At 39.6% G+C, this 72,089-nt stretch overlaps 1 protein-coding gene across 1 annotated transcript; it reads left to right on the top strand.

Moving 5' to 3' along the window:
* Positions 1–18,946: 18,946 nt before the first annotated feature.
* On the top strand, positions 18,947–28,462 carry LOC124275283 (doublesex- and mab-3-related transcription factor A2-like). Its single transcript, XM_046710765.1, has 2 exons — positions 18,947–19,564; positions 26,639–28,462. Exons 1-2 carry the CDS (start codon positions 19,090–19,092, stop codon positions 27,373–27,375), a joined length of 1,212 nt encoding a protein of 403 aa, XP_046566721.1. The 5' UTR covers positions 18,947–19,089; the 3' UTR covers positions 27,376–28,462.
* Positions 28,463–72,089: the final 43,627 nt, after the last annotated feature.

The following is a 72,089-nucleotide window of genomic DNA, read 5'->3' as shown; positions in this document are numbered from 1 at the left end:
ATATGTAGTTCTTTGTATCTATAAATGTTCTGTTACATGTAGTATGAGTAAGATCAAACAGAACGCCCTAGTGATTAAAGCGTTCGAATTCGAAGATCCGGGTTCGATTCCCCATATGGGTACAATGTGTGAAGCCCATTTCTGGTGTCCCCCACCTATTATTACTGGAATATTTCTAAAACCAGCATTTAAACTAAACTCACTCACTCACTCGCTCACTAAAACAGAATTTGTTCTTTAGAACATAATACATGTACACCACAGTAGATCACATCTATTAAAGGGCATCGTTTTGATATTCTATAAGTTGATAATCAGTCAGCGTTAAAATGAATGTGCCTAAAACATTAAGATAATGAATGTCCGAAAACACTGAGTCATTAACTTGCACGATACATTAAAGTTACAGAGATTTAAAACACAAACACTTCATTTAAATACAGTAACATTAATCAAAAACACGTGTAATAACCATCATTTGACTACAGCCAGTTGGAGACGTGTCCCTCAGCATCGCTGACATGAGACGTATGTTGACGCTGGGATTCTCGGTTAAGAGGGCATAAATTAAATTTTAATTCAGCACATCATCTCATTAAAACGTGAAAATGCCTCAATCACATCCAGCTCAAAGTCGCAATATTTCAGCTACAAAATTTACAACACAATAAAGCAACACCGATGAACATTTTGAACATTTTACAAGACATTTTGTGGCCAAGAAATATAATTAAACCATCCGGCAATGTGAATGAGGGCTTAATCCTTCAATATTCTTCCTCCTTAATCTAACACGCTTCACTGATTCTGGCGTGCGTTAACGCTTGATTAATTAAAGTGAACACAAAAACTTCAGATGTCTTCAATAATTGTTGAAATTACTCCCAACTCTTCTATCTATCTGTCATGCAACTATTGCTTCTCACTGTAGCTCGATTGGAAAGAATAATGTGTCTAATATAAATGTTTGATTGAAAGTTTCCTCTAATCAGAAACGGATCTCTTCGCATGTATATTTCCGCTTCCGTGATCAGTCCCCGGTGCCCAACACAAAATAAATTTATTCTGTTGCGCGAGACTAAATAGTCCCGGGAGACAGCGCTGACCAGGGGGGAAGGGATCACGAGTTTTGCAGCCATCGCCAAAATCTTGATTGATAAGTGTGATTAAATTCGCGAAAATCTGAATCGAGTAATCATTAGAAGCCGACTTGCAGAATGCTTGTGTATTTCGTATGAAATTGACAAGACAGCAACTGTCATCGAAGGGGAAGAAATAACAGTGAACAATAGGCGACCGTCGTCGCACTGTCGATATTATTAAGAAAATGTCACTTGATCGACACAATAAATGTAAGGATCATTTTCCGTTTCAGCTAATCTAGCGAAATGCCTACGAAATCCTAATTCGTTTCCGAAAATCGCCCTTTGGTTTTCCACTCGTACGTTTTTATCTTCTAGTTAATTTGCGCTTTTTGTGTTTCTCTCTTCACCAAGTTCTCTTTGCGATTTTACATGATCCATTCACTGCATGTCGGAGGCAGGTGACCTGAAATTAAACTGAAGATTTAGTGTTGGGAGCTGGCAATTCTCAGACGCCAACATTCACATGTCTTCTTTTCTTTCTTTTTTTTGTAAAGGTATTTTGTAGGACATGCTTGAAAGGGGATTTGAAAGCAATTAAAAAGTTTTTCGAAATCTGTTCTTTTTTATTTCTCAGGGAAAAAATTACGTTTTAACTGAATCCTTTGGTCAACGTTTTAGAATATCTTTAGTAAAAATACATTTATTCACTTATGAATTTAATGGGGTTGAAAAACTATCATATAGTCAAGGGACTCAGATGAAATATAAAAGACCAACTCTACAGAACAACTAGTCTCGATCATCAAACAACACCATCTGATAAATCAGCTGTGAGCACCACATGACTGGAGCACTGACGATCAGTGAGGACACCAGGTGTTCACAGAAAGGTAATCATCTCCGCCCAACGGTAGCAGCCTAAACCTAAAGCACAAAGTCCTTTAAAATATGTACAACAATCAACACGTCATATATCGAGTGCTGCTGTGATGTATTTCGTTTTATCCCAAATCCACGTCAGTATTTTTCGTGCTGAATTGCAAATATTTACTGTAATCTATGCTTAAATGTGATTCTTCCAGCAAGCTCCGTGTGTGACTATGGACGCAGTAGAATATCGATGTGGGTGATTCACATGAGTTTAATCATTGAACGTTTTGTTGTACATTGATTCCATACATAAAAGCAACAAGTTCCACAAAAATCGAAAATAACGTCTAAAGATGTTACCAATGGCTGGTATCGGTCTCAAGATGTTTTATATAATCAAGACAAATATAACAGTACCGGGGTACTACGTTAATAAACAAATAGAGCTCCAATGTAAGTCATATAAACGAATACATTTGCTGCAATAAACCATACCGATCCGTGTGGTCTTTGATGTGTATCCCGCACCTCTTGCAGGGAATATAACCATACTGGACATTTTTTAACAAAATGAGTTACCAAATACTTTCATGCAAACTGAAGAAAGGACTCTCTTCAGGACAGAAGAAATGTTATACTGAGAAATGTGTTAAAAACATCTGAGAACGTCTAGCCTGTGGAGTCATACAGTTAAAAAGACGTGGCATACAACCTCTCCAATTACTTTGTCTGCAGCAAACCTGAAAGATGTGCAATATTTGTACTCGGAAAATAACTCAAAGTTTCATCAAGTGACAATCAAATCAAGTGTGTACTTGTGTATGTATGCCTCTTTGTGTTTGTGTGTTTGTGTGTGTGTGTGTGTGAGAGAGAGAGAGAGAGAGAGAGAGAGAGAGAGAGAGAGAGAGAGAGAGAGAGAGAGATGATCTGTGTGTGTGTGAGAGAGAGAAGAGAGGGGGGCAGAGAGAGAAAGGGGTTAGAGAGCATGTACAAGTATGTACTTTCTCATAACAGGTGAAAACATGTACAAAATGAAATATTATATGCTGATAGATTAGTCATCTTAGATAGGTCAAGGCGCCCCCTTCATTCACAATGGATTCATAAACATAAATACGAACATTGTGATCGTGTAAGTAAGTGTGTGTTGCTTTTTGTCGGAATATAGTCTCAGTATTTACAGTACAGACCATCCGTATTGCTACGTCACTGATTAAGGCAACTGAGTGCATGTATATATCACCAACCTGAAGTGTATTTGGACATACAAATAAATAAATGACATAGTTAGATATATATCCCGCTTTGCATGGTCATATTAACCATTGCGTTAAATCAACTATGTAATGTTTTAAGGCTGTTTAAATACGTGACTGATCAGTGATACTTGATACTAAAAATAGAACACCATTCTACTCACCTGACAACAGGTTATCGTAATTATAATTATTATCATAATCCCTGAAACGATTCCGACGTACTCTTACAGAATGAGATTAGCCCATCACTAGTACATACTGTAATTAAGAGACGCATATCTACAGCAAATGGGAAGAACAGTTCTGTATAAAATACGCATGATAATATTATTGATGAAAATAAAGATTCAAATAAATGCAAGATATATAGGTGTTATGTATGCTGCTAAATAATTTTTTCATAAGGAGATCGTGTTGATCTGACATGCCACTTTGTCCCAATGAGAATATCGATCCATTCCAATCCTCAGAGCGTTTACAGACAACATCTTAGTATCGCAAATATATATAAAGCGTCAGTGAGAAAGACCATCCAGTCTCGATTATCCTCAAAACAGATTCCTTTCAGCATTGAAGGAACACTGGCTATGAAAATTATATGAATGGATCACTGAAATCAGTGATGACACCAGGTGTTCGCGGAAAGGGTAAGAATGCGCTGCCCAACCGGTACGAAATCTAAATATCAGCATTTCAGAAGATTTCTTTTGGTTCTTTATACATATGTTACCGTTTTGAAATTGGATATAGAAACATAATATCTGCCTGAAGAAATATACCATGTATAGTGCTTCTTTTCTTCACTAATTTTCCTATTCTAACGGACAAGAGTCAATATGCCTCAGAAATACATGAATAGTAAGAATTATTGAAAGAATGAAGGTAAAGCTGAGTGTATTGATGGTATATATGTGGCCATAAATATCATGTAAATTTTACGAGGCTGATTACTACTAAAATGTATTTGCTTATAAAATCCAAAACGTCAACGCCATATAGATAAAATCAGTCTTGATTATCTGCTAAGACCAATGCCATAGGTCGCAAGAGGTACAGATGAAGTAAAAAGTTTATGAATGGATCACTATCAGTGATGACACCAGGTGTTCAGGGGAAAATGGTAATTATATAAGCATATTCTTCTCTCCGGTAGCACCTGATTCTCAAGCCATGGTTTTGGAAAGTGTTGGATTTTGTTGCTGCGTAAGGTCGCACCTTAGTCCATGAAAATACTTCGGTCATTAGAGTTAGTTCTGTAAAAATATTCAGATTAATCGGATTAATGATTGCACAATCAACTTTTGCATAAAGTACCAGTAGTTACTTGGAGTATCAAATGCCACTTGTTCCTGAGAAGAAACCTTAATGATGCATACACTGTATTTGATAGTGTTTTACCTATTTACTCTCTGGAATAAAAATCACAGAATAGAAACAAATTTTCTCTGATGCTTAAATTAAGAATATCATTGTATATGGCTAAATCGAACACAAACACACTATATATCATAGCACACTAGAACCGGCGTAGAAGATTTATTATGCGGTTGTTGAAAATTCAGCCATCTGTCAATCTTCAATTTCCGTTATTTATATGCATATAGAGGCATAGGTAAGTAGCCATTGATGTTCTCCAGGTGTTTAAAATACATCTGATATGACAACAATCACTCTACAAAGGTGACTGAGATGTCACCTTAAACACAGACGGACTGCATGAAACCAGCTCTTTATGTAGGCTTAATGAACTCTGCCTAAAAACCCGAGGGGAAACGGAAAAGGCAAATTTCTTTGACAACGTAGCAAACATATTTTGTGTTAGCAATATTCTCCAGAAGAAAAAATCGCATTGTAGGTCTGCTGATAAAGGGCTAGTAATGGGCATTGTTTTCTGACCAGTCCACCCGCATTGTCCAGCAAACCCACATGTCCGTGAAACCTACACTTAGTCCAGTCTTAATGAGACTGCTGGACAGTGTGCGGATTCACGAGCGACTAGGGGAATTCAAAAGGTTTGGGGACAAGGCAAGAAAAGAAATTGTCAAAGACACGAGCTCATATCAGTATGATAGCCCTTGGCTCTACTTGCAGCAACAATGAAAGGTCTTCATACAGTATCATTGAGTTAAGCGACCCTCTCCAAGCCTCATTCAAAAATGACCGCTTACATCCTGTACAAAAACTATGGCTGGTCGCATGTATCCTGGAAAAATTAAGAGGGTGGGTCGGTCATTGGGCTGGAGGGACGATAAGGTCATGACCTGAGGTCAATAAAATGACCTGAGCAGGGTACGTCAATGACGTGAACGGACTTAGCAGGAATCATGATGGACGTTTAATCTGCATGGATGAAGCTGTTATTGCTAATTATCAAGATGCTTCTAAATGCTTCGGGGCCGTTTACCACCTGCAAAAGCCTTACAAAATTTTAAAATTTGAATTCAACATTTGATATCCTTGAAGTGTTGGTCAGTAAATGAACCAACAAAATATGTTTAGTGCTGCTTATTCAAAACAGGAAATATAGGAGATGGTGGAAAGATGATATATGAGATATGTATCATACAATAGATAGCTCGCTTATCTCCAACTGGGATTTATTATCATGTCAACTCTGCAAATATATTTGCACTATGACCGTCGCGATGTACATATGCTGGATGCTATTACATGAATGACAAAAGTGCACATATGTCGGAGTTGTTGACATTCAGAATAATTTTGTACGCCTTTTATAAATATGTGTGACCCTTTTTTGAAAGAATGTTTTTGTCCATATCGTATTGTTTCATATATGTTATCTAAATATTTCAGCATCGTGGACTATCATACTGTGGTTTTAATCTGCGTTGAGAGATGCGCGGGTCCAAACGAACGATTGTGTAATGAAACGAAATAGATGGTTGTAAATCTATACACCTTGTTAACCGCTCAGTCAACATGACGAGACACTTGTCTCCGATCCATACTCCCGCATTGGTCTTTGAAATCTGTTCAACTATTGCATAGAACAGACAATCCAACGAGTTTTACTTCTTTGTAATTTTTCATTTTCCTTATCGAAAACCTCTTGTCCGATAATGCAATAAAATGGCATTTCGTTTGAAGATTGGATTACAAGCTTGTATTCGGAGCACGGTACAACCAAGCGGTGAAAGCTGCATTGTATTGTACATGTACTTTGATCTATGTCCGTTATTGATTCACAATAACAAAACAAAGTAAAACAATGTCAGGACTCACCCGTAATCTCTTAGGCAGACAGTAACTCAGATGTGTTCGAGTTATATTGTTACTTCTGTCAATGGTAATCTTTGGACAGAAGGATTTCAAGAAGTACGGACAGCACCGTGTTTCAATACCTCTTCCAGGGCGGATGAGTATGAGCATTTGCTTATTGATGTCTGAGGGATTATTTCTATTATGCCTTTGTTAATACTTCATCGATGAAGTGTCTCCTCTCAAAAGGGATATGAATGTTACAATTGTAATGATAATAAATAAAACATCAACTCCCTTTCCATAAATCACGATGAAGCATTTCGAAAAAAATACATGTTTCTCTTTAAAACAATAATTGAATATTATTTGTTCATACGTTTATATCAGTTTGTTTTGATAACGTACAATGGAGATTCTCGCAGTATATTTATACAAAAAGATCATATATGTTACCATTTGAAATTATCACTTAATCAGGACAAAATCACCTCAATCTTTCATTTAAACATCCCATCAATCATGAACGCCGATGAAACATTTACAAGTGATTATATGCGCATGAAAGACGCATTTGCTTGTCATTGGTTGCACGGTTGATTGATTACAAGGCATTGCTACTGTGTTATCTTACTAACAGATTTTTTCTCACTGTAATAAATACCTTGATAACAAACACCGTAAAGTATAATTACAGTCGAAGTCAGATGTACACAACTCATATTCGTGTTCTCCAAGCCAAACAAAACAAGCCTACATTTTACATGTTTAAAATCTACAAATCATGACTGACAAGGCAGAAAATTAACATGTGTCACGGTGTTCAATTCCATATATGTCTCATCTGTTTGTAATAAACACAATGCCCTGGTTATAAGTATCACTGTCTCCTGGCCTTAGTCATCGGGTAACAATGGATTGCCAGACAAAGATGTTCATCCTAGTAATTCTGTTTCAACAAGTATTGAAGTTGCTTTAAAATTACTCTTTATTGTTAAAAGTAGTCCCTTTTATGATATTTTCCCACCAATTACCCGTAGCATCTTTCGTTTCGGACCTAAAGTCAGCTGTTCCCATAACTCAGAAACCATACCTGCAGGTTCAGCACTGGATCCCGTAACCAAACTGTGAGAACACCCCCCAGTTACAAAGTAAATGTGGTTTCTTTTTACATAATGCGTTTCAGTATTGAGAAAGTTTCAAAAATCTTCTATTGTGGTCTTTTATCTACGAGTTGGCCAAGTTCGCTAACTTGACCCTGCACTGTTCCTGAACACTTTCCACACAATGGAGAATAACAATTGTATTAATATTATGTTTCAGCACCTTTAAGCTTTTTAACTTTACATTGTTTGTGGGAGGCAGGTTTTGTTCTGAGCCAATTACATTTCTCGTCTCGGACTCGCGCCTGGGTTGGATTACTAATCATAACCTGCCTTCTCACGGTTCTAGCCCAGCAGAATATTTCCATTGCCGTCGTGGTTTGGTCACTACTTAATTTTTCCTATTGTTTAGGCGCTACAATAGCAAACTAGTATAAAGAATTGTTGCAACCATTATTTAAACTTGCACCTAAAATCACCCACCTAAACAATATGGTGATTTAGGTGACTGAGTGCTCGCTTCGATTTGTTTGCTTTCACTTTCAAGGCAATGTAAATATATAGCCGAGTGATGAATGGGATAAAGTTCCTAAGAATAATGACATATTTTGACAGACGTGTACGGCAGGTCGTAGTTATAGTTATTTAAATCGATACCGGGTCTATATATGTAGAGTGTAATGGGTAAAGTCTTAAGAAATCGGGATATGTCAAGAATTGTATGTTTTGTGTTCATATGCCGCTACGTCATTCCTCTGTGGGAGAAAAAAGAAGGAAATATTGTCTGATCTTGAGTATGTCTGGATTTAATTGAATGTAGTTTTAAAAGTATTGATCTGTGCAGGAATATCAAATTTCATATAAAGTTTGTTTTACTTATTTGCTAACATAAAAGTATTTGTGATGTAATATCAAGCATATAAAATTAGACATCAATTCGATGAGTTAATCCATCTTGATATTTAGATAGTTTGGTCATTTAGTGATTGCATCACAAGAACAATTATAATGTTTGGTATACTGAAAAACGCAAAGGCAAAACGTAGGTTGTTACCGTATTTATTTCATTGTAAAATCATGCCTTTTTGATGTTTAGTTTCTAAAAGCTTATCACAGCTTAAACGTTTCTCATATACCTTATTATTCTAACTGAATGGGGTTACGTGCTCTATGTGTTATAATTAGTTATTTTTAACCAATTTCAGTGACCCTTACCGAGAGAGTTACACAAGTAGACAATCAACTACAAACTGACCATGAAATTACACTAAATCCCTCATTGGTAGCCATAGCGTAAAACGTAAAGCTGACCTCTCTAAATGACTTTCAAACAAATCTTTGTACAATGCAAACGAAAATGTCACACAATAGATTGACAGCCAACGCTAGAGGCTCAGAACGCTGGATGAGCAAACTTCGCGGACCCCCAACTAAGCGGCATGACATCTCCGCAAACATTAAAGAAAAAAAGGGACTTAGGAGCACCCCCTGTATCACACCTCTCATGTTGTTCCCTTACACGCTATTATTGGCACGGAGTTTGGCTAAATATATTGTGTGCACTCGGTGGTCTTCATAGATATGTACACTGTTAAGTGGGAGCGTTAGCTTTGTATGCCTCTGACCAAACTGCACCCTTTCACTTACTTTTTTTTAACTTTCAAGGGCATTGTATCTGTGTCATATAAGACGGCTTTGGACCACGAATTATGCCACTTTTCTGTGAATCAAAACCAGCCTTACGAAACTTACTTCTTTCTCATAGAATTTATATATTTACTTAATCAATTCATTTCTGTAATATGACAATCAGCTATAAGAACGTGTAAATGTTATTAATTTCCTCTTAAGATTACTGACATATATTATATCAATTCCCCTAAAATGTTTCAACATTCGGATGTATAATCGCCCAGATCACGATCAAAGAATGCACCAATCAAACTGTTGAACAGAAAAGTTGCTGTAAAGTATTTTAAATGCATTGGCTTTCTTTTGGTTAAAATATTGTTCATAGCTTTCTTCAAACATATTTTAACAATGCTTTATTTCCACAAACTGAAATGACGCGATGCGCGTTAGGAAGTTTTTTTTATTAACTAAAAATAAACATAAATTACATCGAATTCACAGCTGTTTACAACTAGTGGCCAGTTTGCTCACCATAGGCTCTATGTTCTTTCGAATAGTGCCCGTAGAACAGATCAATTCTAATGTGGAGTTATATTTTTTTCGCACACCTCATTCTTCATGGTTATTATTAATTTGAGACAGGCTGTCACAGGCGTTTTTAGATTCTTGAGATGTCTATCTGTGATGTTTCTAGCGTTAAATTATATTCAATCCGCGGCCTCTTCAACAACCACCAGCGTATGTCACCTAAATAGAAATCAATTGATATTTGTGAAATTAGGAAGCTTTTTACCTTCTCTTAAAACCCTTAAAACAGCAAGGGTCCCTTAAGACCGGCCTTCGATTCACAAATTATAAGTTTCGGTCCCATCTTATGTTTTTTTATTCTATTTCATCGACTGGTGTGAATACATTTAGTGAAGTTGGTTTCCTTGGCAACGTCTCATTCTCTACCAAATATTCGCCGCCGTGTGCTGATTGGCTTTTAAACAACATGTATGATTAAAGGACAATATAGGTCTACACAAGTTGACACTAATAAACCGACGGGTAAGCTTTAATGAAGGTAATATTTCTGCGAAATATGTTTCGCACTTTATAGATCCTACTTTTCGACCAACTTTTGTCCTTTTATAAGGAAAGAGTGTTCAGTGTTAAGAAATATTTGAATGAATATGTATGTAACAATATTTATTCACAAGTTTACGTGATATTAAAAGCTACCCAGTAATAATATGTAAATAAATGTTTGGTTTACTACAACAACTTGACCGATTGTATGAATTTCCTTTGAAGTTGCAATACCCCGATGTCGAACAATAGAGGATAAATATGAAAATTCATACGTTCAGTAATAAGGTTTCAGATAATTCAAACTTTGGGCGTGAAGTATTTGAAATAATAATATAGCAATATAAACTGATAGATAAGATGAAACATTTTCGGATGATCTGTTTGATTGGCATTTTAGAAGTAGATGGATAATAGAAAAGTATGATACTTTATGGATAACAACTTCTTTATTTATTATGATGCGACGTTTCGGTATAGCTTCGTATACCGTTGTCAAGCAAGAGTAAAGCAATACAGCACCGACTTATATACATGTCGCCTCCTCCACATTGGCTTCCTCCCATTGTTATTGTATTATTACCTATTCCATTGTTGTTGTTGTTAATCCCTTTGATATATTCCCCATGTTGTCTTACTTAATCCCTGTTACATGTATATAAGTCGGTTCTGTGCTGTATTACTTTACTCTTGCTTGACAACGGTAAAAGAAGCTATACCGAAACCTCGCATCATAATAAATAAAGAAGTTGTTATCCATAAAGTATTCTACTGTTTTTACATTTTCGGATACTGAGTTCGATGAAAATAACACACAGACGAAAGACGACACAAAGAAACAAGCTACAGAAACTATAAGAGTGTTTAATTGTACTATGTCAAATAGAGACCTAGACATGAAACGTTGTGTCGAACTTTGATTTATCGGATATCCCGAATCGATGCATGGACATTTTTAAATGTTGCAATTTAAACATGATTCAAATAAATGCACAATTCAAAATACATTGTATTCGGTGACGTCGACATTCGATATATTCGATGACATCGACAGAATGAGGCAGTTGACACACGCACGGGTAGTGCTATTTAATTTTGGCACTAAGATATAACCAACTGATCATTAAGGTTGATGGACGTTTAATTCATACCTGGTCTTATTACTATTTGATGTGATTCATAAAGGGTAAGTATGCCCTGCCCAACCAGTAGCACCCGTCACTCACACAATGTGTATAAATAACACCGGTCTAATAGATGCCATTGGAATATTGGTACGTGTTTGGATTTGGATGTTGATGTCGCACTCAACCATATTCCAGCTATATGACGGCTGTCAGTAACACATCGAGTCTGGACCAGACAGTCCGGTAATCAGCAGCATGATACGAGTGAGCACAGTATTGTTTAGACGTTACGTGTCGACATTATGGGTGTCTCGAAATCATTATAAGTAGCTGATACAGTTTCTTGCGTTGTTCGCTCGCTCATTTGAGTTCACACTTGTCATTATCGAACATCAGTCATACAGTTATTTGTATCCGCATTTCAGGCACCGAAAATGTGATTCTAAATATTAATGTTGAAGTCATAAAATGAAATACCTTCTCTACAATGAAAAATGACGTATGTGATCATAATTTGCTTCACCACTGGATCAATTGATACCTGTGGAGCTTACGTGAAGGTCATATCTGAAGGTCATACCAGAAAGTTAGGTGAATTATTCGATTACCGGGCAACTATTTTAAAAAATCGTCAAGCTTGAAATCACTGAAGACAGAACTGCGTTCAAATAGATCCGTGAATCCCTTAGCGTACCAACACTGGTTAAATAAATCATATATAACAGAAATATAATAAACATCAAGAATATTACAATGTATATATATTAGCGACAACCTTCTAAATAAAAGAGACCAGTGAGACCTGATGTGTTTCCTATCTAGATATGTACATAAACATTAAGAGCGACAAAAGCCGATTCACAACACTTGATGACATGTGGGATCGACGACTTCAACTTCCTCTTGATGTCAAGCATTATTCCAGCAGCGCCAGTCTTTCGTGTCTGCATTCCACAACATTATACGGTGCCATCGAGCATGCTGTTCTGAGAAGACTCCAAGGAGCGGAATACGACCCTTACGTAAACGATATTGATCAGAGTTATGTTCAAAATTGCAGTAAACCTTTTCAAAAACGGTACGTCGTGGACAAAATTTGAGGCATTAGAGACAAGAATGCCTGATGCTATTGCCTAATTTTACTTAGGGGGAAGAACATACTTGCCTTTGAATGTGTTTATGACAAGTGCCACATGCTGTGACAGTATACGCTCACCTGTTAGTGAACACCTGATGATCACTGATGATGAATCATGAACACATGATTATGATAAAGTCATAGGTCATGAAGATTTCACAGAATACGACACAATAATTCTGAGCGTAGAAATAGTCATATTCCGTCGGCTCACTGTATATCAGATTAACATCTCTCTCTCTCTCTCCTCTCTCTCTCTCTCTCTCTCTCTCTCACTCACACGCACGCACGCACGTACGCACGCACACACAAAGAGAAAAATACACGATAATAGAAAAAAACGTGTAGTTTATCTTTCAATCCCTCTGAAGCTAAGTGTGCATACTTTGTCGTTCTAATGTTTGGTTGATGTCTAATATGGTATCATCTTTTGGGTGCATATCGTGCATCTCAGGATGTTTTCTTTGGTATACGTCAACAAAGAGAACGACAGAGGTGTGCCCGCGCTCAGATGTAAATTTATGCCCGCCATTGTGGAATTGGAAAATGTAATTAGTGAAAATAGGTTGAAAACTCCCTACTTGTCGCCAACTTGCTTCAGTCATGCCGTTCCTATTGTCGTGTTGTAAACCCTATAGTTTAACATAGTAACTCCCGATGCTTTAACGTAGTAACTCATGCTTTAACGTAGTAACTACTATGCTTAAACTTTGTACCTCCCATGCTTAAACTTTGTAATTCCTATAAACTTAGTACCTCCCATGCTTAAACTTTGTAATTCCTATAAACTTAGTACCTCCCATGCTTAAACTTTGTAATTCCTATAAACTTAGTACCTCCCATGCTTAAACTTTGTAATTCCTATAAACTTAGTACCTCCCATGCTTAAACTTTGTAATTCCTATAAACTTAGTACCTCCCATGCTTAAACTTTGTAATTCCTATAAACTTAGTACCTCCCATGCTTAAACTTTGTAATTCCTATAAACTTAGTACCTCCCATGCTTAAACTTTGTAATTATATAACCTTAGTACCTCCCATGCTTAAACTTTGTAATTCCTATAAACTTAGTACCTCCCATGCTTAAACTTTGTAATTCCTATAAACTTAGTACCTCCCATGCTTAAACTTTGTAATTCCTATAAACTTAGTACCTCCCATGCTTAAACTTTGTAATTCCTATAAACTTAGTACCTCCCATGCTTAAACTTTGTAATTCCTATAAACTTAGTACCTCCCATGCTTAAACTTTGTAATTCCTATAAACTTAGTACCTCCCATGCTTAAACTTTGTAATTCCTATAAACTTAGTACCTCCCATGCTTAAACTTTGTAATTCCTATAAACTTAGTACCTCCCATGCTTAAACTTTGTAATTCCTATAAACTTAGTACCTCCCATGCTTAAACTTTGTAATTCCTATAAACTTAGTACCTCCCATGCTTAAACTTTGTAATTCCTATAAACTTAGTACCTCCCATGCTTAAACTTTGTAAACTTAGTACCTCCCATGCTTAAACTTTGTAATTCCTATAAACTTAGTACCTCCCATGCTTAAACTTTGTAATTCCTATAACCTTAGTACCTCCCATGCTTAAACTTTGTAATTCCTATAAACTTAGTACCTCCCATGCTTAAACTTTGTAATTCCTATAAACGTAGTAACTCCCATGCTTAAACTTTGTAATTCCTATAAACGTAGTAACTCCCATGCTTAAACTTAGTACCTCCCATGCTTAAACTTTGTAATTCCTATAACCTTAGTACCTCCCATGCTTAAACTTTGTAATTCCTATAAACTTAGTACCTCCCATGCTAAAACTTTGTAATTCCTATAAACGTAGTAACTACTATGCTTTAACGTAGTAATTCCCATTAGCGTAGTATCTCCCATGCTTAAACCAAGTAACTCATGCTTTAGAAACGTTGTAACGCCTATGCTTAGACGTAACTCCAAAAGTTTTAACGTAGTAACTGTTATGCTTTAACTTTGTTAACGCCCATATTTAGTGAATATTTACTGCAATCATAGCGATAGTATGGTTTTGAGGAACAAGACCTTGAATTACTACAATGGCACCGCCTTGATTACTGTAATCACCTGATAGAGATGCCTGAACACTGGCATACTCTAACCTTATTCCAGATGATGTTTTTGCAACTGAATGAATGATGTTTTATGTCACAGTCAGCGACACCAGGCTTCTGCTGGAATAATTTTCCATACTTAACTGATTGTTTCCTGGCGTTGAATTTTTCAATCTTTACTATGATTTCCATGTCTTTCCTTCTGAATTCCGCACATGTGATTGATAGAAGTAACATGTATCCTGATAAATGCGTACGGCAAAACTGTATTCTGAATTACCGTGTGCCAAATTTCGTGTTTCCTTGGACACGCCAGAAACATGATGCTGTGTTCTTTCTACCTATGCTGTTACTTCGTACCCATGTATCTGGCTTTAGCAGCACCATACCGGTGTTCCTGGGTATCAGCAAAATGATAAATGACTGAAACCAGCAGTAGTTCGATCTTTCTTCATGCATTAAGCCGCCAGACACTGAAAACACTCACTCACTCACTCACTCGCTCATAATACTGGACAAATCCATGTACATTTAACTAAAGTCAAACAGAACTGGTACATGTATCTCGACCATACAGCTCCTCTTCCAGGTCGGTAAGTTCGAATTTGATTTTACAAGAAGCTTTAATTGTCCACAAGGCAGTAAGCTATATGTTTCAGAGGAGCAAAGATGATACTCATCATGAAAATAAAACTCTGAAACTGAAAACCAGACTGTTGAAATAAATCAGAACCTCGCGTGCCGGTTGTCAGTATAGCCTTATCCTATAAACACATAAAAAAAATCATGTATCCTCGTATCTTTGAATTGTTATTGGATCGCGAGAACTCAGAGCAAGGTGTTTACTAATAGCTGCTATTGACATTCTTCTTCAGGAAAATATCACAATCATGGGGAATACTAATGGCTATAGACCCTATTGCTTGAATCGTCTCAAAATAACAAACAGATGTGTAGGTGATATAGATAGTGCGATGATTAAGCGTGAAAAAAATAACAAAAGGGAACGCTAGGGGAAACTTTACGACTTGAGAATAATTGTAAACTCCAGTGGTGTTCCTTTGAGTATATGTTACATTCTGACAATTTTAGCTCATTTTCCGAGAAAATACATACTTATAGTTTAAAACAGATTTAAAAATAATTATAAGATTTTTTACGTCACATATGTATCATAGCTTTTAATTATACGTGCTGTTATTGCATCACATTTTAGGAAGTGCTTTGCGATCAATATCCTACAAATCCACATAGTGCCTTTAAAGCGCATCATTAGACACGGAATATTTAACTAACATTGTACAAGGTAAGTTTGCTGTCCTTTATATAATCAGTCGTTTCAGTACATTTGTACTTTGTTATATGAAAGTAAACTGATTTCTGTTTCCTTATCTTCAGTATTCAGAATTTAAATTATTAATTTATTATTAATTTAATGCTTCAGGTCCAGATTGAATAAACATTAAATATAAAGTACCTTAACTAATATGCGCACTCAAGCCCGCGTTCACACCTAAGTGTAATGCATCAGGGAGAATTTAGATCAGGAACACCGTGGATGTTGTTTACAACGTCAACTTTCAAAAGGTTATTGATTAGACGAACAACAGTATAATAAATTATACAATAGATTGATATGCGATAGCATCCTGATGTTGAATAAATACCATCACATTGCATAAAACATAAATGTCTGATCATATGATTATAAAATATCTTACATGATAATATGATATAAATACATCTTATGCGACTAAAGGGAAAAATTCTAACACATAAAACAAAATATTCAAGAGTGTATTATTTACGAAACATCAGTATTGTGATTAAGTCGTACACGTGCAATATCTAAAACCTAAATATATCTTTAAAACAACTTACATTGATTTGATGTGTGGTATGATATATCCAAAACATAAACTAAGCTTCAGAATAAACAATACACTTTATATACCATCCAAACACCTAATTAGAATTTTATTTATTTCAAAATCGCTCACCGGTATTCATGCATATAAAACGATAATGGTTTAATCAAACGACAACATGGGAATGAGGTTTGTGTCCTTCCATTCCCATATGTCGTAGAGCCTCAGTGTCAGTGAAACCACGACCCTCCCACGTCATGAACAATAGGACGAACAAGACAGGCAACAAACAGAGCATTTGGAAAAATTGTCCCGTGCGACGTCTTCTAACCGTAGAACTCCTCATAGAAAGTCACAAGACGATAGAGTCGTTGTATCGCTATAGGCCAGTCCCACACGAGTTTACAGACACTGAACAGGGTTAAAACACCTATGCCATCACAATTATCATCGCTACAGAATCTCCAGCTTATACAAAGACACCGAAACATTATGAGAGCAGCATCACGACAAACGTCTCACATAATAAGCTCTTTCAGTCGGCTGTCTACTTCAGTTTTGCATTCATGCATGGCTCCTTAACTCCCAAGATCCTAATTCACGTGTGACTTTCATGAGTGGCAAATGTAGATGGCAGTAATTTCACTCAGGAATTATTTGAATATGCATCTACTGTGTCAAGGCTCTTGCGTCCAGAACAAAACATGTAACAAGAACACAGGGCTGTTTATGATGAGCTACAAATGGTGGGAGCATGATCGGAATATATATAAACATTGACCTTTCCCAAGCAATTAGAGACTACTTTTACTATTACTGCTTCGCAAACGGTTATTGAATCTATCTATTTTTAGTGAATAGCCTTATCTTCGATCAAAATACCAGACAATTTTCTAAGTATATATTTATGCATGGGAAATCATAACTATTGGCAAGAGGCCATAATTTTTAAACATATGTATACAAGGGTATATTATAATCGAGCATGACGAATGATATGTGTAGGGAAGGCATCACTTCTCTAAAAGGGTTGCCACTGGTATGGATAGTTATTAAGTTGCAGATGGTACACTTCCTAATGTTAGAGAGTGTCATATTTGCAATTCAAAATAGAATTGTGTCTATTTGTCACAGCTTTTTTTTGAAATTTACATATGATATCAGCATAAAGCCGTTCGTGTATTTTAGATTTGTGTTGTTATGTTGAGTGTAAAATTGATTGTAAAACATCGGAATGTTTGCGAGTAGAATATATATTTTTATTATAAATGTTATTTACAGTTTTAAGAAATTATTGTTTTAGTTTCAAAGCTTTGGTTCTGAGATACGGTATGATTAAAAATTCACTTGGTGTGCATTTGTATTTTATTCTTATTGCTATTCACCATTTGGTTTAAGCACTTTTAAAATAGGAATGGGACTGACACCATGAAATGTTCCTCATTTTTTGTCCCGACAGAAATATGTTGTAATAGCAACATAAAACTATTAAAAAGAGTTTAAACATAGACACTATCGGGAAGTCATGCGTATATAAAGTAGCAATTAACTCTCATTTTACATTTGATTAGATGTGTGACATCTCCGAGTTGGCAACACGCTCTTTCCCAGGGGTACATCAGAATTTCAATATACAAAATAAACAGGAAAAGGGGTACTTTGTTTCTTGTCGGAAATGAGATCCAATAACACTTGAAATGATTAGTAAACATTCTTGTTTTCCGATTAAAATGAATCGAGGTATTTCAACATTGTTTTTTTGTTCGGGTATGAACTTGGAGAGGGTATTTGTTTCTAGGATGGCGATTTGCTTTTCTCAAGCCTATGTTCGAGGGGCTGTCAGCGAGGGGGACATAGAAGACAAATAGCCCTGCAGGGTTCGCAGGACAATAAGCTCGTACAAAGAAAACGAACAGGCGTGAATGGTGTGTTTGGTTATCATATCAAGCCGAGCATCGTCACAGAATGTGGAAAGTTTGAAAGTCACCCGTGTTACCCAGGAAACGTTGATAAACCAAGAAACATCCAGATTTTTAACAAACTGCAATCTGTGTAAAGTGTGTTTCTGATTAGCCAGGCGTTGCGCGAATTAAACCATTTCCCTGTTTGTAAACTGATTCAAATGCTTCTTGTTTAGTGGTTCGGGTTGGGTGAGGATTTACCATCAACCCGTCCTATGACGTTTTTCACTATACACAGGCTGATGCGTCTTCTCGAGGCGGTTCTACGGTAGTTGACTCTTCCCACTTTGTGAGCAGGTGTCGAAAAGTGATCCTCTGATCGGTTACCTGTTTAACATGGACCCCGAGAGCTTGTCAATCACGATGTCACTCCTTCGCTTTCAGCCAATCACAACCGCTCACAGCCTATTTAGTGTTACGAGTCAGGTAATTACTCCGATAACAACCCGAGGGATGAAAGGAGGCGTGGTTTGATCACTCGATAAACCAGTCAGTGATCGTGAACGTGCTGACAGGCAATTAAAGCTCCGACTTCTTCCGGACGACAGTGTTATGTGTGTTTTGTATTACTTCAAATAGCAGGGTAGAACTCCTAGCTTTCTAGATACAGTCTGTTACCTCCAGGGAAAGGAACGTCTTGGACAGATAGACCCTAGACCCATAAACCATGAGTTCATCAGCTGATGAAGACAGAAGTCATCCTGAGGGTGCGACTGGCAGCTCATCCCATCCTCACGCCCCGCTCTTCATCCGTGCATCCGACAGGTATCCAAGGACACCTAAATGTGCTCGCTGTCGGAACCATGGAGTCGTCTCGGCTCTTAAAGGACATAAGAGATACTGTCGTTGGAGAGATTGTGTTTGTGCCAAATGTACACTTATTGCCGAAAGACAGAGAGTCATGGCTGCTCAAGTGGCCTTACGAAGGCAGCAGGCCCAGGAAGAGAACGAGGCCCGTGAACTAGGACTCCTGTACGGCCCTGGCGGTTTGTTGTCTATTAATCGTGAAAATGTGCACATCTTTGACTCCGATACACCATCGTTTCCTAACACAACCGGTGGTTCCTCTCCGACGTCAAGAAGCAACTCTTTAGAAACGTCATCACCCCCACTGCCAGTCGACGACTCCAATCATACTCCAGGTACGTCATGCTCAATTATACTAATCACGTCATAGTAACAGATCATATTTAATAAATAGAACAAACATCAGAGAGATGTGGTTTGTGAGTATCAGAAGAACATCTTCTGTGAATTGTCTGTATGTTTGGCTTCATAATGACATCGTATTATTCCGGCCTTTGACAAATGACACCTTGGCAGTTACTGTTTAATGTTGTAAAAATTCTTCGAAATTTACAACATCGAATCTATCAGCGTATGATAAAGCCGACCAGTTTTACCCTGACTGTGTGGTGATATCTGATTCCATTTCATATATCATTGGTACAACCTCTACATATATTCTTTTCTGCAAATTATGTAAAAGCATATAAGTGTACAATGCAAACACATGAATACGTCATATCCAAATTTAAGGGATGTTAGCATCATATGGAACCTTCTAAAGATGATTTCAAGGATTATATCTGTATGAAAACAAAAGGGTTTCTGTATTTGGAATGAAATTTAAAAGAGTAAGTACTTATCCTAAATGACGGCTTAATATTCTTGTATTTAAGAAAATCTATTATACATTCTCCATTTACATAATGGAAAACACTTTTATGTTCATAATAGCTTACAATTTCTTTCATCTTTTTACCATGATTTAATCATTCAAAGATATTGACTTATAATTCCGTAGATATTTATGGTGGATAATTACTCAAAACTAGACTGGCTATGTAAATGTGTTTAACAATATGCATAAATATAAAGCTGTATCAAAACAGGAAGTTTTTTCTCTTTTAATAGTTTCAATGTTTTAAATTAAATCACAAAAACTTAAAGTATACCCAAACACAGGTGAAGAAGGTGCAAAAGTGAAACTGTTAATCAAAAAACGAATCTCGTTTTACTACGCTCGTGAGACTTTGCGTGACTTTAAGGTCGTATCTCATCAAGGGTAACATTCCATCCTTTGTTGTGATGACGTCGGTGCGACCTTCTATCTGTTTCAATCTCAGAGGCACTGGCACGTTACAAACCGATTTTATGAAATTTAAAAAAAGTTTGTTCGCTGTTGTCACTGCATTTCAAATATCTTTCATCCGTCCATGTCGGAATAAGATTGAAGACCATTGGAGTTTTCTGGTAAAGAAAAAATAATATTCTAGTTATGATATTTCCTGTTAACTTCAGAGAATATCTTTGAAAAGACACTCGTGAAAGGTAATTATAATTTCATTCACATTTGAAGCAGTTGTAACACAGTTATATGCTTTTGTAATAACATATATTTTTTCACGAAAAATGGTAATTATATAAACGAACGCTATAATGTTCATTTTTAAATATTAGCACAAACATCATATATTGTTAATCACATAATTTACTTCAACTGTATCTCTCAGGCAAAACAACAGCTGTTCCTGCAAACAGAAATTCTGCTACCTGGTTCTTGTTCAGTTTCGACTTTAACAAATACATCCTTACGGTGCAAAAAGAGCTGTCCTGATTACAAGAGAACAAAGACATCAAACGTATTTACTGTATGTCTGTGTTGAGGCTTCAAGGATATTATTTGTCATGGTTGTCCAAATATGTTCTTCACAAATGCGATTCAAAATACAAAAACTACAATTTTAATAGTTTAATACCCTTTCCTGTACAGATATGATATTGAGCGTAATATTTATCACTCTCGATACAATAGCATGGAGATGAAAGCTGTTGCGATTGAGCAATACATTAAAGTTACTTAAAACCACTTCAACCAATTCTGTCGAACATTTCGCATAATGTAATAGGTCTATGTACCGAGTGACCGCGCCTGTACCGGTTCACGTACACATATTTCTCAGTAGGACAACTTCCTCCCAGGCGGGAGTTCATGAAATCACTCACGGTACTGACCACATAGTACTTTGATTGCTTGACCGCTCGAATGACCATCTACAAGATGGACACTCCACACAATTTGTCCATTCGTGGGATGCATGGGAGGATCACTTAAGGAGCTCTAGATGACGGGTGATGTACTGAAAATGTGTCCCCAGTACATGAAATAGACATAAAGGCGATATAAAGAAGTCAATGGACAAATTCAGAGCGTAGAGTCTTTTTAATGTGTTTGTCTGCTTTTGACGTCCGCGGCATGATGAAAGAAATGACAGTAGTTTGGGTGAAGGAGACATAGTAATATGCTGAATATATACCCGTAATTGGAGCTAATTTGTGTCCACCTCTTCCATTACCTTTGAAATTGAAGTGGTTGTCTAATAGTCCTTAGTTTCAACGGCTTCTGAGTATGGTGCATAGATGGATTGTCATCTGAAATCCCGATACATACTTGGAACAAAAGAGTTACTGGTTGTTAAGAAATAAGATATATTGTATAGCGCTAGATAGGCCCTTTGCGTGCTATGGTGTCGTTCATAAGTGACGAAAAGAAAACTTGTGCTTGAAAAAGTTAAGGATGAGCTGTTTTCAAGTCGTTAACATTATTCACCTTTCGGTTGGGTAGATATGGCGACAGGCTAAACAGACATATAGGAACCCTTGGATGTTAAAACGAGTTTAGAATTCACAACTTGAAGATAAATCGTATTTCGGGCTGACATGTATATGCAGTGTTGAACCGCAGTTGTGCACCATTGAAGTACAGTTAACCCTTTAAGGGTTAAGTAATAAGAAGATAATTTGTAAACCTCTTTGGGATTTCAAATATCTTGAGAATTCCAGTTGTGCCAGTTTGTCTGCTGTTAATGTGGTACGTGCGCACGAATTATGTAGAGAATGATGATTTGTGACAATAGCTGACATAGAATATGGACTGTGGTGACCATATGGCAGGACAATGGCCATTAACGTTGTATGTAAAGATAACATTTTCGTCACTGTTCATCGATCCTTTTCATGCCGAACAAATAGCCATATTTCACAAAAGTCTTTGGTGTTAGAGTATTTTACGTAGTTACCTTTCAATGTCTTTAGCACAATGTTTTTTTCGCCGAAACACTTTGATGAGTCAAAATGTGTTGTAGTGTCTGATTCATCAACGTGTAACAAAATGAATCAATGACGCCAGCATTTAAGTATTTACACCATTATGGATGTGATACATATTTTGAAGGGAATGAGTTATATGTACTACGTACACAGGAGAAAATGTTATGAGCATTAATCATGCAGGCCCATCAAGCAAAACATTCTAAATTACATATACCGATCGTCTTGCAACACTGGTATTCAATGGTTAAGTCATGTATATGTACATACAGGCGTATATCACATCAATGCAATGTAAACTGTGATGTGATGTAAGTGTTACATCTACAATGTAACTTTACTCTGTGATGGTCTATCAAAATGTTAAAACTGTTTATGAGATAATTTCATACATTTCCAGGCGAACTAGTTCAACTACGCTGAAACGTCTCACAGGTGGTATCACAAAACCAATGGCCAATTTATCTTTAAATTAACATCAGTAAATGACAAAGTAGATCTTTCACGTCACTTGTCGTTTCGAAGACTGAATAGCCACAACAAGCGTTCTTTATCCCTGAAGTACTGTAATGAAGGTGCCTAAAATCAAGAGTCCTGGGGACAGCTATCCCCCTTGATGTTGTTGACAAAGTTCTTCATGCCAGGTTTAATGTTTTCTCTATCATAGACATTTGTTCTCTCCATCATAGCCATTTGTCCTCTCTTCTCAACCCTTTTGTTAGGCTTACTCTAACTTCGTAGGGTTTATTTCACATCAACTATAGTGTTGACATGGCAAAAGGTATTCATCACGCAGCACGGGGGTAGGCAGGGTCACTCTCTCAGCCTTGCGCTCTTTCAGGGGCAATCTTTACCCTTGTCAACAGCCTTACCTTTAAATTACTCGTATGAAAGACGATTTACAGATATTTAACTGCATTTTAAACAAAGGAGCGAGCGGCACTTGTGGTCAGGGGAATGAAGGACATGTGAAACTTAATACGAGTCCAGACAACAAAAAACATGTTACAAATCACCGTAACAATCCAGACTGGTTTAAGTGACACGGATCTGTCTTTATTTTGGCAATATGCACCAATCAACGGCCACCCCAACCTGAAATGATTGATTATGTCCTTTTACAGTCGCGCAGGTTTCGAGTGAGACTTGGGAAGATGGCAAACAAGTCTCCATACTTGACGTGACAGCACCAGTGGGAGACAATTAATATGTCACTTTTACACCCGAATGAACAGGCTGGTCTAACAATCCATGTCAGAAAAGTATTTTACCTGTGTATTTGTTTCAAATATGGAACATTCAATAAAAGACAAGTGCTCGAGTTTCAACCAATCATAAAAGCTTAAATGTGTATTTCTGAAAGTCTTTGTTCTCAAATCAGATATGAAGTTTCAGAGTGTTAATGGGGTTAAAGGTTCGATCTTTTCTCCGCCAGTGTTTATGAATCATTGCAAGGCACTGACAGAACACATAATGGCTGACAACTACGTCACTGACTCCTGTCAAAAGGACAGTATGCATTTCAATAGTTGGGGCATCATTTTCACAAATACGAATGCCAGTCGATATACTCAATATGTACAATAAGAAGGGTAATTCCTTATCCAGTATTTCACAGCCTTCTCTCGTTAGGAATCAGTGAGTGCTGTGCATTTGTTTACCTGTTAATGGAGCTTTTATGAAGATATATATATATGCCTTTGCTCAGTGATCAGATGCCGTCCTTCATTGCTCTATATGATCTTCCTTTGATGGATTCCGTTGAATTTTCTAGTATATATTATTCATTTACTGATATATGCGATTCAATTTCTAGCAAATAATGTACAATTAAAAAGAGACCACGCCCATCTCTAAAAAATATAAACTTAACACAAATGAAAAAAATATGTACAAACCTAACAATTCCCCCCCAAAACCTACGCATGTAGATATACTAAGGTAGATGATAGCCGCTCATCACTCATACAGGTGGACGTGTTTATGACCTGAGGAAGGATTTATTTGCTGTTATCGCTGACTCGAGTATGCAAGTATGCAAGGCGGATGTAAATTCGATACTCATGCATAATGATGACAAATTACACCTGAGAATACCTGTGATATCAGCAGTATCAAATTGTACTAAACTATATCAAATGTTAGAGTCTGCGTTATTTTTCATTTGAGGTAAGCATCTTTTATCGGTATAAGTTAGAAACATCTTTCAGGCTGTACCAGTCGATTAAAGATGTAAAGCACTAAAATGCTACAAGCTGCGTGTGTCCAAAAAGTTTCTTGCTACTGCCTCCTGTATGGTTGCGAATGATTATATTCATTCTGCTCTACTCATAGTGACATATGGTATGAGAATGCCCTCTATCTGGGATTAAGTAGCACGTCGCAGTAGGTACAAAAGTCTTTTTGATGTCTCATTTTTATGCTGAATTGGGGATTTCTAAGTCTCAGATGTGGTACATCTCACAGTGAGATTAATCCGCGGAAGAGACCAACCAGAAACGTTTTATTGGTCAATCTTTTCTGATTCAAATGTTACCAAAACTCGTCCCAACTCTAAAGAGGAGCACAAAGCAGTATTCCCGGGAGGCAGACAGTCCTTTTCAGCTAGCCTTTTTCTGTTTTAGGATTCCAAACCATTAACATATAAATGATCGAGTCATGAATCGTTAGGAGTAACCACCTCGGGAATGTGACGGTGGTAGATTTTATTACAACCTGAATACAATGTTAAAGTGTTCCTGCTACAAGCATTCAGGGAGATTCACTTACTGTGCGGAGGTCATTATCTATAGTGTAACCTGTGTTATGTCTTACTTCAAACTGTGAAGAATCTTCAATGGAAGGGCTTTATCGAGCTCTAAAGCCCATGGTGAAAATTATCTCTCGGCGCATGAACACTGCTTGTTTGAAATGAACATCGGAACATTTAGCAATTAATGTTCTCGAGTCTACTGAGGGTATCAAGCTTAATAGATGCCGGAGAACCCGACGTAAAATCCGCAGGGGTAACAGGGAATGTGCTCAGGGCTTATGAACATCAGCGGGGGGTAAGGACATACCTTGTATGGCGTTTTAGAAAACAATTCGTCAGTCTTTCCGAAAATTTAAATGGGACATTTATACCATAAAATTTTCAACTATCCGTCTGCTTGGAGTCAGCCAAGGCGATATTGGCCGTCCCTGTTATTAATGTTTCATATTCTGGATTTTATATCTCCTAGCAATTGATTTTTAACAAAAGTTAGGTAAGCACATTAAGTCCACAGGGTACCAGAAAGATTCTGCTTCAGAATATGCGGTTAGTGTAATTATTCACTAATGTGTTTGATTTATAGAATAAATATAAAGCCAACAGACGTTCTCAAAGATTGTGCCTTTCAAATATCGTCTTAAGATATTCGCCGAAGCGTGATAACGACTCATACAAAGTATATGTAAAAATTACGCCTCTTTCACCGCTCTCTGAAAGGTCGACTAATAGAATAGCCCTATTCTGCACGCACAATAATTTAGCAAGTATATCATGTTGGTGCAATAATCAAAAGACACTTCTAATGGGAAAAGTGCCTATGGGGCCAGCTGACGTCTTATATTCTTTTATCCTTAACACACAAGGTCACAGGATTTTAAAGAGCTGAATTTGATGAAGTTTCATGAAAAAACAAACTGTTAACTACATTAAAGTGCTACCTGAAGCTTATGAAAGTTCCTGTTCGAGATCGGCTTTGTGTAACAGTTAAACGACTTAGCTATATTACTGGTGTCCCCTGGTACATATTCATATTATTGACGAAAACCTGCTATCAATAGTGTGGATAAATGGATAAAAGTCAGTTAATAAATATAGTAGTACGTATAACTATAAACCTACAATTTGAAAATAATCATTAGGATTTCTTTCGAAGCTTAACCCCCATCAAAACTCCCATACAAATTTACCTTTTAACTGAACACGTCATCAGATTTTTGTGGCTAGTACTTGTTCGCTCGTAACCCTGAAGGTCCGGGTTTGAATGCCAAAATGGGAAGTAATATGTGAACCCAGTTACTAGCGTCCGCCTCACCCATCAACAAGATTCCTAAGTGTTGATTGTTTTTTTCAGTTGCGAAGCGTCAACGGCTCGACCCCGTGGCAACCGACTCCGGTAGTGCAGCATCCTCACCGAACCCCGACTCCAGACCTGTGTCCCCTGACATGGCAGACAGACCAAAACACGCCGGCCGCAGTCCCTCCCCAACTCGCAGCATCTCACCAAAAATGTCTCCAGAACCTGCAAACACTGCCATAGACCACGTGCGCTCAGAATACCTCCCGAAACCCACAGCAGATGAACTTAGTTTTCTTGCACGTGCTGGAGCCGGAAAACGTCCCCCAATTGACATGATGTGCCGCATTTTCCCACACATGAAGAGAGGGGTACTTCAGCTCATCCTTCAGGGGTGTGGAAACGACATGGTACAGGCTATCGAGCAGGTACTCAATAACCATGGCGAGCAGACGACTTCCGCTCTCAGCCAGACTACACCAACGCCAAGTTTGTTTCCTCAGTCTTATCTCAGCTCCTCACTCACATCCCCCTCCCTAAAGTCAGCGTTCTCTCCTATCACATCCCCTCCCACAGCTCACCTGAACTCTATAAGATACACCTACGGGAGCGGTGGTCGGAGTCTTGCTCTTGCAATGCCCTACCCCCCAGTTCTACCCTTAGGGTTAGGATCCACGTATGGCTATAACGGACTCTCTTCATCAAACAAGGCATTTCATTACGCGATGTACCCGTGCTGTACGAACCCCACAACACATGCTGCAGAGAAGACAACGGGGTGCCTCAGCGACTAGGCTGTCTCAAAACGGTGTTGAACTTGTCTCATTTCCACTCAGTCTTAATGGCTGCACAGCTGAAGATTCATCTTAACGAGATCATCTGATAAGTCGTCGTATATCAGAATGGTTTTAAACATATTTACCAATATATTTGTAGTTTTCTATTGTTATGGCACATTCCGACAAATTAGTGTAAAATTCAGTGTCTATGATTCCTATATGTGCATCGACTGTTTTTGGAGTTGCCCTTTTTCTTTAAAAACCCCCATCAATTACACTTAATATTGTATGGCAAAAAACAACGGCGATGTAATATTCACATCAAAAGCATGATGCTATAAGAGACAGACAGACAGTCAGTCAGTCAGTCAGACAGACAGACAGACACACACACGCACACACACATGGAGGCTATGTACTTAATCAATCTCCGTCATAATTTGGATTGCAATCACTGCATAGATATTCTACGAGTCATATTACTCAAATGTTGGCTCTCTATGTTGTCTTGATAAGTAACTTGTAATGATATGATTTTATCCATAATATCAATATCTCCTGTATTCAAATTACTGTAGGTAATATACAGTCACTGAATGAAGCCGTTGACTGGAGGCCGATTAGACCTTTGACAATATAACATCTTCGGGTCTCAAAAAATGAAAGACATAATACTACATAACTTCACAACGATACACACACTCGGGGGATAACCAATTTCAGTGGATCATATGATCCGACATTGCCCTTTGACAGTTCCATAGTGTTGATGACAACTTCAGCTTGCTGAAGGTTTTGAATATTAGTTAATATTCTTGTTGACATTTGATTCACGGTCATCGTCGTGGAATGTACATGATTTGCTCAACGTGAATTTTTTATGTCCCATGTATTAATTATATTGTCAATTGTTATTGACGTTTTTAAAGGATATCTTCATTGATATTGTTTCTCATTCTTGATGTAATATCATAGCATTTTGTGATATGTGCAAATGACGCCAGATTGTGCAGCCATCTTTTATGTTCATGTAACTGACCTTATTATTTATTGTACATAATACATGTTATGATGACGAAAGCAATAAAGCTTAAAGTTGTAATATATTTCTTTGTTTTCTTTACTCATATAATTCAGCATATGATTAGGGTTTCCATCAGAGTCTTCAACTGTTCTCGGAGTTACAGAATATGGCTTCAATAACTGTTAGTGAAAGTTCTTTTCTATACCACATGACGAAGTGTTCCACTACACCTGTCCATACACACAGTGAGAGAGAAAGAGAGAAGGGGAGAGAGGGGGAGGGAGAGAGAGAGATGGCATACCATCATACTTTCCCTTATTGTCACAAATTTACCATCCAGATATTAATTCCATTGGGCTTAACATAATTATTGTTCCAGTGTATTATAATTTTAGACTGTTTTAAACATGTATAGTCTCACTTGAAAACTTCTTTTTAAGGAGACATTGCAAGAAATATATGAAAATATAGCTATATTAAGCTAACTACCTAATGCATCAAAACAAACGGGAAAATGGACATTGATAAATAGAAACTGACCAACACATACGAATAGGCAATAAAGGTTGAGTAATACTATACTTACATTAGGTATGCACTACGTCAATTAAATAAAACCACCCCCCACTACAATACTAATATATACCTTCACACACTTACACTGTAAACCTTTTATTAGGTTTTCAATTCACAGCCATTCCTTTGTTCTTTTGTGACTCAGAGTATAGCATGTTTGTTTGTCAGCCGACGTTTAAACTTCGTTGTTCTTTTCTCTGAGATTACTTCTGAGATGAGATGAAACTACAATGAAAGCTAAAAAAAATATTCAGTTGCTATAATAACTTTTAGATTTCATAACCAACATAAAGCTGGACTATATCATTAGTTGAAAATGAAATGTTTATGTCTTTGTTTGAAATAGAAAGATGTACACTTTGATTTGGTCGGAAAATCTATAGTCATCGTCGATTTGGAAGACACCAAATGTAAACACGGCACTACAGTTTTTATTTCGGGTAATATTTTTTTATATTTGTACCCTCACTACAAGTAGACAATACACATTGATCATACGAATCAGCACACCATCCAACCAATCACATTGGCTGAGTGTATCCTTTCTTATAACTTTAAAATCACTCTAGATCGGTTTTAAAGAATGGATAAGGTGGGAAAATGTACTGGATGTGCAATAGTGTAGTTTGTGGCTTATTATATAAGTAAAACAACGATTATATTTAATAATATACCAAAGAGCGTTCACATTAAGTGACAATGAGCATGGAAAGGAATCTACCAATGAAAAACGTTGTTAGCCGCTATGAATACGATTGGAGACAAACCATCACCTTGCCTCACATCACTGTCTGTTACAGAAATCTTAAGTTAGGCTAGCCTCTGTTATGTACACGTCAACAGGAACCTTGCCACCCCGTCTACCCGGAATGACCACTGTTTGTCAGTAGACGCCATGGGTCTGGACCCAACTGCACACATACCCGACACCTTGTATCATGTGACCGGTGTCCGTGGATTTTCCTAGCAATAGAAAATGTCTCAAGTGACCAGTGGCCGTGAGAAGGGGTAATGAAATCCACACCCAACGTTTACACCACGTTGCAATTTGTTTCAACACGTTTATACCCCCACCTCCTATTGTGAGACAGCTTTAGAAAGTTGATGGGGTGTTTACTTGATATATGTCGCAGGAAGTCACCCCTGCGACTGACTAGAGTTTCTCCTCATTTTACATTTGCTTGAAAAGATTTATGGTTTATTTTCCTACGTGGCATGTCTTACTTAAAGTTGGGCTTTTAAACAGCCATATGGGTAGGCGGCGTACAAGAACAGTTTGTGTTTGTCTTTGCAAGAAATTGTTATTTGATTGCGAGGTATTTGACACGGGTATCATAATTGTAATTTAGACTTATGTTATCCGGGACTGAACCCCCAAAATAATCGAATTTGTACTTTACAAAGAAAGTGTAATCCCAAATATAACATATGTTACATTTGACCACTTTCTATAATATTGCAATGAGTAATCATAGATTTCGGCCGTGGGAGCCGTGCCAATTTAAACTTCTCAGAGGGGTACACAAAGTCCGTAGTCTAGACTACCAGTTGTCCGACTTTCATTTTTTGTGGAAGTCGCGGTGGCTGAGCGGGTTAGGCGGCTGACTTTGTGTGCTGGCGATTAGGTGCCTGACTCTGAAGGTGCGGGTTCGAATCCCGCATGGGACTCAACCCCAAAAAGTACTATGTTTTCAGTTTGCTAACTCTTTGATAACGTTTGGGTCAAATCCAATTTTCAGGTGTATATTTTCTTTTGCCGGACAGTTTAAAACGCGACACAGAATAACCCATGAAACTATCCGATATTACTATACATTATTGTTTGGATGGTGAGCTGAGTTATCATATGACCAATCTGCAGACAAGTATTGTCTGTCTGTAGTGAGGATACAAAATGAAACGCGTCAGCTGTTCACTATACATGTTATAAACAGTAATCTTAACGTATGTCCATAAAGCAGGGATATTAATTCAAAATAGGCCGTTTACAATTTTGTGTTCTTTATTGACAATGTGTTAAAAAGGAGAATGGAGAATTTTTAAGTCGGAAATTGAGCCTATTTCAAATCTATTTGCCCCTGTTACTTTCGTTTCTGTGTGTGTGTGTGTGTGCATGGCGTTATTCGTGTCCAGTCATTAGAGTTACAAATGTACGTTTATTTCCACTATATAACATGCTGTAATATACCACATAACGCAGGTCTAACGTCCACACAGCTCCTCGCAGTGTACAAGGAGGTATCTATTCCCCTAGCAACTATTCGCATGATACACGTGTACTACTTATCTCTGTTGATCAACTTTTCCGCGGTGTTTAGACAAGATGAGTAAAGACATTGAGATTGGTCTGAGACGCTGGTTTAAGTGGGGGTTTGGGGGATACAAGTGGGAAGAGTGGGCCGGTATAATCCTTGTTTGACATGGACTTTCACAGACGCGACACCTCTTGACTGAGCCGGACACACTGAAGTATGAAAGGAAACGATACATACGTAATTTGGAGTTTCAGATGTATTTTGGTGGGAAATACACCATGTTTTAGATGAGTACCCAGATCACATTTATAATGTATTATGACACACGTCATTTTGTTTATACATAGAAACGGTCCTTCATCATGACGGTTAAAGATGATGAAGGAGCAGTATAATGTATACATTAAACGTTTAATCATTTGATAAAGGAAATAAAAGTTTAATGACTATATGTATCTTTCACCTTTTGCACTATTTCTTAAGACACTTGAATTATGGATGGTCAAATCTATGTTGTTGATTTTTTACGCTGCTCCACATAAAATGCATTTTTCTTTCCGTATTCATTCAATACATTCATGGACATGATGGACGTCAAATTGGATCCGTTCTGTTATTTGAAATAAAAACGTGGATGTTGCATTTTCATTTCAACAATTTAATGAACACGTTTATATCCTTGTGTCATGTTACATATAAGACGGAAGTTCAAGATTTCTGTGTGTTCCAAAGAAGGCCATGGCCACATGACCACGAAAATACCGTTCATAAACGGACGATGTTCACACAGTTTGGCAGCTTTGATCACAGCGTGTCTGCTTAATGTGGTGGAAAGCCCGAAATGATGCCGGTCAAATACGTTTACCGCTTTTGTGAAATCCACCAGCACGGGCTCTGACAAACCAAAAAACCCAAGCTTGGCGAATATCATTATTCGAAACAACGGCCACCGGTTTCTGTCGTGCCTAATGGAGATCCAACTCAGCACAACGAATTGCACGCCTTAGTCCCCCATTCGGTCACAAGTGCACATTACCATCAAATAAACATGTATAACTTATTGATAACATTGATGTCAACAGCTAATGTTTTATGTTAACTTTTCTTCAGGGTTGATGTGCAGTTGGAATATAACCTGATTGATGAATATACTTGTTCTCCTTATGACGTGTGATTTATTACTCAAAACAGATGCTCATAATCAGCCTCAGTAGCTACCCACGTGGAAACAAACAATATGTCCTCATCATTCATGTTCTCGGGTATATCGACATGACATAAAACATTAAATTGATTTCACATCAGGACAATAATAATGACATGAATAAATAGAAAATCTGCGTAGCTGGAATTTATTTTTTAGAAGCTGTCATTGTTTTGCAACATCTGGTCTTTGTTAGACGAAGAGCATATTTAAAATTGATAATTGCACTTTATTCCGAAATTGTATCATTTGACACCTGAGTGTTAGCACAGCATGGCGAGGTTGTTCTGGAAATAAATATGACATTGGTAATTTGTTTGTTAAACAAAATTTGTGTTATCTCAAATTGTGACGCGTTATGAAACGAAACAGTGGATAATGCTTCTGATTTATTAGAATTGAAGTGTCTTGGTGCCTTGTGGGTTCTGTTTTGTGTGTTTGTTGTTTACCGCTGCAACAAGCTATATGACGGCGGTCTGTGAATAATCGAGTCTGGACCAGACAATCCAGTGATCAACAGCATAACGAGTTCTGTGTCTATGTCGTAATGCATGCTAGTGTTGAGGGGATGTGATCTATCCGTACTAAATATAGTACCTGATGAAAATGTGTTTGCTTTCCGTTTATTTTCATGCAAAATTATTTGAAATTCCAGCAAAAATATCCATCTTGAGCTTTAAAGGAGCGCCGTTGCCATGTCTATACTTAGAGGTCCCATCGTCTGAGGGGCCGTTTGAATTTCTGCTTGGGCTGGCAATATCGAAACAAGGTAATTTGGCCAAGAGCTTATGCTTCAGGTATATGGATAATCTGGTCTCGCTCAATAACAATCAAATACTAAGTAACCGATTCCATTCCCCTTTGTCTACTCACCTGAACTTGAAATATAGGAGACTAGTGAGACCACCTCATGTGTGTTAGTCTATGCATAAAGATTCAGAGTGACAACAAACTCTCCACATCACTGTATGAAAGGAGTGAGTGAGTGAGTGAATATGGTTTTACGCCGCTTTTAGCAACATTCCAGCAATATCACGGCTGGGAGGCCAAACGACCTCTTCAACTGGCCTACTGTCTCTTACTCTCACTCACTCACTCACTCACTCATAAACAGGAAATGCCTGGCTTGAAAGGAAAACACTCGCATACTGAAATCTCAGACGCTAGCAAACTCTTGGCTTTTGAAAACCGACGAACAATTTACTTCACTGATACCTTCATGGTGGAAGTTTAATTATTTAATTCTCCCGCATCATATTTCTCAAACTAGTGTTGTGTTATAATCAATGTTGACCTATGTGCTTTATCAAGTCCACGTTGACAAATTTAAAGATCTCATACACCTGCATATCGCAAATTGTTATCAATCATTTTCCACCCATCATTTCGATTCTGTTGAACCACGTGCTGTCTGTACTTTAACCGACCTGGTAGGGGTGCCTCGTGCAGCCGGCAGCACCATTGTAGATTCATGACAGAATCGCATGATGTCATTACATGCGTCTCATAGAACATTATCAGATGTATTGCCACTGTGTAGGCCGATTCCAATACTGACACGTGTATTGAAATAGACAACAGTCTGTTACATATCGATGAAGTAATTGTATGCTGTGGACAAGTACAACAGAAGTCCTTGAAACAGGTATTTTCGTTCTGGTCTTGGTTAATCAACTGATGGATGGACTTTTAATTTGGAGTTCAAAGGTGATTTGAAATATGATAGACTTGTTGTCAACATGTTGAAATGTGCTAGTTAATATCAAGTAAGCTTAGCTGTTATTTACATTAAATCATTATTTTCATCTGGTTAAATGTTTGTAAAATACTACACGAGTTCTCGTTACAAACCAATTGTACAAAACGAGTGACCTTACAGTGGTATCTAATCGAGCGAAAGCGAGGTCAGGTACGATACGAAGTTCACGAGTTTCGTAAAATTGGAATCTAACCAGAACAAGTGTGACATTTTAGTTATCACCAAAGGATTACTTATATTACAGTTTTGATTTTGTGTAAACTATGACGCTTTCATTCGCGAACCGAAACCGGTTGAAGAAAGGGGTTGCGTAGAAATTGACTTGACAACAAAGCCTGTGCACTACTTTGAAGTTCACGAACTTGCGCACTAGCTTGAAGTTCATACATTTGAGTAGAAAAATATAGACTTTAGCCTCAGTGAGGAATGTGTAACGAGAGGATAAATCATTAGGTTGGGTTTGAGCCACGAGAAAGAGTTTGAATCTTTTGCAATCAAGATTCACAGACAGTCAAATCCGCCTCCTCGCCATAATATTCCAACGTCACGCGGCGTGGTTAGCAGACACGTTTGGCAGAATTTAATGTTAATTCCGATATAAATGACGGACATCGTCTTTCAGTTATACAGCTCATCTTAAGCTCATGTTTTGTCGTCAGAACATGCCGATGCCTTGCGACAACACAAACTGGATGCAAGAGCAGAGAAAACGTTCAGGGCCACATTCTGTGACGTCGGCATTGCCATGTATGACGTCACGCTGTGTTGTGAAAAATGAATATAAAAGTTGTTCCGGATCAACATGAACTCGTGAATTGGGCGTCAACCCCGTCAACCCCGTACCATCAACCTTGTACGTCACCCCATCACACCTGTGTCGTCCGAGTGTTGAACCTTTAATCTCCACGGTAATAACGTACACCCCAAAACAACAGTAACAATGTTTAACACTTAACAATGTGTATAGTGTGTGTTAGTGTTAGTGATAGTGTCTTAATGTTAGTATGTGTGTTTGGTGTAAGTGTGAGTCACACACACACACACACACACACACACACACACACACACACACACACACACACACACACACACACACACACACACACACACACACACACACACACACACACACACACACACACACATACCGGCAGTAGTCATACCGGCCCATGTTTCACAGCCAACAAATCCTCGGAGAAAAAGAATATTATGGCGGAGACGAATAGGCTATACAAGTTGTGAAGATGACAAATCCTTTCTGTTTCGAAAACACATATTAGAACTGCATTTTACAAGAAAAAACTTAGTTGTATCAGAGTAATAAACTTGCCTGTAAATGTTCAAAAGCAATTTACAGCATTTTGATATACTGTTGAACAATAGATTAATGTCACCTAAACATCGAGACAAGAATGAGAAAGTCGTTTCATGCAGTTTTGTTATGTAAGTTTGGAATGTAAGTCCCATCTTGTCTAATGTCACTGTTAAAATCAGTCTCTTGCATTCTTAAGGAAGAAAATGTTACCAATCCGTAGCAAGCAAGTAAATCCTATCCCCCGTCTGTTACCTGTAGCCTTTCATCTCCACTGCGGGGGGTCAGGTAAATTGCATTTTAATAGACCCGGTCCTGACCACAGTATAGGGGCCCTGTTTCTTCGGTATAGAAATAGCGTTTGCGTTCTGCTTCGCAGGAGAAAATAGAATGACATGTGGCGTAGCACAAATTATCTCCGCCACTCTGTTTAGATTTTATGATCTTTCATAAATTTCAATTTTACCTTTAAAAAATATTTTCTTAAATGTGAATACTTCTATGAAACTGTTGCAAGAATGTGATAGTATAGTTTTCTTGTGTTTTTTATCTCATTCGTGACTTTTCATGCGAATTGCAAATTGAAGCTGCCGAACTTGCGACAGAAAGGCTTTTATTTGTTTGCACACAATACCCAGTCATATAGCAAAGTTTGTTCGTAATTAAATACTCCGTGTCACATTAAGCAGAGGTTTGAATTGTGATATCAACAATACGACATTGTGGCTGACGACTGTGATTCCCCCTACAAGACTTGGCTCATTATCATACAAGAGTTGAAGGTTTACAATATCATGAATGAAATTGCAATGGCGTGTGCACTTACTCATGAATAACTTTCTTCAACCGATTCTTGAACAAAAAGCAACTCTTAGCAACAGACTGTGAGTGCTACGATGAACGCGCAATGTGCTCTTACACAGCAAACAATACACAATTGTCCGCGTACCCGAGAGTAAGTGAGTTAAAACTGTAAGTCACGTCATCAAATTTTAAACTATCTTGTGATATTGACAAAATAATGGATTTGTTTTCTAAATTGCTTGAAATCAAAGGATGGTAAAGAACAGAGGTGTATCACTGATGTTTTTTGAAAAGTTGGCTTGATAACTCAAGCGTGATTGTCAAACTACTACCAGTATATGAAACTCTATGGATCGAACCGGGAACACATGCAAGTGTCAATGTATGTACCAGAAGTATCAGAATGTTCAGCTAAATCCTTCAGAAAATGCAAATTACACATTTACAATTACACATAGTAATACGACATGTTGTTTGTATATGGTTGAAGCTTGTAGAGGCACAGCTCCAGAAGATGCTGAGAATGTACCACTTAATGTAATTAATTTTGATTGGAAAGTGATATTAAGTAACAAAGACCGGAGTGGATCCCAGGCAGAGTGCTCGTCTAAAGTATCGTTGTCTTGAGAGAGTAGACAGATATGAGTCTGTATGGCTTTGTAGTTGTTGATACTAAACTGACGGTGTCCTGGTCGTGATATGAAATCACTGTGGCAGTATCCGCATCGCAATAAGTGAGCAGTGATAACAATATGGTCATGTCCAACAAGCGCTAAACGATCCACCTCTGTCCCAGAATGTACGATTCATCAGTATCCGAGAGGACGTAAACGATTCGTCCTTGTACCAGAGATGGTAAAACGATTTCACAGTGTCCTAGAAGGGATGGACACTTCATCTTTGTGTCGGAAGGGTAAACGAACCACCAGTGCCCCAGAATGGGTAGACGGTTTGTCGGAATGTCGGAAGGAGTGAACGATTCGTTGGTGTACCAGAAATGGTAAACAATTCATGCATGTCCTTGAAGGGTTAATGATGATTCATCGGTGTCCCTCAAAGGTAAGATAAATCGATGTCACAGAAGGACATGGCGATTCAATGATGTTTAAGAAGAGATAAACATTCCTCGGCGTACAAAGACGATCGAACGAATTAACGGCGGCTCAGATGAGCAAATGATTTATGGATGTCCCAGAAGGAGTTAACGACTCATCGACATCCCAGAAGGAGGTAACGACTCATCGATGTCCCAGAAGGAGTTAACAACTCATCGATGTCACAGAAGGAGGTAACGACTCATCGATGTCCCAGAAAGAGTTAACGACTCATCGATGTCACAGAATGAGTTAACGATTCATCGATGTCCCAGAAGGAGGTAACGACTCATCGATGTCCCAGAAGGAGTTAACGACTCATCGATGTCGACTCAGATGTCCCAGAAGAGTTAACGACTCATCGATGTCCCAGAAGGAGTTAACGACTCATCGATGTCCCAGAAGGAGTTAACGACTCATCGATGTCCCAGAATGAGTTAACGACTCATCGATGTCCCAGAATCCCAGAAGGAGTTAACGACTCATCGATGTCCCAGAAGGAGTTAACGACTCATCGATGTCCCAGAAGGAGTTAACGACTCATCGATGTCCCAGAAGGAGTTAACGACTCATCGATGTCACAGAATGAGTTAACGACTCATCGATGTCCCAGAAGGAAACGACTCATCGATGTCCCAGAAGGAGTTAACGACTCATCGATGTCCCAGAAGGAGTTAACGACTCATAACGACTCATCGATGTCCCAGAAGGAGTTAACGACTCATCGATGTCCCAGAATGAGTTAACGACTCATCGATGTCCCAGAAGGAGTTAACGACTCATCGATGTCCCAGAAGGAGTTAACGACTCATCGATGTCCCAGAATGGAGTTAACGACTCATCGATGTCCCAGAAGGTTAACGACTCATCGATGTCCCAGAAAGAGTTAACGACTCATCGATGTCCCAGAAAGAGTTAACGACTCATCGATGTCCCAGAAAGAGTTAACGACTCATCGATGTCCCAGAAGGAGTTAACGACTCATCGATGTCCCAGAAGAGTTAACGACTCATCGATGTCCCAGAAAGAGTTAACGACTCATCGATGTCCCAGAATTAACGAGATTCCCAGACGACTCATCGATGTCCCAGAAGGAGTTAACGACTCATCGATGTCCCAGAAAGAGTTAACGACTCATCGATGTCCCAGAAAGAGTTACGACTCATCGATGTCCCAGAAAGAGTTAACATCGATGTCCCAGAAAGAGTTAACGACTTAACGACTCATCGATGTCCCAGAAGGAGTTAACGACTCATCGATGTCCCAGAAGGAGTTAACGTCATAATGTCGACTCATCGATGTCCCAGAAGAGTTAACGACTCATCGATGTCCCAGAAGGAGTTAACGACTCATCGATGTCCCAGAAGGAGTTAACGACTCATCGATGTCCCAGAAGGAGTTAACGACTCATCGATATCCCAGAAGAGTTAACGACTCATCGATGTCCCAGAAGGAGTTAACGACTCATCGATGTCCCAGAAGGAGTTAACGACTCATCGATGTCCACAGAAGGAGTTAACGACTCATCGATGTCCCAGAATGAGTTAACGACTCATCGATGTCCCAGAAGGAGTTAACGACTCATCGATGTCCCAGAAAGAGTTTACGACTCATCCATGTCCTAGAAAGAGTTTACGACTCATCGATGTCCCAGAAAGAGTTTACGACTCATCGATGTCCCAGAAAGAGTTTACGACTCATCGATGTCCCAGAAAGAGTTAACGACTCATCGATGTCCCAGAAAGAGTTTACGACTCATCGATGTCTCAGAAAGAGTTTACGACTCATCGATGTCCCAGAAAGAGTTTACGACTCATCGATGTCCCAGAAAGAGTTTACGACTCATCCATGTCCTAGAAAGAGTTAACGACTCATCGATATCTCAGAAAGAGTTTACGACTCATCCATGTCCTAGAAAGAGTTTATGACTCATCCATGTCCTAGAAAGAGCCAAATGGGTGTCACCATTCATGAGCGATTCATGGATGCCTTAAAAGTGCTAAACGATTCATCGATGCACATCGAATTCGAGATGCTTAAATGTGTATTCAAGCACAACAATGTTTTATTCACGCATATCGTGTGGAATTGATATGATCTATGAAAGATCTTTCATTCAAGCACTACTGAGGTTTTGATTTGAAGCTGAGTATTATAACATTACCGCATTTCGTTAATTCCTGTATAAATAGCCCTTCAAAGTACGGAGCATTACATTTTTTCTGTTAATGCACCTACAACGTGCTTCTTTCTTTCAGTACTTTCTGCATTATACTAAACTAATCGCGACCAAGGACCGTACACACCATCCAGATCTAGACAGTTAGTATAAACGCCCTCCGTCAGTGAGAATGGGTGTAATTTAACATGAAGCATTAATGAATATGCAGCGTCTGTCATGAGTGTTTTCGTCATTGATTGTCCGATATGAAAGGACACAAATTAGCCAGGGTTCTTCTGACGTAGTTCAAGCACATGGCTCTACTACACATGAGCCCTACATAATATGACACTGTAACATTGTTTAGTTATAGTTAATAGGCACACCGTCATGAAATGTATTACTTTGTGTCTTGTACATTTCAGTGGTTGATTTCAGCGTCAGAATCTGTCAGAGAGGGATGACATGCTTCAGGGACCAGCATCTATAAACCTCAACTGTTCCTCCTTTGAAGAAAGAGTCCCTATAATTTTCACATTTTTCATACATCTCTAACCTTCAATGGCATATTATACCACACGAAGCATAATTGCAGTATTTAAGAAACTGTATCAAAAAGCCCTTTTCTAAAGGAAAACGTTCGTCCAAGCACCTGTAGTTTAAACTGAACGCGGCAAATACAGTTAATATTATAATCTAGGGCACTGCAAGAATTGCTTAATGGATCATTATTTGAAATGTGAATTTTTGACAATGAGTATAACATTGTCAAACTTACTTTTTTCCTTCACGAAAAATTGACAAGAGGTTACCTTGTGATAAGGATTAAGTAAATGTGAGCCGTTAGCGTCGTGCTCTCTGTGTGGAGGTTGCTGGTTCATCGTCAGTTCAAGCAGGTGGACAGTACTCACTGCAGTATCGTTCATGAAGGGTATGAGCATGCTACAGCTACTGATGGGAGGGGGGCAGCATGCTACAGCTACTGATGGGAGGGGGGACACAACACGAGTGATGGTGGAGGTGGTGGTGGTCACGGAGTTGTTACCTCATTAATATATGATGACGTATGGAGGGAGGCAGCATGATACAGCTACTGGTGGGAGGGACAACACCAGTGATGGTGGAGGTGGTGGTGATGGTCACGGAGTTGTTACCTCATTAATATATGATGACACCAGTGATGGTGGAGTTGGTGGTGATGGTCACGGAGTTGTTACCTCATTAATATATGATGGCGTATGGAGGGAGGCAGCATGCTACAGCTACTGATGGGAGGGGCACACAACACCAGTGATGGTGGAGGTGGTGGTGATGGTGGTGGTGGTGATGACGTATGGAGGGAGGCAGCATGTTACTTCTAGGTTACTCTTACATTATGGAGAACAAGTTCGTCGATTTTCCTGATAAAAAGCTGCTTGGCGCGAGAAAGGCCGAACTTACCCAGTTCACTCGGTCGCTTAATCTTTCACAAACGAGTAGAATCCTTATGTGTAGTTGTAACCGTCAGCTCGTTACAGTCTTTATGGCTACTTTGTCCCACAGAAACTCGCTAAGGTGGTGAAATTGGGAAACAAAACAGTCGCCGTTTATCTTACGGACATGTGTCAGATCAGATAAAATTTCCAGTTGTAAACTCCACTTTGGTAACCCATTTGGAGCAGTTACCTTCTCCCTGGCATTGTAACTGAAATTATTAACACTGTTAACTATCGCGACAGCGTCCTGTCGACATGTTTGTATCGCCACAGGTTGTGTCCAGTACGTCCTACATAATTTGTACATAAATGAAACTTTGTGATTTAAATACAGTGTTACAATATCACGTGTCTGGCTCTGGACAAACCATTTTTGCATTAAAATTTAATTCCATAAAAAAATTGATTGTTTGACTGCATCATAGTGTGACACGTTCTAAAGGTCCAGTGTTGGTGTTTGTTCTATCGAATGTCTCGCTCTTATGTTATTTTGATATTAAAATGTAATTTGATAATTTAATATTTATCTAAAGTCATGTTAAAGTTCGCCAGTTTTCACAAGCATGGAATTCCATTTACAAAGTGTTGTTTACTATGGTAGACAGAAAATGGATCTCTCACGCTGAATCCATTTTGGGTATCGAACCCGGGTTTTTACCGAGCGATCACTTTTACCACAAAGCTATCCCACCGCCTCGCAATACAGTCACCAGCAAGTATCAAGTTGTAAGACAGACTGTTGGGGATAGCGCTGTTCCAGATGATGTTGTTCTGGTTTGTGAATTCTGCATGTGACTGACATGTGAGTGTGGGAGGTCCTAGACACCTTAAAGTAGGTATTGTTTTCAGTATGTCTCTTTCAGCTTTCGTATGTCAAGCCGTATGATAAGCCACAAGAAACCTGCCGATCCCCGCACAGAGGCATAAAAACACACCGAGCGTAACTCATTTCACTTAAGCACATTAATCATTGTACTGTATTTCTTGCTCATTTCACAACACGTTCGAACACGACTGATACATTATCGGAACGACGACAGAACGACAGACATCTCATATAGCAACACCGCTTCGATAGGGACCGCCATGCACTTTACATGAACTATATACCTTGAACAAAAAAATCACACCAAGTCTTTGGCAATACCCAGCTGAGCGAAGTATGCAATTTTGAAATAAGCATGACGCTCACGATGACTCATTCGACTTGTTTCACACTCATTTGATTATTATATAAATAAAATAAAATAAAATCTTGGCAAACCTAAAGCTTATGGGTGTTTTACCACACAATGTGTGGGTGGGGTCACTGCCACGGGTCATCATGTAGATCACATGGCATGTACATAACGGCGCTGACAAGTCTATTGACTCCGTGGGATGACAGTCATTACTTGTACATTTCACTGCAGGGGTTCTCCGATAATATATGTAACTGTAATTCGCTGACAGTTATATTTCGTGTCTTTTGTATTCGAGAGTAATTTCTGTAACTGTTAGTATACCCGGCCCTGCCAACTCCTCCGACGAGCCGCAGGGGAGACCTCGCAGAGCTGGTATTGATTGCGTCTTCAAACCAAGCACTTATAATAATCGAAAATGGTTTGTTTCACACTTTGTATACAAATTCATGCATGACTTAACGTTTGAAATGAATATCGTCTTAAGCAATTATCTGTAAAGAACTCTTTTGCGCTGTCTTGTAACTCCTCGACTTATTTCGTCTGTCGTATACTAGTTTGTCATTAATCATTAACGTTGGTTGGTTGGTTTGTTGTTTAACGCCGCACACAGCAATATTGTAAATAATCGAGCCTGGACCCGACAATCCCGTGATCAACAGCATGAGCATCGATCTACGCAACTGGGATACGATGACATGTGTCAACCAAGTCAGCGAGCCTGACCACCCGATCCCGTCAGTCTCTTACGACAAGCATGGGTTTTAGAAGACCAATTCCAACCCGAATCTTCACGGGCCAATCATTAACGTAGAAGCTCGCGAGACCAAAAAACTATTTAGTAAAGATATCTGTTGCAAGACTACAGTAGCATCGAATCAGTAGGTGTAGGGCCTGTGGCCTGGTGGAAGGAACTGCCGGAGAAAGGAAGCTCCATGGTTAGACCTCCGGCCCCATTGTACCAAACGACTTTAACAGGGGGTACTTGTTGTTTCCCCGCTGGTGCTCGGCATTAGGGTGAAAGGACTGGTCGTGTCGGAGTCAGTATACTGCAGTATGGCATCACACTGCCCTACCAATATGTAACCGACAAAAGTCCGGACTGGTATACGACGCCACAGAACGCACTTTCATTTCACCTCACCATCCTAGGTGTGTTATGTTCTCATGATTATGTCAAATGTAAAGTATGATATGTCTTTTATTACATTTTCTCAGTAAAGTTCAGATTCTATAACCTTTAAGGGTTGAGTCACATCCGGGATTCGTACATACTCTCAGAGTCATGCATCTGATGCCACCACACAAAGTCAGCGATCTAACTTACTCAGCCACCGTGGTTTCTACAAAATAGAAACCTGAAAACTGGTCGTCAAGATCACCTACTTTGTTTATCCTACGTTGTATAAGAACACATAGAATTCGAATGCCTCTGCTAATCAGCCCATGTTCATGCTGACACAATAGCCGTGATTATTTCATACTGTAGCCTGTATGCGTAAATTTGAATAAACACCCCTGGCATCTCGAAATATGTTTGATCCTTCTCACTTGAGTTGTGGAGGTATCTTGTATGTGGCGCCATGTATTCACGGTATCTAAATCACTTACACATTTCTGTACTCGAGAGTAAGGTCGCTTTACCGACCACCCAAGCACATTATGTATTCATAGAATTATTCGTGTTTTTGTCGGTATATTCAAGGGTTGCTTACACAATGAAATATAGACTTCAAAGAAATGTAGTAATTATAATTTTTTAACATACCCCGAAGGCATCGGTCTGCAATACCATGCCCTAAATATGCCAACAGAGCGATGTTTTTTAACTTAAACACTATGACCTTGCAAATCATAGAATTGGTCTTCAACAACCCATGCTTGTGGGAAGGGGCGCCTAGGGGGATTGGGTGGTCAGGCTCGTTGAGTTGGTTTACACACGTCAACGTATCCCAATTGTGTAGATCGATGCTCATGATGTGGATTACTGGATTGTCTGGTCCAGACTCGGTTATTTACAGACCACCGCCATATAGCAGGAATATTGCTCCGTCTCTGATATTCACAGGATAATTTCACAATATATTTCTTCTAAATTATAGAAAAACATGATATTCAAAATGGAATAAAAAGGGAGTCTGCACGGTTAGTTGAATATAGCCGGAATACTTCTGAGTGTGGCGTTAAACAACAAACAAACCAACCTTGTGAATCAAAGTACGGTGTTCGAATCCTGTTCAAGGAATCTGTCGCTTCATCAATGACCACTTATCGTAATGTTCCCGAAAACAGTCACGTTAAAGCGGCTGTGTGAAATGACATGTTCACGAAAGTTGTTCGTGTTCTCTTGTATTACTCAGTTTTCTGACGAGGGTACTCTTTCGACAACGATTCTTCCACATAATGATTCAAGAACCGATGCCAGTTTATTTGGTTTGTTGTTCTGCAATCAGTCCAACTTGTGACATGCTAGTAATAGAGTTTGGACCGGACAAACCAGTGATCATACCAGTGATAGATATTATTTTCCAATATCCATTTAATCACTGAGTTGGGTCGGATTTACATATTCTAAGAACCTATTCCAGGAACCTGCAATCTTTTAAAAACTTGTCTTCAGGTTGGATTGCATTTGTCCTACAGGTGTACAAGACGGTGGTGTAAAAGGTCCTCCATAACAGAAATGTTTCATCATTATTTGTATAATACTGATCAGAACATTCACATTCCAGTTTGGTAAAAGAGGAAATATGAAGGTGCCGAATCTGGAGCATACGGAGGATGTTCAGTGAGAACAGAACGAAAGTCCACCACCATGCGGTCATGCAATGTCCAGGGGGAACAACACACCTTGACACACCATGCCGTCATGCAATGTCCAGAGGGAACAACACACCTTGACACACCATGCCGTCATGCAATGTCCAGAGGGAACAACACACCTTGACACACCATGCCGTCATGCAATGTCCAGAGGGAACAACACACCTTGACACACCATGCCGTCATGCAATGTCCAGAGGGAACAACACACCATGACACACCATGCCGTCATGCAATGTCCAGAGGGAACAACACACCTTGACACACCATGCCGTCATGCAATGTCCAGAGGGAACAACACACCATGACACACCATGCCGTCATGCAATGTCCAGAGGGAACAACACACCTTGACACACCATGCCGTCATGCAATGTCCAGAGGGAACAACACACCTTGACACACCATGCCGTCATGCAATGTCCAGAGGGAACAACACACCTTGACACACCATGCCGTCATGCAATGTCCAGAGGGAACAACACACCATGACACATGCATGCCGTCATGCAATGTCCAGAGGGAACAACACACCTTGACACACCATGCCGTCATGCAATGTCCAGAGGGAACAACACACCTTGACACACCATGCCGTCATGCAATGTCCAGAGGGAACAACACACCTTGACACACCATGCCGTCATGCAATGTCCAGAGGGAACAACACACCTTGACACACCATGCCGTCATGCAATGTCCAGAGGGAACAACACACCTTGACACACCATGCCGTCATGCAATGTCCAGAGGGAACAACACACCTTGACACACCATGCCGTCATGCAATGTCCAGAGGGAACAACACACCTTGACACACCATGCCGTCATGCAATGTCCAGAGGGAACAACACACCTTGACACACCATGCCGTCATGCAATGTCCAGAGGGAACAACACACCTTGACACACCATGCCGTCATGCAATGTCCAGAGGGAACAACACACCTTGACACACCATGCCGTCATGCAATGTCCAGAGGGAACAACACACCTTGACACACCATGCCGTCATGCAATGTCCAGAGGGAACAACACACCTTGACACACCATGCCGTCATGCAATGTCCAGAGGGAACAACACACCTTGACACACCATGCCGTCATGCAATGTCCAGAGGGAACAACACACCTTGACACACCATGCCGTCATGCAATGTCCAGAGGGAACAACACACCTTGACACACCATGCCGTCATGCAATGTCCAGAGGGAACAACACACCTTGACACACCATGCCGTCATGCAATGTCCAGAGGGAACAACACACCTTGACACACCATGCCGTCATGCAATGTCCAGAGGGAACAACACACCTTGACACACCATGCCGTCATGCAATGTCCAGAGGGAACAACACACCTTGACACACCATGCCGTCATGCAATGTCCAGAGGGAACAACACACCTTGACACACCATGCCGTCATGCAATGTCCAGAGGGAACAACACACCTTGACACACCATGCCGTCATGCAATGTCCAGAGGGAACAACACACCTTGACACACCATGCCGTCATGCAGTGTCCAGAGGGAACAACACACCTTGACACACCATGCCGTCATGCAATGTCCAGAGGGAACAACACACCATGACACACCATGCCGTCATGCAATGTCCAGAGGGAACAGCACACCTTGACACACCATGCCGTCATGCAATGTCCAGAGGGAACAACACACCATGACACACCATGCCGTCATCATTGATGTCATCATGAAGGTGCCCGAGACGTGAGCGGATTAGCATAATATTTGCATCAATCGGTCTGACGTCAGAAGGCATTATACATGCAGGGATCACTTGGAGTCCCAGACAACCGAAACCATTACCTTCCAGCTCATGAAACAGATTTTCTCTCTTCGGAGGAAGAGAAGACGTCAGATGTTTCCTCGTTACACACTTTTTAAGTCTCCGGCTGACGGTGGTGAAATCCATGGTTGAAACATCGCTTAACTAAATCATCTTGGCCTACTTCAAAACGACGAGAACAACAAGCTGGAGCAAGTCAGAAGCCTTGGAACTTCCTGTCATGCCTAGTTGGTTTCGCAGAATGTTCGAAACTCTTGACAGATTCCTACTTTGTTCAGTGTAGGTCATGCGCTGATTCCTGGTTCATTCATATTATTGAGTAGCAGATCAGTTGGACGGCTCGGAGATGGGATGTGTTTACTTACACACAGCGTGTTGTATGAATGCAAGTATTTGTATTAGCAGTTTATCGACGGGAATTGATAAATCGATGTCTGAGTGTGGAAACCAGTAAATCGATGTACCGAAAAGTTCTCTTTCGATTTATCAGTTCGTATCGGTATCGCGATATCTCTGTAGCAAACCAATACATCGATACATCGGTATCGCGATATCAAAATGGCAATTCAGATACATAAGTCTATAAGAAGGGGTGAAACTATATCTCGATATTGTTATGTGGCAGTGTTATTTCAACTGTCATACATTGTACATGTGGATTCAGTGAGGGGCAGTGGTATACTATAATTGGACTTGAGCTATATTTAAGCAGTTTTCACTTTACTTCCACTGTGACCCACAGAATATTATAGAATTTTCTCGCAACTTATTTTTGTGCACATAAGGACAGCTAGCTATTGCCCGACATCACATCTTAAGCTACCAGAAGACCAGCATTGTGTGTGAGGATCATATACCCTGCCTAAGCCTGTAGTTACAAGTCGGATTCTCTATTGCTGTAATCAATGCTCTTCTCTTGTACTGCATCTGAGTTTGCACCCACACTCTATTTTATACTGCCACGGTGACATCTTTGTATTCATTTGTGAATTTAGTCAATTTTAGTTACCTCACATTTCTTTGTTGTAATCCAACCCATGCTTGTCGTAAGAGGCGACTAACGGGATCGGGTGGTCAGGCTCGCTGGCTTGGTTGACACATGTCATCGGTTCCCAATTGCGAAGATCGATGCTCATGCTGTTGATCACTGAATTATCTGGTCCAGACTCGATTATTTACAGACCGCCGCCATATAGCTGGAATATTACTGGGTGCGGCGTAAAACTAAACTCACTCACTCGATCTTTGTTGTAATCCTTTAACAGATCGATTCCGATTAACTTATTAAAATTGGGAATCAAAACTAACGATATGGATTAAAGACCGATAGATTAAATATATGCATCTACAGCTGTTGGCGACCAACTTTGGACCAGCTAGGATAAAATTACTACACGCCAAAAGAATGCGACACAATATCATCGCTGAATCTAACTGCGTGTTGTGGTAGACGACCGACCATGCGCTAGATGTCACAGGAACAATTCCACCCGGGACGCCTACGTGACTCGTCTCACCATACGTTTATCTTTTGATCTGATAGGTAAACGACTCTTTCTCCAATTCCTAAAACAGCTTAAGCTGTTACCATTACTGATCGTCCCTCCTGCTGTTACCGGTAAGCTGTTAGCTTACCACGATCGTTATTTATACCTAAACTCCGAACAGAATATCCACCATAAAACAATGATGACCAAACTCGGTGGTCGATTAACCACAGCATGAATACTTTATTGTCCACGATCATAGTTTTATTATATCGATGTCTTCCGGATACATTATCTGTTTCTATTTATGATAATGGGATTAGTGTAATTGATCTATGTGAAAGTGTGAACATGTAAACTTGCAATGACTCAGCTATTCAAGATGTTAGACATATACATGTCAAGAATAAAACGGCGTGAATATTCATGGGTAGTCAGTCCTTTGGGGTTGGCTTTCATAAAATGTTTTGGACTTAAGTGATGATGGCAATTGTCGATTATCAAGGGGACGCTAGATATAAAAACTGTTTCAAAAAGCACCAGAGGAATATGTGAGTCTAGTTTAAGAAAATATTGACCCTGGTTGTAATAGGAAACTAATGGACTGCATGCACATGAGCTGCTATTAGTTGTCATGGTGATGGATCTATTAATATATCAATATAAATTGAGCCTTTTCTTTAAACTAAAAACAGACTGTTTCTTCAATTCTCTGATATTTATAAATGAAAAATATTATTTATAACGGTTCATTAACGGTCAATGACGGTTTTACCCATTATAAAAGGTCAGAGCAAAATAATACCCAGACTTGACTATCAGATTCCAATTGCGTCTTTGACTGGCATTCTAGAAGTTGAGGAGATGAAGAATGAGGACAATTTTTATGGATATACAACTTCTTTATTCTGTATAGGCGACGTTTCGACATAGATTCTAATGTCGTTGTCAAGCACCACTTGGTTGACAACGACATTAGAATCTATGTTGAAACGTCGCTTATACAGAACAAAGAAGTTGTATATCCATAAAAATTGTCCTCATTCTTCAAATTCCAACTGGTATGGCGATCACTGATGACACCAGGTGTTTGCGAACAGGTAACCATGTCCTATCGAAGGCACCTGCCAATATAGCAATCATGTGAATATATGGACAATGTTACCTTTGAGTAAGGTCTACATGAGTGAAGATGGTTGACACTTTAAAGAATTAATATGTTCTAATGGATTACTTAACCCAAAACAACACTCTTAATTAATTTCAACCAATCATCAACAAATGACTCTGTAATTATTTGGAAATATTTAGATAATCATTTTTAGTTAGTTTGAAACCTATGCATAAATAGACACGACGTCAACACGGGTATAAGGGTATAGACTTTCAAAATACCCCGTTGAAATGTTCAGTAACAATGAGTTCAAATCGATAGTACTGAAACCATATCCGTCGGTCTTACCTAATTAACTTTAATCCAAACAGCAAACTCCCTGACAGGCAAAGCTTCTGATACCCGGCAAGAAAAAATGGCTGAAACCTCCAAGTCGAAAACCAAACATGATTTCCTTAATACAGTAACTTGCCTTAGCGGCACCTGCCATGGTGTAACGCAGTGTTGATCGAGTCAACCCAGCCTGCCGCCACTTTGTTATTTCTTGAAGCCATGTCCCCCAAGTTCCTCCCTGTCTATTGTAGCGTTAGTGATCTGCCCTGTTTATTGTCAATACGGGGACATTGTCATGGCCAAGCAGACTGCCAAGATGACTGACTACGGACCCAAAGTCGCTAACTTGAGGAAAAAGAAAATATTTTAAATTGGCTTGACATGGTATCGTCTTTCTGTATTTGGCAATTGTGTTTGGTTTGTCGGTTAGTGTCGCCAAATTGGGTAGCTACTCGTGGTAGAGCACGGCGTCAAGTCGGGAATCGGGTAGGTCAGGGATTTGTAAAACTACCAGAACGAGGATACGGGTGTAGAATGGGCGAAAAGCAAAGAAACAGTCTTAGTGGGGTAAATATGTCAAATATAATGGCTGTTTGTCGTGGTTATTGAGCAAGCAAGAACGGTTACTCCTCTTTAAAACAAAGGATTTGTGGGGTTTGTTATTGCTATTATCATTATCATTGTTTATATATATAATTGAGCTTGTTACGGAGAGTGCAGTTCCGTTTTACAGTGTAGGGCAATATACCCATTGGAGGTGAGGGACATCTGACGGCCATCGCATTTTGATATTGTATATTTTTACGTGTATGTTGTTGGGTCCAGAACCATTAGACATGGTGTAATGGTATGTTCACTATGATGCAAACACCAGGCTGACTGAACGTTACCTGACCTTTTTCCAAATCACACAATAGATTAAAATATTGATGTCACGAGTCCTTGCATATTTGTAAGTTATGGAATGGAAACTGTTTAATGAGATACATACGACACTTGTGTTAAAGTGCATTACATGTCTGCTAAAAATGCCACCCATAGCCCATGTCACCTATGATGCCGTGGTACCTATGTTAACTGTTAAAGAGAAGTATAACACGCTTACTCGATTGTAATCACAACAATAAATAACTGCTAAAAGCAGAGTCATTTGTACGATTCCGACTTTACGTCATGGTCTTGCCTGTGATAACAGCTTCAGACACTAAATAACAGGTTTTGGAATTGTGCACATCATACTGTGCTATCACATGAAATTTTGGATAAAAATGTTAGTCTGCTATTTGAAGTACTTGTGATATGATGTTATACGGTGATAAATGGAAAGTCCGTTAAGACATCTGACTTTATGCTATTTGACTGACTGACTGACTGAATTTGGTTTTACGCCGCTTTAAGCAATATTCCAGCAACATCACGGCGGGGGACACCAGAAATGGGCTTCACAAATTGTACCCATGTGGGGATTCGAACCCGGGTCTTCGGCGTGACGAGCCAACGCTTTAACCACTAGGCTACCCCACCGCCCCTTATGCTATTTGAGGTATCATATATATATATATATATGCGAGTGATGCTCTGCTGTTTGAGGTACTTTTGAGAATATGCATATGATGCTCTGGTATTTGAGGTACCTTGAGAAATATGATGCACTGCTATTTGACGTATAGTCTGATCGTGTAATACATGTATTAAATCGGACATCTTTAGCATGTTGGGTGTTCCCGATACATTTGATACAACGATCAAAATGAAACCGAAAAGAAATACTCTATCTTGCTATTGGGGGTATCATTGATATGACGCGCTGTCATGTAAGATACCTTTAGTCCTTAAGAACCACGGACATATGAGGTACCTTTAGAACATAAAAACATCGGTGATATGAGGTACCTTTAGTACATAATAACCTCTGTCATATGAGGTACCTTTAGAACATAAGAACCTCGGTCATATGAGGTACCTTTAGAAAATTTCAGGTACCTTTAGAACATAGGAACCTCGGTCATATGACGTACCTTTAATACACAGGAACCTCTATCATATGACGTACCTTTAATACATAGGAACCTCGGTCATATGAGGTACCTTAAGAACATAAGAACCTCGGTCATATGAAGTACCTTTAATACATAGGAGTGAGTGAGTGAGTTATTATTTAACGTCACATCGGCAATATTGCAGCCATATCGTGACGAGAACATATTTGATTAATACATAGGAACCTCGGTCATATAGGAACCTTCGGTCATAAGAACCTCGGGACGTACCTTCAGAACATAAGAACCTCGGTCATATGACGTACCTTTAACACATAGGAACCTCGGTCATATGACGTACCTTTATGAGGTACCTTAAAATACATAGGAACCTCGGTCATATGACGTGAGTGAGTTATTATTTAACTTCGGCAATATTGCAATACACGAGAACATATTTGAGGAACCTCGGTCATATGAGGTACCTTCAGTACCTTTATGAATTTAACACATAGGAACCTCGGTCATATGAGGTACCTTTAATACATAGGAACCTCGGTCATATGAGGTACCTTTAATAACCTCGGTCATATGAGGAAACCTTTAATACATAGGAACCTCGGTCATATGAGGTACCTTCAGACCTTTTAATACATAGGAACCTCGGTCATATGAGGTACCTTTAATACATAGGAACCTCGGTCATATGACGTACCTTTAATACATAGGAACCTCGGTCATATGACGTACCTTTAATACATAGGAACTTCGGTCATATGACGTACCTTTAATACCTTTATAATAAGCTATTTTCCATCAATAGATATTTGAAGCATCTGTGTGATATTATACTCTGCTTTTGAGGTACCTTGATTAATATGATGTCCAGGTATTCGAGGTACATGGGATGACAGACACATGTGTAAGTGGGACATATCCTACATGTAAGCAGGATATCACTGACACCTTTGATACAATGCTGACTGAAACCTCAGACTCGGTCTGGTGACATTCGTGCTTCTGGTGACGTTCGTGCTTCTGAAGCATATGCGCTCTTACTTGGCAATTCATGTTTCGTCACATGTTCTTAAATTAAAAGCCAGTATTTAACCAATGGGTCAGGATACCTTTTCGCAAACACCTGGTATCCTCACTATCTGATAGTGATTATTAATCTCATGCTCGTGATATACTTGGAATGGTATACAAGACCCCCACAGTGTTGTGACACAAATCCTTTTCTAAAACGAAGACCCGGGTTCGTTTCCCCACATGGGTACAATGTGTGAAGCCCATTTCTGGTGTCCCCCGCCATGATAATGCTGGAATATTGCTAAAAGCGGCGTAAAACCATACTCACTCACTCAAGGTATTACAAATTAACAACAGGAGATTCTGGATCATCGATCACTTGATTGCCTGGCTTGTTTACAGGCTGCCGTCGCATGGCAGATGTATTGCTGTGTTAAGCAATGGGACGTAAATACTTACTTTTTGAGGCAAATTGTGTGAATGGCGTTAGGGCAGGACTAGCTGTTGTAAGATGAATTATGTAATTATTGGGAGAGGGCTTTTCTATGTTGGATAACTTGTGGCCAATCCATTTCTTGAATGAATAAACTATGTTTCAATCAATAAACACACTCAAACCTCTGTGACAGACCTGTTTTTTTATATTCGATAGTAATTGATAGTAAAACAATTTTGAGAAGAGAAGACATTTAACCACAACAAAGTTCATTATACACACAATCAAACTTCTCAGTAACGAACCTGTTTCAGGTTCACCCTGCTCTACTCACTAGACAGTGGACTGTCCCATTATACCCGTAGGTGTACCCTAATCAACGCTCTAGTTCAGTGTCAGTCAATTGACTGTCTGTCAAATGGGAGATAGCCTCTTACCCTTAATACGAGCACCTGGTGTCATCACTGACTTTCAGGGGTCAATTCATATAATTTTCACAGCTATTCTGCCTTTTGCACCTATTGACTCTATTTCTGAGTATAGTCTAGACTGTGTAATCTTTTGCACTGGCGTTATCTATTTTAATGGTTATCAAAAAGATTTTTTTCCAGGATTTTTATCTTTACAACTGAAATGTATTTTCCCAAACTGAATTAAAATTGTTTACCGTGACATGGTTTGTTTCACTAAACGGATATATTTGGAAATGACACCGAAAGATGATAGTCCCCTTTCAACACCCCCTGAACCGTCAATGGCATCATTACAATTGGTGTAACACCGATATTGCTATCATTACGTGCAAGTTTCACAATATAACGTATGGCGCTGATTCGCTTGATACTTTTGAATATATCCTCTAACCCGATGGTCCCAGCCTACTGTAATGGTATCAGATGCAGTATTCATTTAATTGAAATGTAATGCTTTACTAAGTAAGGACAGGTGTTGTTAACTTGGGAACATTAAGCATTTGTCAGGGCGTTCAAAACAATCATTCTGATAAAAAACATTTGATACCTAAAATGCATGGACTCATAAATATTAGAAGACAGGTTGGGTCTAAGCCTATCCTTAACACATATGAGGACTACCCATCCGTTTCAAGATGGTGTAACGTTTCTAAATTAATGTAAAACTATACATGCAGGGCACATCAGCACAGTATAAATTAGATATTTGTTGATTTAAGGGAAATCCAATTTTGCATCCGCTACCATTATTTATACGCGAGAGGGAGTTTATAATTTATTCCAGTTGTTTCATACAACATTTTAACGTATAGTTTTACATCAGAATTGAGTTTTATATAGTTGCTTTTTTAAACTCAATATTTATGACATTATGGGAAATATTTGCAAAAACGATTCTCCTAAAATCGTTTTTATGGCTATAAAACAGTGTGATATCATGAATACTGTTAAAGTTCATTGTTGAACAGTATTCACGGTAATATGGTTTAATAGTTTCCCACAAACATTTAATTGATGTAATACCCCGCCTTTCTACTCGTTACAGTAGTGTAATAGCAATAAACAACGTAATAAGGCAAGGGAAGAAACAGCACCCCTGCTGCACCCATCCTTTTCTAGTTGATCAAGTCATCACAGTCACTGAGACATCCCGTTGATGACATGCGCAGACAGGTTGATAAATGATACCAGCCACTGATTCGTAGCCAAACGTGGCCCGCAGTAATGTCCCAAATAAACCGACGTGATATAAAAAGGGCAGTCGGGCACCATGTTGTGCCAAATACTTACTTGAAACTAATAGCCATGCTTTATGCGTTTCGTGGTCAGCAGATAATGTTTGACCACTCGAAATTCGTTAATCTTGTGACACCGGTTTTGTCCGCAAAGATGGACATACATTCATACGTATCTGACACGGTCATCGCATCCGGATAAGTCTCGTAGATGGAGAATTGGATCGGGATAAGCTGATGATTGGAATATGAGCCCCTTCAGGACGCTGTCGTAGTGGAGATTTGTTTGGCAAGTGGATAGACTTCCTAGCTGAACAGAGTGTCGGGCTTTACACAGCGTGTTTCACTAAATAAAAACTTTAGCAGTTCTATGGATCCAAACAAGTAAATAAAGTACAGAAATAATTTTAGAATCACATATTTGAGAACGAATTTCTGTAACATACTGTGTCAATTTGGTATCATGAAAAAAGATAATTTCTAATAGATTTTATACAGGGTTACCGTGTCGACTCTCCAGTAGGACCTTTGCAAAAATGGATATAAAACACTGCTCATAGTTGTTTTGCTTGATATTTCATGGTTATCTAGCCAGAAGGATAGGAATAGATGCCACATAAGAACACACACACGTGGCTACATTATGTTGTGTTTTATTCACACGTGCCATTTTGAGCTTGTCCAACAGTGGGATATACACTACCGTCGGTACGTAGGACTACAACACTCTGTTCCACTGCCTAAAGCAGAGTCAATTGCCTTTCAAATAGTGATGATCTCTGCCCCACCGGTGGCTCTGACATGCAAAGGCAAATCAATTGTTCACCTGAAATGTAGATTTGTAAGGCTGGTTCTGTTGTGGTATTCCTCGACCTCGACATTAAGTTAGACCCGTGAAGATCCGGGTTAGAATTGATCTTCGGTAACCCATGTTTGTCGTATGTCGTAGGCGACTAACGGGATCGGGTGGTCAGGCTCGCTGACTGGGTTGACATATGTCATCGTATCCCAATTGCGTAAATCGATGTTCATGCTGATGACCCTTTGATTGTCTGGCCCAGACTCGATTATTTACAGTCTGTCGCCATATAGCTAGAATATTGCTGAGTGCGGCGTAAAACTAAACTCACTCACTCACATTAAGTTGACAAATTGCAAGTTGAATATAAATTTTGTTGGGTTTTTTTTGCTTTTGTTTTCTTTTTGTTGTTTTGTTGGGTGTTTTTTTTGTGTGGTTATTTTTTGTTTTGTTGGGTTTTGGTTTTTGTTTGTTTGTTATATTGTTTTGTTTTTTTTTTTTTTTGCTTTGTTGCTTTTTGCTTTCTGTTAGATAGAAAATAGATCTGTGTTATTGATTTATAAGCCATGGTTTGAGTATTTGTATATTGTTTTGTTGTCATTCACCACGTGGACTGCATTCGGTTGGTTTTCAGCAAAAAAACATTTGTTCAAAATGGCCTTGGCCCACTTGACGTTTCTAAGATGTCGAACTGTTGCGTGTAGGAGTAAATAGTCCCCATTGTCTCAATACGCCAGAATCCTACGTTACCCGCTCTCTCAGGATGTGTCATGCCATTTTTCACGTCTCGCCACAGCACTCAAACCCTCCCAGTACAGTCTCGGGGGTGAAATCCACACCCTACTCTGCCCGGCAGTCCCTCACGTTTATGCATGCTTGTACCCAGAACATTGCCCCACCAACCCCTCCCTAGCCGCTCCCCACAGAGGTCTGATTTCGGAATGCCACCCGTACTAGCTCTCGTCCATGCATGTGGGAGGCCATCGTCTCTCTGGGTCAGCCTCCTTCACTTCTGAAGGATGAAATGCACACCCTTATCTCAACGTCCTCCCGTCACCTCAATACAAGCTCCTAGAGAAAAGTCTGCCATAAAGGCCATCTGACTGGGACCCTGATCCTACAAACCCATTTCTCCCTTTTCGGCAAGAGGACTTGGCGCGATAACGCACGTCGGGTGTGAAACACAGTAACAGTTTAATTCAGCTTCCCGACAATTGAATTAAAACACCTTTTCAATCCCGTCTTGGACATGGCGCCAGTGTGTATTTGTTCAAGTTATATTGATCACAGCCTCTCGGGCAATGTCATCTACTTCTTATAACTAACTTGTTTGCTTATTGCTGTCTGAGGTCGAAGTCAAGTTACGCTCAGAACAACCCCCGTGAAAGGAAGTTCTGGGACGGGTTTCTTGTCCCTCTATCACCATCTGATGTGTCATCTGCTTCATGTTGTGGACATAGAGTAGCGTACTCGTCACGTTGTGGGCTTGTCCAGTCACAAGAAAGTGATACAGTTTCGCGTAATGTGAGACACCGTCTTTTATTTTCACCTTAACTTTTTTGTTTGCTGAGAGGCGTGGGCTGCCCTCTTCCAGTCAATCCAGTGTTCCGTGTTTACTGATCTAACCTTTAACTTTGAGCTGGCCTCTATTCTCCTTTCACAAAGCACGGAGACACGAGTCGGGGGTGGGTACAAAATGTAAGGCTAAGTGGATTGGTTGTAATTATATTGGCTAAATGGCGCCCGCGGTTGCCCCTTTGATTGACCATGAATGTATGTAGGTCTTCTCAATGGGAACTTCTACATTCCAGTCAGCCGTGTTAAACTACGAAAGAGTGAGTGAGTTTAATTTTACGCCGCTTTTAGCAATATTCAAGCAATACCACGGCGGGGGACAAAAGAACTACGAAATAAAGAGTTGTAAAGTTGAAAGCTTTCTTTACTGGAAAAAGTTCGATAAACACGTTTATCTATGAATAAAACCATGTTATTATTGAGATATTTCTATCGATACTAACGGTAAAAAATCGTCGACAGAGTAAGCGACTTCCTAAATGCCTGGTTCCAGCGTTTGTCTGTATCTACTGAGAGTTAGAAGCCTTGTGATTAAAATGCTTACTTGTCAAAAATTCCGAGAATCGGTTCCAGTTTGGGTACAATGCGTGAAGTTCATGTTAGGTGTCCTCCGCCCTAACAGACCAAGAATATCGTTAAAGCCTGTGTGAAACTCAACCGTACTCACTCACTCATTCACTCACTGATCACCTACTTGGTCTAACACACACACACACGCGCGCGCGCGCGCACACACACAGACACACACACACACACACACAGACAGACAGACAGACAGATATTTTATTTCAGTCTCACCTCACATAAAATACATATATAAATATATTTATAAAATATAGCATATAAGTGAGCCACCCTTTAAGGGTTATGAGAGACTAATGTATTAATACATTATAAATACTTAATACTAAATAATTATATAGGTACATACAGTGTAAAATCTATCCGTATAAAAAATGTTTTCTTCTTTGCAAGATATAAAAGCAGGTTTTGGCACTGAAAAATACATGGTGTTTAAAAAGTAAAACTAATTTATCATCATCACAAAGATCTAAGAAGTTGGGGATAGCTAAAACAGACATTTTCATATAAACTTTCACGCAAATCATCATACATAGGGCAATACAACAGAACGAGTCTTTCATCCTCAACACTCTCACTGCACTGAAAACATACCCTCTCATTCACATTCACATTTGTATATCTGCCGGTTTCCAAATGCAGAGGAGCAGTACCTGATCTGAATTTGGAGAAGGCAGAGCGGTAAGAATGGGGCATACTCATACTCACATAACTTTCACAGCCATACACATCCTTAAACATTCGATACGTTCGTAGTTTATTACCTCCCGTTCTACAGCTTGGCTTGTGTAATAACTCATACCAATCATTCACATACTTCTGCATACAAATATCTCGCGCACGCACACACACCCACCCACACACGCACACACACACACACACACACACACACACACACTGCAAGCAACGTCAAACCACATTACACTTTATCTCACCCGAACTCCAAAACATTCAAGGTAAATTAAACTGTCCACATTTTTAATCATAGAATATGTGTCTTTTGAATGTATGGCTAGATTTGTCTAAATTCCTAACGGCTGAAGGTTTGGTGTAAATCCAGCTAGAGACCATGCAGGAAGTAAATGTACTGTAAGTCCCCATGGTCCCTAGATTGGTGATCTACCTTCAGCTGTTGGCAATATATAGCCTGTTTTTATATTGTATTGTCAATTATAGTCAAAATGCTTTAGATTATTATTACTAGTTTTAAATCTATTTCTGTGTTTTACTGTCCTTTGCAGACAGGTAAGTATAATATCTAACTTTGTTTTTATTCATTTATAAATTTACAACTTTCTTAGTCACGATATGGCTGAAATACTGTCGATGTGACTTTAAATATTAACTCACTCACTCACTCACTCACCCAAGCTACCCATTCCTCTCATATCATAAGGAAGTGCACTAGTTTCCACTACCCGTATACAACGATGCGCGCACACAGGCCATATTGACAGTGATATTCAATATCTCCATTACGACTTGCACTTAAAGTTCGATATGAAAAACTGGACAGTGTTTAGATGGCGGTATTAGATCGACATGTGGGTATTGCCTACACAAGGAGAAGACCATATGCATGGTGTGTTTTAGATGTATGTTTCCCCTGCATGGTGTCGTGTTACACGGGTAGTGTACATTTCGTGATGATCCCACATGTTCAGGTGTGCGCCAGGTAACGTTGTGTCGGCGTCGTGTGATCAATCGCAACTGATGTGTGTGTATATATGTCTATATCACTTTACACAGAACATTTTAGATTATTGCACAACCAACGATCAACATCGTGTTTACTAATCCTCGTTGACCTCCCTTCAGACACTTGTAACTGTAATGCAGGGGACAAGCTAGAATCGTGGCGTCACTAGATCTGTGTTTATGACTTTATCTTTGAGGTACAAGAATGTTCAGCTCCAATGCCATACAGGAGCTCCGATACAATAATATAACTGTGTGTGATATGGCGCTTGCAGCATAGCTGGAACAGGGAACAGACGCCACGCACCCGTGAAGATTCGGGTTAGAAATGGTCTTCAGCAGCCAATGCTTGTCGTAAGAGGCGGCTAACGGGATCTGGTGGTCAGGCTCGCTGACTTGGTTGACACATGTCATCGTATCCCAATTGCGTAGATCGATGCTCATGCTGTTGATCACTGAATTGTCTGGTCCAGAAAACCAGCCAAACAAGAACAGACGCTACAAAATACTAATATATTATTGCATAGTTTGTTTTTCACCGAACATGACGTTTCCTGATAGGATTTTACAAGCCAGTGACCAGATATCCAGATTATGATATCAACAATATGAATAAGTGCGCTTGTGTGTGAATGTGTGAATGTGTGGTTGATATATAGCATCAGCTATAGTACATCTTCGGGTGGTGGATTGAGGGGAGGGGTTGTGTGGTGGGGGTCATGGAAGAATAGATCAGTGGGTAATGCCACATCAAATAGCAAAATGTCCTTACCCGCATTCCGCCTTACTTCTTGAGATCGTTATCATAGACCTGTTTCGTGACATTTTCCTTCACTGTACCGTCAGCTGACAAAACACCCACAAACACCCGCTGTAAGAATTACAGCCTGTAAAAGCCTTTTCAAATCGCCAAATGGGATCACTCCAACTTTAAAATCCCCATCGTCGAACTTACGATCTACGTGTGGGGTCATGATTTAATTATATCGGATTTCATATGCGGGTTGATTTGCATTTGTTCAACAAAACCTTTCGGTTACTAAAATGCCTAAATTTAAACAAAAATAACCTATTTTCTTTCTTCCGTCCACAACGTCTTGAACGCATGACTATCATGTTTGCATCTTACAGAATAATAACACAAGAACTCAGCTCGATCAAAACGTACATTTACAACTTCAAAGGCGGACTATTTAACCAAAATTTAATACATTATTTGTCTAACGTGATCTAATACGCTCCTCGAGTGAGAGAATAGATCATCTCAGTGTTTATTTATCATTGCATTAAAAGCGTAACTAGACCGTCCGTCAAGGGGCACAAATGTCCCAACAAGCACGGAATCAACCCGATAACATCATCAAATAACCAGGGACCCATTTTGTTAGAAATGTATAGTGGTCATTAGACTTCGATTTTTGAGTGTAGGGTGAGAGCTCTGGTAGTCATGGTAACAGAGTAAGGTCTATGTGCTGCAAAGGCCAATCGAGAAAAAAGTCTTGTTTCAGAGTTCTTTGGATTTCCCAGCCTGGAGACCTGATTTGGAGTGTTAATGTAGTTAGACTTCAGTGACAGGAATCCAAGTATTGTAATAATGACTTTAAAGGTTTTTTCCTCACTTTTTATAAGTCCGATTATGAGATAGTTAGGTGTGCAATATGTTTCACGCTGCTGTGATGATGATGATGATGATGATGTTGTTGTTGATGATGATGATGATGATGATGATACGGGGCGACTGGGAGGCCTAGTGGTTAAAGGTGCGCGTGCTTTCCTATTCTTCTGGTGTTGACTAGACATTCAGGATACTGACAATCTCACTTCAAGAATGATAGATCCACCACCTTCGCTTTTCCTCGGTTACTTAATATCTTTATCAAGTTTAATGGGAGGGCGTGGTTTGCTTGTCGTGGAGGCTCATCATGACAGAACTGTATCTCTCTGTTGATTCGTGCGATGATGAGGTCACGGTATCTTAAGCGACATGATTGCGTGGCTCGATTATAACATCACCGTCTTGTCCATGCCTGTGATTAGGATTGGGATATCGAAGATATGACCCGGACTATGCTGAGGGCGTGACGGAACATGACAATACTGAGATTCCTTGGGACAGGCACGTCGACAGTCTCGTGCATGTGCTTTAATGAGCGAGCGAGTGGGTGACTGAGTTTGGTTTTACGCCGCACTCAGCAGTATTCCAGCTATGTGGTGGCAGTCTGTAAATAATCGAGTCTGGACCAGACAATCCAGTGATCAACAGTATGAGCATCGATTTACGCAATTGGAATACGATGACATGTGTCAACCAAGTCAGCGAGCCTGGCCACCTGATCCCGTTAATCGTCTCTTAGGACAAGCATTGGCTGCTGAAGACCAATTCTAACGCTGATCTTCACGGGTTGCTTTAATGTAGGCAAGGACCTAAGTCCGAGAAACTCACAGGACTCTCAGCTACTTACCTCCATCGCATAGTTGATAGTGATTTATAAACACATGCTCAGTCATCGCATCTCATGGTGTCAATCACTGGATTGTCTGGTCCAGACTCCAGACCGCTTCGTACGGCTGTAATACTGCTGAACACGGATTCTAACAAATACATGCTTAGATATAGTCAGAATTGTACAATCGACTCTGCTTTCTTACAGATGTGGAAAGAGTTTTGTCATTTCTATTAAATCCATCTGATTTTTCAGCTGTTCGCTGTGGACATGGCTACGTGCCTTCAAGTGGGGAATCGAATTTGGATTCTTCATCACATTTCTTCATTATAATTATCTGAAAGGCTCAAGTGATTTTCTAACTACTTTCCAGAGTGATGCAGAAAGTGGGTACCCGATAGTGTTGAAAACCAATGATAAAAATTATCGTTGAAGATTAATTGAAGGCCATTGTTCATTGGTAGTAGGTCGATAAACACCTATCCTTCTCAGTTCTACTGTTAAGACATGTTTTAATCCGATAAGCAATTATATAACATATCACAGTGGTTAAGATGTAAGTTGTCAGCACTTCATCACACGATTCATCACAAGAATACAATGTGATACTGCTGCCTGGTGTCACACCTTGAGGTATACGTTCTGAAACCATTGCCAGTACAGCATTGAACCTTAAGCATATACTAAGTTACTCTCTTTAAGATTACAAAACCATGCTCTCCTTATCATTCTGATTTTGTTGTTGATTAAATTAAATTTAAACTGAAAAGGGCTACTTCGTGACAGTCTTGTAAAAGCGTTCACGCTTATAAATACATTATTCAGCATGACTGGCAAAAAATGTTTCGAACATATGTGAAGTCTTTCCTTCCTGTTCGTGGCCGTGTATCTCTAACATCCTGTTACTTGTTTTGTCGCTGAAGATGTAGGTTGTACACCACATCCGGGAGGCAGAGCACTTAAAGGTCAGCATGTATCACAATATGCAGCTGACTTCGTTCGCCGTTAATAAAAACTGTTACACAGTGGTGCCCCGGCGTGACCGGGGATGGGTGGGGGTCAAAGGGGAGGGGCGCAGGTACTTGGGAGTGGGGAGTATGATTATGTTTTGGTTTATATAAAGCAACAGCGCGTTGTATATTGATGAACATAAAGAAATGGCACTGAATTCACATGTAGGGAATAAAACCCGTGCTTAGGTGACGAATGGACATCGTAACCACTGAGCTATCTATTGTCCCGTGGTGGTACGAGAGTGAGTGAATTTGGTTTTACGCCTCTTTTGGCAGTATTCCAGCAATATCACGGCGGGGGACACAAGAAAGGCACTTCAACATTGTACCCATGTGGGGAATCGAACCCGGGTCTTCGGCGTGACCAGAAAACGCTTTAACCACTAGACTAACTCACCGCAGTCCGTGGTGTTACGAGCTAAGGATAGATCTGTGTGAAATGCTTGACAACCAGCTTACCCTCAGAATCTTTAGGCATGGCAAACATGCAATCAATTGAAAGAGTTATCTTGAGACCGGGTAAACGCCATGGTAGTGATTGAAACGATTTCAAACTAGACCACATGGCCGACATTACAATATGACACTGTGGTAGAAAGGACATAGCCTGTAATAAAATGTAATATGTAACTGTCCCAATGTAACCGATCCCTATCTGATGATTTGGACGATTAGTCTCTCAGGATTCAAATAGTTACCTTCATTATTTTCATAAATGTTAACAATATTTGAAGCTTCTGAATAGCTTAATACTGAAAACTGATGTCTATTGCAAGTAATGGAAACTTAACGTTACAAGGCTACCGGTAAAGCGACGTAAACGTTGACGGAGACATTCTCATCACGACGTGAAACAAATACCTCATCCACAGAGCCTATAGTGCTTATCGATGATACAATTAACAGCTGAAGCCAAATTGACACGTGATAGGCATGTCTACATGTCAATGTGTTGTATTTTTAGGGTAAAAGGTACATTTGCTATTCTGGTATTGATAAAAATAATTTCATTTGCGGTGATATTTATTTTGAACTTGTTCTTCGGCCACTAGGAATGGTTTTTTATTTCATTTGTGTGTGTCACTCGGTAAAATGGGTTTACTTTGTGAGCGGTCGAGTGTTTGGACATGCGCGTTGCTTTTGTTTAACAGTTATATTATTTAATACATTTTGAAAGTGTTGGTGTCCACACATTAGATAACTGTTTCCCATAGGTTTTAATATATTAGTTTGTGAGTTCATCCAAATTGAGACGTATATTCCGATTATAATATACATTATGTATTTATGTAGTAATATATGAATTTAATCATTGACTTTAGAGCTCGAATTTTGAGTTAAATCCGCAGAACGACTATATTAATTACTATCTTAGAACAAGCGCAGAAGAAATATGATCATACAATATCGCAGAACAACAGAAAGCGTTCAAGGAACCATCGTGTTGCAAATCTTCGCAATCGGGCTTCTTCCCGACCATCGCAGTACCACCGCAAATGTTCTGTAACCGTCTGGTACGGTTGATGTCATGGATGACACAGACGTCCAAGACGCCGTTATTAATCAGGTAGAGCTTGTGTTCCTTTGTGCGCCAGAAGCCTATGATTGCGTGCCCGACTTCCGGTATGCCCTGATTGTGTTTCTAGATTCGACGTCATCACGTCCATGCTCGTGGTCTTGACCAAAGTAGTAAAGGTCTCCCCCAGGTTTTCCCCCAACATCAAGCTGACACTCCGTGACATATCTGACATTCTGCTCCAAGTTGAGTTAAACCCAACTCACTCACTCACTCACTCCTCACGGTTCTCTCAGGATAGATCTGTGACGTGTACTCGTCAGTTCTGGGTGAAACAGTTTCCCATTTGTCGCATCAGTGTCAAAAATGCAATTATCTATTCTGACTTTTATCATCATTGTTTTCCATGTGAACTATTGACTTGCCTTCGCGTTTGTTTGTAACTGGTGCATTTAGTGGAGTAGGTTAAACAGAATTGTAAAATATGCTCAGCATTTGGTAGGCATTTCTTATGAATATGAATGTTTTTGTAAGTTTTATTTGATGAGAATGTGCATGTCACCCATGTTGGTTGGCAGGCGTAATGATTCTCCTAATGCATTGCAATGTTCGTGCACTAAGACTTGAAAGCATTCCTTCAAGAAGAATTGATTCATTCCAAACAGGAACATGCATGTTGACAGTGATAGTATGTGTCTTGACAAAGCACCGTGGTGTTTATTCTTCTTGGATCTAGGTGGTCTCCTTCGTAGCTCGATTTGTATTCATAAGATAAAGAATGATGGAGAAGGACATGGCACTGATGACTTATACCTTTCTAGTGAGAAAAGATATACGACAGGATGATGGCAGATATTAAAACGCTGTGAAGGCATGTTGTAACGTTGATATTTTATTCAACAGTTGTTCAAATGATTTAATGCCACTGTCATTTCTTTGTTAACCTAATTGAGTTTCATGAGGAAACGTTTACCATATGTTGTTTTTGTTTTGTACTTGGTGAACGTGTTTCCAAGGAGGTAATAAAGGTTTGAAGAGTGTAAGCTGATACCATTGCACCATATCTTCACGAGGAAACTGTTGAGCATATTGTTTAGAGAGACACAGTTTATTGAAACAGTGTAATGTTGACTTTGGGTTATCTCTCTCCTACTTTCTCAAACACATAAACTCAGTCTATGTTGTCCTCTTTCTGCCTCACTCACTCTCTCTCTCTCTTCCTCTCCGTCTCAAACACAAACTCTGTCTCTGTTGTGTCCCCTCTCTCTCTCTCTCTCTCATTCGCTCTTTCTATAAGGGGCCTAGTAGTTAAAGCGTTTGCTCGTCACGCCGAAGTCGTTTTCCCCACATGGGTACAATTTGTGGAGCCCATTTCTGGTGTCCTCCGCCGTGATATTGCTGGACTATCGTTAAAAGCGGCGTAAAACCATACTCACTCACTCACTCATTCTTTCTATTAACATATGTGGTTTCCTAAAGAATGAGTTGTTCTGCTTTAACGTCATTGAACAGTGTGTCCGACTGATGCGAGATTCCTTAGTGGTGCAAGCCTAATGCCTCGGCTATTGCTATGAAAATGTTTTTTTACAAACAAACTTACAATTGAGATGTGTCACTGTGTTTGCATTCTGTTCCACATGTATTCTAGGGTCAGCAAGCAGAGTACAGATAGATGGCGGGTTATTATTCAGTTTCAGGATGTTTATTACAATATTTAATTGTCGACTGAAACGTGCAGGTAGGACTTTCCTGACAGATGTGTTTGTATCATGACACTTTGTTGTAGATACTGGGAGTGGCCTGGCGGCAGGCAACCAGGTGGATACCTGTAGTTTCGCTGTCTAATCTATATGAAAGATTCAGTTACTTCACAAGGGCGTGAATACACATTGCCTTTCAGAACGTGACGTTAATTCAGGACGTGTTGAACTCTTCGTTCGAGGCGTCGGTCTACTGATACTGTATAACAGCGGTTAGTCGCTATTAGATAATGTGAGTGAGTGAGTGAGTGGTATTCGTTCCAACGATCTCAGAATTATGGCACGCCTACAGGGCGACTGGGCCATCCGACCCCCCCGTGTTCGCCACACCTGCACATGCCCGTGGATATGTATTGGTTTTTTTTCATCAACTAAACCTCAAGTAGTACACGTGAAACGGAGTGAAACGGGCAAACTTAAGTACTAATACAGACTGACCTATAGAGTAGACAATGGGGTGTTGTCATTTTGATGTGTAAAAAAGGGCCCTGTTTTTAACAGGCGTTTCTCATATTTAACTAACGTCAACGTCAGAGATTACAACGTCTCGGTTATCCGATGAAATTCCTTAAGGCGCAAAAGGCAAAATATGTATATTGTGTTGATGAATCACTGATCTACTAGAAAATCAGTGATGATTCTAGGTGGTCGTCTAAAGTGTAAGCACATACTGCGCTACCAGTAGCCCCCGTTTGGTGACAAGGCGCGTGCTATAAGAGTGAATGGTGTAATGTTTTTCTACACCACAGTTTATTACAGTTATGTTACAGTAGATTGTAGTCACACTACAGTCTGTTACAGTCTGTTATTATTAAACCACACCCTAGTTCTCTTTAATACTGTCTATTACGGTAACTGTAGTATTCAACTCGAGCACGGTTTTAACATGACTACTTGTAAGCAGCTGGAAACAGTTTGAACCAGTGCCAATGTGATGACATAGTCCCAGCTGCAGATTCAAACTCGGGTCTTTGGCTGGATGAGCAAACACTTCGACCACTATAGTGTCCTACCTGACAGGACAGTAGGACGCGCATCGCTAACCAAAACAATGCACATACTGTATATATGCTTTCTTAATTGGATATAGTGTGTTCTATCTCCCGGTGTCTGTGAGTAAATGGCGGTATGAGGTTCAAAATCGTATGATCCAAAAACAATATCTAAAACAGCAACACAAACATGGCTCTAGTTTAAGGATCTTCCTGAACATGTTAACGGCAATACGTCAGACGATCTCCAAGATCCAGTTAATAGTACGTTCCGACTTAAATAAAGACAGAGGGTGATGTAGTGAGTTAGGCCAAACTTTGTCATGCATTAATTACATTTTATCTCCCTGATCCGCATTTAAGTCAGCTCTTACTACGAGGGAAGGAGGACCTATGGAATAACCACAGGGTGTGTTCCGTAGTAATGAATTCATCAGTCCTTACAAACTTCAGCAAAGCAATAAACAAGACGACCTAACACCTCCAACAATGGCTGTGATTGTAACCCCCTCAGTCTATATCATCAACTACCTCACAACAATCAACAGTACATCGAAACGCATTAGTGATTCCATCTACGAACAACACGTAATAATACGCATTGCGTACGCCTACCGCTCATTAGCACTTCACCTAACACTCACAACCTGTTGCCGACAGGGTCGATGGTACTATAACTACGGGAGGTTGGAGAACGGCGGATCTCTTACGATGGAGTTCTGAGTCTGTGTCTTGCTGCGTTAGGGGTCATCGGACCATGGGTGGCGTTAGAAGTCGCCAGTAAAAGTTTCAACTACAGTTTGAAAGTTGTATCTGCCCGGGGGGCGAAGAGGGGTTACTCCCTAAACTGTGACCCATCCATGCGTAGAGCCGTGGGAAAGTGTTAAAATAATTGCATCTTCGGTGACAGGGGGTTTCAGACATCGCCGATAGTTGGTATGGGGGACACGGATGAAGTGCAATTATGGCGAGTTTTGAATAAGTCACAAAGGCGAAGAGGTGTCCTTCGTTAAGTGTTTTTAATGCATGGAAGTGGGGAGGTATGAGAGGGTCGAGGGTTTGGCTGAAGGGGTGGTCGGTTGTTACCCCTGTCTTATCTTTAATCAACTAACGGGATTAAAGGAGTCACTTTGATTCTGCATGGTTAAACTCAATCTAATTGATTTTAATACCTGAAAACAGCTATGTTTACGGTAGTTAAAACAGAATTATCAATTATTTTATGAACAAATAGATCATCACAGTAAAAAATGTTTCCGTCGCTTGAATATATGAAATTTTTGCTTTGACCGAAGAATGTATGATGTACAAAAACAACTGTTTATCTCTTGAGAGGGATTTAGAAACAGATTTAGATATGTGATAAAATATTTGGAGAAATGCTATACACAAAGGCTATGCGCGTTACTACAGATCACCACCCTAATATATCCCAATAGGGCTAATAACGCTAAGGTAATTTCACATAATGATTTCCTTAATATGATCAGTTGTACCCAGTATCTCGTATGTCAGTCAAAAGGGCGGAACATGTCGAAAGTTTAGAAAATCACCATCGGATCTAATTTGGTGTCAGCCGAGAGGTTTTTACTTGGACTATGCAGATAAAAGAGACATTTACTTTCATTTTTCTTTGAAGATTGTGAATGTTAGGCAGGTATATCGGTCTAGCTCTCTGATGGGGGTCGGAACAAGTGGGCTAAGCAGGCTATTTAACCCCCCTGGGGGTAGGGAATACCGTAGGGTGAATCACAGACATAGGCTCGGTACCTACAAGTGCAGTGATTTGGGTCAAGAGATTAGGGCTAATCATGCAGTGGGACATACAACAAGCATATCATTATCTACCTACAGGCTACGCTTACTTGTTTATTAGTGACTATGATTTTCATATTTGTGTGGGAACATGTGTTTATTGATGGTAAATTATAGGGCTTTATAGGTGTGGAGTGTAAACTCGGTCACTCTATATATTTGACAATTTCGAAAATATCACGTTAATGTGTAGTTTGCGTTAGTATGTTGGATACTGTTTTATTGTATTTCTAGTTTTCCAATATGTTTGGCGTATATTTGTGATTTACCTTAATTGAATGTTAATGTTTGGCATTCAAGGACATCGGTGTTTGATCTTGGTCTATTCAAAATAACGATTTACACAGATTATTTGTAGTCTGATTTTGCTCTATTCACATCCATGATTCACACATTGGGATTGTGTGGTTTGAGCTTGGTCTCTTCACATTAATGGTTGAGACTTTCGGGTATTATAGTTCGATCTTGTTCTATTTACACAAACTATTGACACTGGTTGTTTGCTCTCCAATTTTGCTCTGTTCGCTTTAATGATTGAGACATTATCTTATTTACATTAATGATTAACTATGGGATATTTGTACTGCGAAATTTCTGTATTCACATTAATGATTCACACATGGGGATTTTGTCGTTTGGTCTTGCTCTTACACATTGTGGGGAATCAAACCCGGTCCTTCGTCATGACGGGCGAACGCTTCAACCACTAAACTACCCCATCGCCCCTCAACCTGTATGGAGCCGGCACAATGTGAATCTGAAATCTGTATGAAGTCGGTGCAGTGTGAATCTTGAATCTGTATGGATACAGCACAATGTGAATCTTGAGCCTGTATGACTACAGCATCATGTGAATCTTGAACCTGTATGAAGACGGTGCAATGTGAATATTGAACCTGTATGAATACAGCATTATGTGAATCTTGAACCTGTATGATGACGGCATGATGTGAATCTTGAACCTATATGAATACAGCACAATGTGAATCTTGAGCCTGTATGAATACAACATTATGTGAATATTAAACCTGCATGAAGACTATGCAATGTGCATCTCGAACTTGCACCAGTGTACTCATAGTGTGTGTCTGAACAAACACAAATGTGGAACGATGTCACATCGATACGCCCAGAAGACGTTGACGTCTACCCGTGAAGATCCGGGTTAGAATTGGTCTTCAGCAACCCATGCTTGTCGTACCCTGTGAAGATCCGTGTTAGAATTGGTCTTCAACAACCCATGCTTGCCGTACCCCTTGAAGATCCGGGTTAGAATTGGTCTTCAACAACCCATGCTTGTCGTACCCCGTGAAGATCCGGGTTAGAATTGATCTTCAGCAACCCATGCTTGTCGTACCCCGTGAAGAACCTGGTTAGAATTGGTCTTCAGCAACCCATGCTTGCCGTACCCTTTGTAGGTCCGGGTTAGAACTGGTCTGCAGCAACCCATGCTTGCCGTACCCGTGAAGAGCCGGGTTAGAACTGGTCTTCAGCAACCCATGCTTGCCGTACCCGTGAAGATCCGGGTTAGAACTGGTCTTCAGCAACCCATGCTTGCCGTACCCGTGAAGATCCGGGTTAGAACTGGTCTTCAGCAACCCATGCTTGCCGTACCCGTGAAGATCCGGGTTAGAACTGGTCTTCAGCAACCCATGCTTGTCGTACCCGTGAAGATCCGGGTTAGAACTGGTCTTCAGCAACCCATGGTCTTCAGCAAGAACCGGGTTAGAACTGGTCTTCAGCATCCATGCTTGTCGTACCCCGTGAAGATCCGGGTTAGAATTGGTCTTCAGCAACCCATGCTTGTCGTACCTCGTGAAGAACCTGGTTAGAATTGATCTTTTCAGCAACCCATGCTTGCCGTACCCCTTGAAGGTCCGGGTTAGAATTGATCTTCAGCAACCCATGCTTGCCGTACTCCTTGAAGATCCGGGTTAGAACTCGGCTTCAGCATCCATGCTTGTCGTAACGGGATCAAGTAATCAGGTTTGCTGACTTTGTCATCGTATCCCAATTGCGTAGATCGATGCTTTTGATCACTGGTGTTTCTGGTCCAGACTCGATTATTTAGTAAATTACAAACCGTCGAAATATCGCTGGAAAATTAAACAAGCAAAAAACAAAACGTTTTCTTCTGTTTCTTTACACCCTCACTGTATCCGTAATGTGTCTTATCGTCTCATTCTGAGGGTGTTGGGGAACGCGAGGCTCGATTTGGTTACATCGTCGCGATTATTTGTTTACCCGTAAAATTAATATCAATTTGATCTTAGATTGTGTCTAACGCAATGCACCCTCACTGCTGGTTGTCTCTGAAAAATGTATCATGTTCTCTTACAACGGGTGTGGCGGAACACTTTAGTTACGTTTCACGACGTGTCCCAATCACAGCCTTTTGTACGACATGTCATGAGTACTGCGACAAAAGTCTTCCTATTGTTTAACACACATTGGTGGAGACATGTATGCGATTCTACCTTGAAACGGTTGCACTACATCACCCTCTGATCTTGGTGTGTCTGTTTAAGCCGGAACTTTATATCAACTTGATCTCGGGCGTCGCCTAACGCATTGCTTTTGTGATTATGAAATCCTGACAAAGTATAACAGTATAAATAGCACCCGCTGCTCAGTTACCTGCAGGACAAAGATGGCGGACATTTCTCGTCGTGTTTTTGAAACCATTTGCGTATAAAGTTACACTATTGGATTAACCTTCCCCGTACTATAATGCATTAGTTATGTCAAACTGCTAGCTATTTTACATAAAATTGTGTCAGACATTCGCTATATCTCAAAACGTTCAGGTGAGCCTTATGTGCACTCAGTACTACGTAAAGACACACTATTCTATACTACACGTCTTTACCTAGATCCTTTACTTGTTTTGATTTGTATATTTACAGCGAAACCTCATTGTCTCGAAGTTCTGGGAGCAATCGAATATATGTCGAGATAACCGTA

This window comes from Haliotis rubra, unplaced genomic scaffold (assembly GCF_003918875.1).
Source record: "Haliotis rubra isolate DU_JTF1 unplaced genomic scaffold, ASM391887v1 Scf2, whole genome shotgun sequence".
NCBI classification, from domain to species: domain Eukaryota; kingdom Metazoa; phylum Mollusca; class Gastropoda; order Lepetellida; family Haliotidae; genus Haliotis; species Haliotis rubra.
The sequence above is the reverse complement of the archived record's forward strand: the minus strand, read 5'-3'. Positions and strand labels throughout refer to the sequence as shown.

Coding starts and splice junctions, on each gene's coding strand:
- LOC124275283 (XM_046710765.1), top strand. CDS start 19,090: ATGAGTTCATCAGCTGATGAAGACAGAAGTCATCCTGAGGGTGCGACT. Junction 19,565..26,638: donor CGACTCCAATCATACTCCAG/GTACGTCATGCT, acceptor TGTTTTTTTCAG/TTGCGAAGCGTCAACGGCTC.